This window comes from Nelumbo lutea, chromosome 4 (assembly GCF_056320005.1).
Source record: "Nelumbo lutea isolate HS-2025 chromosome 4, American lotus-T2T, whole genome shotgun sequence".
NCBI lineage: Eukaryota > Viridiplantae > Streptophyta > Magnoliopsida > Proteales > Nelumbonaceae > Nelumbo > Nelumbo lutea.
In genome coordinates this window covers 37,217,877-37,289,965 of record NC_142687.1, presented here as the reverse complement: position 1 = coordinate 37,289,965, position 72,089 = coordinate 37,217,877, and the positions used below count along the sequence as shown (strand labels likewise).

The window sequence follows — 72,089 nt, the reverse complement described above, 5'->3', positions numbered from 1 at the left end:
TGGGTTGTATTTTAATTGGGTTAGTAGAGAGGAGAGTAAAATAAAGTTAGTAGGGAATCCCAGTTGTCAAATAAGCTCAAAATTTTGGCTTTTCCCAAGAAAAAAGTGTTTTTTGCATTTCAAGCCCATCTTGGCCCACCACATAAATTTCAAAATTCCTATGCTACCCACGTTTAAAAGAAATGCTTTTTCACCCAACACTCATAAGCACTTATTAGGATAAGCACCTATTTATCCAATAAGCACTTCCAAATAGGAGCATAGTCAATGTTCCTTAGGGGTGTAATGTTATCCCAAATTTGATTTTGAATTTGAGATTTGACATAATTAAATTCGAATCAAATAATTTGAAGTCATATATGACCTGATTCAGTTCAATAAATATCCAATTAGATTAATCATATAATTCATATATGTATATAATATAATATTTAAATTATATATTAGGTAATACATATATATAATATTTAAATTATATAAATAGTGTATACTTTATATTAGACCTGTTCATGGACTAGGTAGCCTGACGAGCTAGCTTTGAGGCCTTATAATATAAATAAATTAGTTTTGTTATTGAGTAAAAATAGAAAAAATATATATCTTTTGCCAATTTCCTAGGAGGGGCTTAGGCCCAGGCTTCTTACTTTTATGAGGGTTGGGCTTAGACTCAAGATTTAGGTCTAATGCTTGAGTTAGGCTTCAGTTTGGGCCTGAATGCATTCTGTTAATATAAAAACAAAGCCCGGCCAGTTCGTGAACAGGTCTACCTTATATAACTAAAATATAATATAGTATAAAGTAAAATAATTAATATTGGACCAAATTGAATATTTAGATATTAAATATAGATTCCAAATATTAATTTTCAATATAAGTGGGATATGGAATCATATTGTATTTTCTAATTGAATTTGATATTGTTTGGTTCCATTCCAATTCAATTTGTTTACAACCATAGTGTTCCCCCAATCACATGAAACAAAAAACCTTCATCCATATGAGGTTGGAGCATTTTGCAAATTGGTTGTGTAGCGGTTGCAATGCAAATTACAAACAGCGGGAAGAGGAAATAGGAGGGGTCCAAGGGGAAGAATAAACTGCTTTGGGGTTTTGTTGGGACTTGAGGAATATATATATATATATATATGCTCATTTAAAACCATTATAAAAAATAATTAAGTAATCAAATCATTGTGTGCTTGTAGATTTAAATTATGTATTTTCATTTTTATTGTTAATTTTTTTGTTTATATTACATAATTATGACATCATTTGTTGACCATTTGACTTGAAAGAAAAAACAATATCATTTTTAGGCAGTCTTAAATTTTCTCTTCCATTTTCATAATTTATTTATAAAAATAATTATTGTTTATCACACTTGTATTTTTTTAAAATGATAAATTTATAATATTTGAGATATGTTAATTTTTTCTATAAGTTTCTTATTTTTTACTTTTTATTTCTATATATTTTAATAGTTATTATTTAATTATGACATCATTGGTTTATCTATTTTTATGTGAAGGTGAAGATACGTTTCTTTTTGATTGACTGAATTTTATTGGAAGGATGAGGTGGATGCATGACTTTTGGACAATGACTATTATAATATCAAATGTCTTAAACTTTTAATTATGGTGCTTTGTTAAAGTACACATTTGTTCCAAGAAATTTAGTGGTTAAAGGGATAATTTATGTCTAATGAAAATTTCAAAAAAAAAAAAACAATGTCTTAAACTCTTAATTATGGTTCTTTGTCAATGTATACATTTATTCCAATAAATATAGTGATTAAAGGGGTAATTTATGTCCTGAAAATTCTAGAAGACTAGTGTCTTAAACTCTTAAGTATGGTGATTTTCCAAAGTACACATTTGTTCTAAGAAATTCAGTGGCTAAAGTGATTATTTATGTCTAATGAAAATTTCAGAAAACCAATGTCTTAAGCTCTTAATTATGGTGCTTTGTCAAAGTACACATTTGTCCCAAAAAATTCAGTGATTAAAGAGGTAATTTATGTCTTGAAAATTCTATAAAACCACTATCTTAAACTCTTAATTATGGTGATTTGTCAAAGTACACATTTGTCCCAAAAAAATCGGTGATAAGGGTAATTTATGTCCAATGAAAAGTTTAGAAAATATATGTCTAATGAAAATTTCAGAAAACCAATGTCTTAAACTCTTAATTATGGTGCTTTGTCAAAGTACACATTTATCCCAAGAAATTCAGTGATTAAAGAGGGAATTTATGTCTTGAAAATTCCAGAAAACCACTATCTTAAACTCTTAATTATGGTGATTTGTCAAAGTACACATTTATCCCAAAAAAATCAGAGATAAGGGCAATTTATGTCCAATGAAAAGTCTAGAAAATAGACCCTATTCATACATCATATGTGCATAGTATAAATGAGGTATTGATTCTCGAATTTTTTAACTAAAATACCTTTGCTCTTTGAACTTGGTCTCCCTATATCTATGAGGGCAAAAAACATAATTTGAACTATTACTCTTATTAAATTCATTATATCCCTCGTCATTAAGTCCTATATTTAAGGTATTAAGTCCCATTTCCTTTCATTAAATCATATATTTAAGGCACATTAAAAAAATGAACTCTGTGAGCTTTTCTTCACTAAAACACCCTTATTTTTTAATTTAATCCCTCTTTAACTAAGTAGGCAAAAAATGTATTTAAAGTATTACTTTCCACTTCATTAAATTTTCTCTTGTTAAAGCATTAACTCTCACTCTCCCACCTTAGATACTTTGTTGTAAGTATTTTTGTTCCTCACCAATAAATTCTACAAAGTAAATCTATGTCTAATATTTCAACTAATGTAAAGCATTTATTCAAAACCAACACAAAAAATAATTAAATAAACCACCATTTTGTATAAGTGGCAACTAAATAGTTCAACCATGGCTAAGCATTAAATGGGTCAACCAATGTTATTATAGATAAATAATAAAAAATTAAAAATAAATATAAATATAAATATTACAAAAATTATGAAAAATTTAGACACATCTCTAATATTATCTATTTATCATTTCAAACAATATTAAGCATGATAAACAAAAATAAAATTGTTTCTGCATCTAATTAGTGGTTAGTGGTCCATAGGGAGGCAAATTAGGTGGGCATAGTTCGAGCTTGAATCAACCTAGCTTGTAATTTTAGATATGCTAGCTTCGATTTTCGATCCTTGACTTGGGCATAGGCCTAGGTTCAAAAGTTTGGACTTTTTTATTTTTTGGGTTGGGCTGAAACCTATCCCCTAACTATATATTATTAAAAATAAAACGGTTTTTGTCATGGGGCTAATTGATAGGCCCAAGTCAAAAACTAACCCAAGTGCATCAAATTCCAATGCAAGTTGGAGGTTGGGCCCAAGTTGAGCAGATTAAGCTTAACTTTGGTCCGATGCCTTAGGTCCAATGCACAAGGTTGGGCTTGGGTTAAGCTTAAATTCAGCCCAACATACTTGACTTGCACCATAATGGTCCAATCATTTGGGCAAGTGAATTAACCAATGTTGTCATAAGTAAATAATAAAAATTCAAAAATTAGATACGTAGAATTAATTATGTAAATGAAATAAAATTTTAAACTTACCCAAAAATGAGATTGTTTTTTTTTCAAGTCAAATATGCCAACACATGGTGTCATAGTTATATAATAAAAATTCAAAAAAATAGATAGAAATGAAAAATATAGAAAAAAAAATTTGTCTATAAAAAATTTGCACATCTCTAATATCATAGATTTATCATATTAAATAAAAATAATATAATAAATAAGAAGTATTTTTATTAACAATAAAAATGAAATATAAAATCTAAATACTCTAGCACACCATGCTTTTATTACTTATCATTTTTAAATGGTTCTAATAAGGATATTAAAATTATTAATGTTATCTGAAATTACCACATGCATATTTACATATACACTAGTCAAAGCCTCTGCAATGAATGAGCTTTGCTACATAAAACTAAAGCATGGAAAGCCTTATATTATGATATTTTTAATTGAGTCAAGCTGATCGAAGTCCAATTAAATACTATTAATAAAAATTAATACTTTCTATTGTTTTCATTAATTTTTATTAATTTAAATTAATATTAGTAATGTTATTTTTTTATAAACTTTTATTAATTATTATTTTAAATTGATATTCAAATAAATAAAATTTAATTTTAATTTCACTAATTATTTTTTATTTTTGTTAATAATTTTATTAATTCGATTATTTTTAGATGGTTTGAAATTAATAAAAAAATTATTTTAAAATTATAAATAAAATATAAAATTTTGTTAATGTAATTAAACTAGTTTAACCTATTTGCAAGAACTAATTTGGTTTGTACAAAAGCCAAAAAATTATAGGTTATCAATTTGGTATTATACTAAATACGATACTATACTAAACAACACTATTTTACATGGATCGTAAAATGGGTAAAAGATTACCCACTTCTTCTTCTTTGTCCAAATGTACAAACAATTCTGTGCAACCTGAAAATTTCCCATCATTAAAGCACTAGCCCATTATCATAAAATGGGTGGCCTCTTGGTGGACAAATAATATTGTGATGTATTTCTGTTTTGATCCCAAGTTATGCAGCCCCCTCTTAAAACCAAATTGACTCTCCAATGGAAACTTCATGTTCTTAGTTAAATAGCCTACCTCTAACATCAAGTTGCCAACCAGAAGGAAAATAAAAAAAAAAAACACGGAAAAGTCTTAAATTTTCAATGATGATATCTAGAATATTGATTTCAATTATTTATGCAAACCTAATTAATTATATCAATTAACATTGTATTGGGCTTTTAAGTTGAATGAATTTGTGTTTATTGAACTCAAAAAAAATTATTAAAATTTATTAAGTAAGCCCTAATTTATTATTAACTATTTTCTAATATTCAATTAGTTAATTAATGAATTCATGTAATAACAAACTAATGGAGTTATTCAGATTAACTAATTATTTTTTATTTAACATAATTAATAATGCTTAAATCTGATATAGGGTTCCGCACTTCATATGAACATATGGGTCCCGTAATGCAACATGGGTCATACGAAATCGGGTTAACTAATACACAATTAGATCATCATCTTCACCCACTTATATAAAAGTGGGTTTTATAAAACCCATAATGCAACGTGGGCCTTCAACTTTTCTTATTTTTTCATTGTAAAAGACATCAATTATCTTCATCCATTTTAATTACAATTACAGTGCAGCATCACTAAGCTAGAAGCCATTGAAACACCACTGTTGGCTCTTCAAAAATAAATAAAAAATAAATAAACACTGCCATTGGCCATCCGAATTTTTCTCTAGGTGTTTAAGACTTCCCAAAGGCTAACATTGGGTGGTAAGACTTCCCAAAGGCTACATTCATGTAAGAGCCCTACCAGCTACTAGCAGCTAGAAGCTCTCGTTGATACTACAAAACAATGGCCTTTTTATCTATTGCTCTTTCATCTGGTTGCTATCAAAAATCCAATTTTTGGCCAAAAAATAGGCATAAAATTGGAAAAAAAAATTCAAAGACCTATCGCAATGCTAGAATGATACCTTTGATAGAAAGAAGTGGTTCCTCCATTTGATAATAGTATTTTTTTACATTCAAAAACCAAAAAAGTTAAATAAATAAAGCTACAACCATTGGTTAAGTTTTAAGTTCAAAAAAGACAATCAAGAAAACAAGGTGGAATAAGTGTATCAATCATTTTGTAAGTGGAGGAGTTTCCTAAGTAGATTGGGAGTTGCTTTGGCTAAAGTTCTATTGTTCATTTATCAAAAAAGCATAAGATTTAAATAGAGTGAATTGAATGTGGTGAAAATTAGTAGTTCAATTTGCAATTTAAACCTCGCGATTAAATAGGGACTAAATTAAGAAAAATGAGTATTTTAAGCAAAAGAAAATTCCACAATATTGTTCATATTTTTAATAGTAGTGTAAATATAGAATCATAGATGTGTTTAATTTTTACAATATTTTTTTTTTGTATTTTTGTATGTAAAACTAATCTTGATATTTTACACTTACTTTTTGCTTAATATGATAAATATATGATATTATACATATGTCTAGATGCTTTTTTTTCAAATATATATATTTTTTATTTTTTATTTTTATATTTTATTATTTATTTACGACCTTTAAGTTTAATACATTTAACTCAAAAGTTGAACTATTTATTATTAATTTTTATATATCATTTTTGGCCAGCTCTAAATTATGTGTTTCATTTTCATTATCAAAAAAACCAATTGTTGTTTATTACACTTTTTTTTTTTTAATTTGATTACATAAATGTGCCTAATTTTTTTACATTTTTTTGTAATTTTACATATTTATTTCTATTTAAAATTTTTATTACCCAACTATGACTTCATAAATTGAACAATTTGATTCAGATGGTTGAATTGCTTAACTACCACTTGGATAAAGAATGGTTTTGTTTTAGTCAATTTTAAAAAATACGGATTTATACTATTAATATTAAAATATTGACATAGATCTAATTAGTAGCATTTATTAGTGAAAAATAACTTAAAAATATAGGATTTAATAAGATAAAACGGGATTTAATACCTTAAGTATAAGACTTAATTCTAGGATATTAAATGAGGTGGAAAGTAATAATTGAAGTTACATTTTCAACCCTTATAATTAAAGATGGAATAAATACACAAAATGGACATTTTAGTAGCCCTTAAAATGACTTTTGTACCCTTTCTTAAACAAAGAAATAGAGGGTAATTTTAGTCCAAAAATACTTCCACACTACATTCACACTTTTATATATAGTATAGATTATATAAATATGTATTTAGGCATGTAAGAATTTATGGTTATCTATTTGTATTCACTATACATGCATATATATTGTGTATTTTCACTACAAATACTTATGTATTTATTTATATATCTATACATGCATACATGTATTGAACTGATATGAATCCTTATGGTTTATAAAAATAAATAAATAAATACATTTGGCAAAAGGAAATAGGGAAGTTAGGCCAACCTGAGCCTGACCTGAACTAAGGGCATAAGTGAGCCAAGCCTACTCATGAGCCATTTAGGCTTGGCTCACTAAATACTCAAACTTGGCTTAACGTAAACAAGTTTGAGTTGAACTCAACTTGAGCCTAATTGGGATCATAATTCAATACTATTTTTTAATATATTTGTATATATAATATAAATAAACATTAATATTTTGTCATTAACTTATTTATAATATAAATAAATAATTTATAATTGATTTTCATTATATATTTTAATTATAACATTAATTTATTTTTATTTTTATACTATTTTATATATAATTAACTCGAGTTGAGTAAAGCTCGAGTAGCTCACAAGTATCAACTCAAGTCAATTTCAAGCAAAAATAAAACTTGAAACTCGATTAAGCTCAAGTTGAGTTTCAAGCTCTATGTTTTTTAGTTGAGCTCGAGCTTGAACAGCCTAATACTTGGCTTGACTTGACTCGACTATACCCCTAACTTGAACCCAACATTGGATTAGGGTTAGGGGTTCAACAACTCAGGTTAGGTTAGGGTTGACCTCAACCCAACCTAACACGGCCCGACTTGCACCCCTAACTGTATAGCTAACAAACAAATTTGTATAAAAAAATGTTAAATGAAAAAGATGAAGAAGATAAAATCAAGTACATGGCGGCCTTTCCCTATGGGGTAAGATCTATTGTTTTTTTAACTATGTCCCTCTTAATGTCCTCCCATAGAAGGAGTGACAATTGTCATTTACATGAGCCTAATCCTGAGTGTGTGAAAGTGAAAGTCGAGAATTGATATATCTATCATTCTATCCTTAAAATATTTGAGTGGAGAGAGCCTAAAAAATTCCTATGTCACTCAAACTTGTCATTGTCTCTTTTCTTCTCCCTTTGTTCAATTTTTGTCAAAAGTCTCACCCCACACTAACAATTATTTTATCCTTTGCCCTTTGATATTAGTTTTGCTCTCTCATATCTTTCTTTGGTTGTTCTCTTCTCTTACCATTTCTCAACTTTTCCCTCACAAAACAATAGAGTTGAAGGTGAAAGGAGAATAATTTGATAATCAGACAAAATATTTTTATTTTCTTCAAACTACAAAATCATCTTTATTTATTGATAATTTAGATTTTTATAAAAATGTATTATTTATTTATTGATGCTTGAAGCATCAAATACATACCCCTCTTCTAAAAATGATAAAAGATTTATCCCCTTTTTAGTTGCATATATTGCTTGTGTAATGATGCCATGTTTGGGCAATGGAATAATCATGTTGAATGTGTTGACGTCCAAGATTAGTAGAACAAGAGGCAAAGAAGTTATGTTAGAGATGGAAGGTAATAGATTGTACATCCATATGCTTGAAAATTGTGGGTGATGATTCCAATGGTACCATTGATCAATTACACTAGTGAACAGACTACATGGATAATGGTTCCAAACTCAAAACAAAACACTTCATTTAGATGCAATGGATTGAGAGTGGTAACTTGTGAATATAGATCAAAAGGGAAGATCATGGCCCTAATTGATTCTTGAGAAACTGAACAGAGATAAAGGGAGTTGGTTTTGAAAGATAAAAGTAGGAGAGAGAGATAGATGGGTGGAGTGGGGATAGAGACATAGGTGGTAAGAGAGAATACAAAATTGATGTTGTGAACAACAACGAAAGAAAAAGAGATGGAAGGAAATGGATTTTAGGTTTTAGCAGATTTTGGGATTAGGGAGAAAAGAGTGGATATGAAAATTTTAAGACTTCTACTAGAAAAAGTAAAATTTAAAGACTTGTTTTTATTTATGAAACAAAAGAAAATACATTATTTGTACAACACACATTATAAACATGAAAATGTGTAAGAAGATACATGGCCCTTCGATGACACTAAGAATGGCATAATTAGGAGAAATGATTAAAATATTAGTATTGAGCATCATATCAAACAACTTGGATACGGATACAGATATGAATATACTTTGAAAATGCATGGATATAGACGAAAAATATAAATAACATAAAGTTTAATGTCAAAATAGTTAATAATATTGTATAAATACATAGGAATTGTATATATTAGTGGTATATATGAAGAAATATATTCCAATTAATATAGCGGGATGCATATATATCATACCGCCTTATTGATAATGCATCAATCAAGAATTAAAGACACCTATTATATAGATTTTTACAAATTAATATATGCACAAAGCCATTATTATTTTATTTTCTATTAAAGTCAAAGACACAAAACATATGCAACTATTATGTTTGAATTATTATATCATTTTTTCTATTTTTCTATTTATAATTTTTAACATTAACAAAAAACGTCAAGTAAAAATTAATTATCAAAACTTTAGTAAACAATATTTTTATTTTTGTAAATAATAAATATGTTATTATAAAATGTAAATTAAAATATCAATTACTAATTTATAAAAATATATAATCTTGAAGATAAATATCATATGAAAGCTCATAAATTTTAATTAGTAAAATATTGTTTCCATTATTAATTTTTATTTTTATAAATTTTATAAAATAAAAAAAATAATTTTTTATATAAATGTAGATTAGTGGATTTGATAGATTCAATTTATATTATGTTCTTAGATATTTTATAAATAATATTTTTATTTTTGTAAATAATAAATATATTGTTATTTAATGCAAATTAAAATATTAATTAATAATTTACAAAAAATTAAGATACACATTATGTGCAAAATTATAAATTTTAAGCATTAAAATAATTATTCCATTATTAATCTTTTTTTATATAAATTTTATAAAATTAAAAATAAATTTTGACAAAATGTGGATTTGATAAATTATTTATTCCATTGGTTTATAAAATACCAACTTTGAATATTATTTTTTTTAATTTGTAATTTGACATAAATGTTGTTTGTTTAGATTGCATATAGACATCAACATTAATAAAAGTCAATTTATTTCATTTATTGTCATGAAATAAATGGTGGCTTGGTGGTTAAGGATGCATATACAGATTGCATGTAGACATTAACGTTAACAAAAGCTAAATGATTTCATTTATCGTCATGAAATAAGAAGTGGCTTGGTGGTAAAGAATACATGCACTTTTAGGAGTTGGGTGGCTTGTATTTCTTGGGTTTGAATCATGCTAGATGTCAGTGAGTCAATGAATCCATGCTTGTTGTCAAAACTGGGTTTGATACACTTTTACATATCAAACCATATCGGTCGATACCATATGATATGATACAGTGGCATATACACATGACTAGTAGAACACACTTCTAGTCATAGCAATGTTAATACGATATGCCCGATTTAATCCTTGGTTGGGAGGATAAACAAGAATTTACTTTTGCTACAAAAGTGTAGTAGGGCTAAAACTGAGATTCAAGGCCTTTGATATATTGTAGTGGCCATCATTTCATCTAATTCAAGGTGGGGTCATAGCTAAACATCAAAGACCATGATTTCAATGCAAAGCTACAACCTTTTTTCATTCACTGTAAAGCATCATATTATCTTTAAACGATTGAACAACTTTCCCACTTAAAAGGCCTAAACTAAAAACAATTGACAAGTCAAAGAAATTGAAAGCAAAGCAAAAGCAAAGTTCCCACTAGAGGCCATTTGATAAGAGCTTAAAATGCTGAATTGAATAACTTTTTGTTTTGTCTTTTAGTAAATATAATTTTTAAGGAGATTGTGGGATTTTGAAATTGGGTAGATCACTATATCCTCGAAAGTTTTATTATTTAATTATTTTATGATAAATTACATATTACTACTTTGTACCTTGGGGGTAGTGGAAACTATCCCTTAAACTTTTATTTGCAACAAAGAACCCCCTTGAATTTTTAGATTCTAAGAAAGCCCCTCCATTAGCTTTATGTGAGTTAACTTTTTAGAAGATTTTCATGTGATTATTTAAACTTTTCTAAATCCCCAAACTAGCTTTTCTCTAACAACTTTTAACATTTTTTTCAATTTCCATTTGTTTTTTTATATTAATTGCATGTTGTGTTTGTTGTAACTCCAAGTTTCCATAGATGTTTTCTTGGTTTTTCATTGCAATTTCTATTTTATAGAAGTTTCTCAAGTGGGTATTTATTAACTTATTCCATCACTCAATTTAAGAGAGAGGGAGGTCCTTGTTAGAATTTGAGAGCTTATAGGGGTTTTTTATCATAAATGAAAGTTCAAGAGGATAATTGCTACTACCCATAAAGTACAAGGTAATAATCTACAATTTATCCATTATTTTAACAATTAAAAAACATTAATAGATCTTTTAGTTAAACAATATCAACCATTATCAAATTAATTTGGATTAGCTAAGACATTAGCTATGTAGGAGGTTGTGGAACCAATGATAATATGTCCCACACCAGTGATAAAATATATGAATCTCATAATGAGAGGTTGAATAATGGTTATGAGTGCCATGTATTTTATGAATGGTGTGGAGTCTTATTATTAGTATCATAGCCTGTTGAACAGCTATAGTCTTCAACTAATTAACTCGGATTAGTTGAATGCGACATCTGTATAGTGGGCCATGAAACCAATGATAATGCCCCCATGATAATCATAACAATGACATGAGCTCACAAGTGAGAGATTGAATGATCTGAGTTTCATGTATTTTATGGCTGGTGTGGAACATTATCATTGGTTTTACATTTTGCTAAATAGCCATTGCATTCAACTAACTTGATCTTTAACAAAATCTATACTACTATAAAAAGTGTGAATCGTTTCTCATGGCTTTTGGACTTTTTTCTTGACGAAAACATCTCTCTTTTTTGAATTTGGTCCATTTCTATTGTGAAGAAATTGTAATTTGGATATCACTTTTCAATGCATTTTCATGCCCTTATTAAAAATCCCATATTTAAAGTGTTGATTCCCATTATGTCTCATTGAATCCTATATTCAAGGTATTTTTATCTCTCATCATTAAATCTCTCTAATTAAATCCATGCAAATTGATGACATTCAAAGAGTCACCAATGAATGGAAGATTATCTAGTGCACACCTCAGACATGGTTGTTTCTTGTAAACGCAATTAGGTTGTCAAAGGCTCTAAGGTGATATCTTGGGGTGAGGCCTCTAATGGTCAAGTTAGACAAGTTTGAAAGAGGAGGGAGTAAGTACGGGGCATGTGAGATGAAAATGTAGTAAATGTCTTTGGGTAAAAGAGTAAGGTGGCATTTGATAGCACTTTTCAAACATCTGAGGTTTGAAAACGTTACTTTTCAGATGCCTATTTCGTTTGGGTTGGATTTGATTTTCAGATCTAAAACCCAATTTCATATCTAAATAGAAAGGAACCTCCTTAGGTGCTTAATGCGCTAAGAAGTATTTCAGATGTGGATGAAAGACAAAAGAGCCCCCATAAAAAATTTAAAATGACTTGTAGTGCCCTTCATATAAGCCAAAATTAGGTCATTCGACTCCTCCCCTCATTCGAGAAAGGAGATTCTTCACTAGGAAGTTCTTCTTCTCCTTTGTCTTCTTGTTCTTCTTCTACTTCTTCTCCACTTGATGGTGCAACGCGAGCTTCTTCTTCTTCTCCTGCAGATCTGTCCAAAGAGAATGTCTTCAAATCTTCTTCTTCTTCTTTCCTGCCACCATTGCTGCTACGAGTGGGGTCTCTATAGGTTTTAATGAGAGGTGAATATGTTGAGAGCGAATCGGGACTGTTGAGGGCAAGTGGATTTAATGTGCATTGTCTGCTTTGATCCGACCTTCTTCTCACCACCAGAGGAGAAGAGCGGCGTTCCAGCCACTACCAAGCTGGCTTTCGGTTATGTCAAAGGCTAAGGATTTATAATCCTTTAAGCAGGTTTGTTTATTATATTGCCCCTCACCCGATCCTCCTATAAATGTTTTGTATTCTCAATTTTTTGGTTCGGTGAAGTCAGATTCTAGCGAGATTAGTTTTGCAAACTGATGGGAAAAGGAAGGCAGATCGACTTACAGGTGAATAGGTAGATCGAAACAGGGAATCCTCGAATTTTTGTACTTCGGAGGCCCAAAAATTCCACTCATTAAAACACAGGACCATCCCCCTCCCTATACTCCCCTTGTATATAAAGATTTGCAGCCATTGAAGGTTATTGAAGGAGTTGTCAGAGACTAAAAATTCATCTCATTAAAACACTGATTAAAATTAAACAAACCTGACTTTGACAGATTCACCTCCATTAGAGACTTTGACATAACCAATCCTCCATTTCAACATTAAGATATTAATTTAATAATTATTAATTTTTTTATTGCTTCATGGTCTTCATTACTATTTTCATTATTATTATAACTCTTAATAATTTATTTTTAATTTACAAATTGATATGTATTTTTCAATTTTATTCTCATTTTAATAAATTATTTTTTATTTTTTTATAATTTACTCATATTTTTCAATATTATTTTGAATTTAATAAATTATTTTTATGAAATAATGCAAATTGAACTCAAAATTACCAAAATTTACTATTTTAGGGGTAAAATAATAAAATCAATGAATTTCATATGCTGAAGGTTTGATCAAACACAAACAACCTTCTTATTTAGAGCCTCTAAAAAGCCGAAAAGCAACTATGGTTCTTTTAAGATTTTTGACACTTTTAATATATTTTTAACTTTTTTAGATTTCAGATTTATCAAATGCCACCTAAATGCATACCTTTTTATAGATGGGTTATTCACATCTTGAGAACAATGTGCTTGTAACACATGTTTTAAGATCCTAGTAAATGTCCTAATTGGTAAGATGTTGGGCCCCATCATCAATTTTATGTGTTGATCAGTAGGCTACATGGGATCATAGTGTTGTTGGGTGGTGTCTTAGTTGATACCACTTGTTCTCTTCAGTTTAGTGCCTTTGTCATGAGCTGTTGTACCCTAAATTGTTGAGGTGACCTTATCAGCATGGTGCTTGAGGAGATCATTAGGCCAGGGTGGACAAAGTGGTTCTCAAGTTGAGGTACTTGTCATGTGCAGAGATAAGGAATTAGTGCCATGTGTTTGGTCCCATTTCAATTATGGTTGTATCAAAAACTAATATGAATGGTATAAAAAGCTTATATTTTTAAAATCAATCTAAAAATGAAATTGATTTTTCTAGGTGGTAGGTAAGTGATTATAGTGTTTGGAGTCAAACAAGTGAATTCATGATGCCATAATTAAATACTAAAAATTTAAAAATGGATAAAAATACAAAAACAAAGAAAATTTTAGGCACATCTTTAATATTACATGTTTTTATATAATAAATAATTACTTTTATTAATAATAAGAAAGGAATATAAAATATGAAATTCATATAGAAATGAAACCATATTCCTCCTTGAGTGGTGGGTCAATTGTTCAACCATCAAATTAATGAATCAACCCATCATATCATAGTTTAATAATATTTAAAAAAAATAAAAATACAAAAATTATAGAAAATACAAAAGATAGAAAAATTTAGACACATCTCTAATATTATTGGGCCATCATATTAAAGAAAGTAAGTGTGATAAATGAGAGTTATTTTTATTGATGATAGGGATGGAATACAAAATTTAAAATATAGTCTTGGAAAGGAAAATGTTTTCCATTAGGGGATGGCTCAAGAATTCAATGGTCTAGGTTAACCCATGATGTCATAATTAGACAATGAAAATTAAAAATGACAGAAATACAAAAAAAAAACTATAGAAAACATAAAAAGTTTATAAAGAAATAGGAGAATCACTAATATCATGCATTCGTCATATTATACAAAAATAAGTATCATAAATAATAATAATTGTTTTTACTAATGAAATAAATGGAGTAAAAATTTTAAAATTTACACAAAATAAAACCATTTTCCGTTTTATGTCAAATAAGACAGCTCATGATGTCATAATTAAATAATAAAATCTAAAATTAGATAGAATAGATAGGAGATTATAGGAGAAATTTTATATACAATATAGGGTAAATTACAATGACCCATGGGTCAATGCAATTACCCCCTGAACTTTCATTTGTGACAAAGGCCCCCTCAAGCTTTCACTTTGCAACAAACACCCCTTGATTGTTAAGTTAGATAACAAAATGCATTAAGTTACTAAAATACCCACCTGAACTTTCCTGATATTCTTTTCCTCACCCTTTTCTCTTATACCCTAATGGACCCAAAAATACCTCTATTTCTCCAAATAAAACTAGCTAAAATAACAAGAATCATGTTGCTAACATAGAAAATTATCCACTCCTTTCTCCAATAAACCAAGAAAAACCAAACAAAACCTTAAATTTATATTTATTAGAAAGGAATTTCTACCATTTCATCTGAATATTGAATCTAGTAAAAAAGTCTATTAGGATCTATTAGAGCAATTGAGAGGATTTCAATATTATATTTAAAAAACTAATCAATTTTAAATCATTTAAACAAATAAGAAAATGATAGTTTAGGGATTTAAAAATTTTAAACAACTGAATTAGAATTTTTTCAAGGTAATTGACAAATGTGTAACTAGGTATTTGTCCTAAAATAAAAGCTTAGGGGGTATTTATGGCAAATAAAAACTTAGGGATATTATTATACTCCCATTATACTTTTCCCCTTTCATATTTGTTATTAAATATCTAATTAATAACTGTCATGCCATATAAAAACAGTGAAATTCATCTCTTTCTTCTCTCCCCTTATTTCTTTCCTCTCTTTTTCTCTCTTGCCTAATATTTAGGATTGTCAATGGATTGGGTCTTGTTTAGGATAGTGTATGAGTCCTGTCCCAATAAACTTTGTTTTTCATTTATTTATTTTATTAAATTATATAAATTATTATCTATAAAACTTTATTTATTTATTTAGAAATAATTACTATTTGTGGTTATGCATGTCACCATATAAAACAAAAACAATGAAAGTCACATCTTTCTTCTCTTTCCCCTTATTCTTTTCCTCTCAATTCTATTTCCCTCTCTCTCTCTCTCTCTCTCTCTCCGCCCCCCCCCCCCCCCCCCCCGCCCCTTCGATCCCAATATTTTGTAGGATAGCATGTACCAGTCTTGTCCTAATAAACTTTTATTTATTTTATTCAATTAAATAAATTATAATCTATGCAAATTTTTATTTAATTTACTAAATTATTTATTTGTTTAGAAATAATTTACTAACAAATTATTATTACTAGCAAAAAATAGACCAAAAACCATCCCAATTAATACATTCTCTCCCTATCTCTCACTCTCACTAGAGCCCAATATCTAGAGCTCTCAACAGGTCGAGTTTGGTTTGGGATAGCCTATACTAATACCATACTACTAAAATAAATAAATAATTTATATATTTATTTATTTATCTCAAAGGGTCAAGTCTAAATTGAGATAGCTTATACCAGTCCCATAATAAAATTTTATTTATTTATTCATTTATTTTATTAAATTAAATGAATTGTTATCTATAAGCACTTATTTATTTGTTTATTTTGAAATAACTTACTAACAAAAATTAGACCCACAACTTCTCATTTCCTCAAATTTTTTTTATTGTTGCTATTGATTTTCATTATAAAAATGAAAATCAAGGGAACATTGTCTCAGGATTTATACGTGGCAAGTTTGGCATTAATTAATGTTGACAACTTTTGATCTAAATGACTATAAGAATAAAAACACTGTTTTGATAATTTCCTGAAGAAAGAGGGTAATGGTGGATAATTGTTAGGAATGGCAATGGAGTGGGGTGGGAATGGGACGAGGAGCCACTCCCTGTTCCCGTCCCTACAAAAATCCCTATCCCTGTCCCCATGGGGATCCCCACTCATGTTTTTTTTTTTTTTTTATGATGTTAATCTTTTTTTTTTGTTTCATTTAAAAAATTAAAATAAAATAGTTAAAATTGACAATCTCTTATTAAAAAAGGTCAAAATATATTCAAAATTATTTTAAAAATATTAATATACATATATAATACATGCATGCATATATAGATATATAAGTAGGGATCCCCAAAGGGTGGGGCTTAAGAGCCCCAAGGAAAGTTGCCATCCCTAATAATTGTTGCTATATTGTTAATTTCCTAGAGAAACAATGCTTTTATTTTCTCATTGTATATATTGTTATTATTATTATTTATTCTCAACTCACCCCATTTGTACCTTTGTAGCTGTCAAGTGAAACTTCTACAAGAAAGTAAAATGTAAAAGACAAATAATGGTTACCCAACTAACAAAAGAGATTATCTACTCTTTGGTATTTTTTTTTTGTATTTTATTGATAGTTATTAATTAGAATAATTATCATGTAATCAATTATTATTCAATGTTGTAATAATCTTTGTACATTAGGTTATGAAAAAATATAATTTTTCAAAATATGATTTTTTGTTTTTATTTTAAGAAATTATTTTTCATATTAAATAATTTTTACTATATATATAGTTATCTAAAAAAGTTCGGTCATGATAGCGAAAATACATGATACCAAGAAAACCTATGGTCGATCAACTAGGGTTGGGACAATTAGGTCTGATTCGATGGACCTGATTATATATATATATATATATATATATATACCGATTCCAATCTAATAAGAATTGGGATAATATATCAAAAACCAGAACCGATTCATCCGTTCAAGATATTAAGAACCAGAACCGATCCGATCCATCAGTTTAAGATGATAAGAACCAGAGCCGATCCATTGACAGCCCTGAATCAACCGGCTCTCCATATCATATCTTTTACACATCATGGATCCTCCCAAATAAAAAATTGGGCAAAATCAAGTCTCTTCGTCAAAATTCACAGGTGCTTTGATGGCACGTGCGAATTTATTAGTCAGTTTACAAGCAAGTCGGCGAAAACAAAACCATCTCTCCTCATCTTCCTGGCACACATGTCATCTACCTTTCAACGCAGTAAACCAGGGCGGGGTGAGAATTCCCGAAACTCTAATAATGATATTGTTTTTGTCTTCTGTTCCGGCTTATCTTCGATTTCTTGTCTGCAACTGTCTGTACTAATAATGGAGGAGACATCAACAACCATCACCAGCAGCGACTCTTCTGCACCTCTGCTACGGCGTAGGCTGGGGGCGGCGGACTCGAATGGTGCTGGGACTACGACGCTCGCGGTCCTGCTAGGCCGGGCGGCGGGCCGCCGGGGGCCGTCGATGTTGGTTCGGGAGACGGCGGCGCTCCAGCTGGAGGAGCGACGGGCGGATTGGGGGTACTCGAAACCCGTGGTGGTTCTGGATATCGCTTGGAATTTGGCGTTCATTATTGTGGCGATTGTGATGCTTGTTTCCACTGTGGAAGAGCGGCCGGATACTCCGATTAGGATTTGGGTGTGTGGGTATGCGCTGCAGTGTTTGGTTCATGTAGTTTTGGTTTGGACGGAATACAGAAGGAGGAATATGCGGCGGAATCAGAGTCTGGAGGATGGAATGAGGGACTCTGATTCAGATGCGAATGACAGTGAGGACGAGGATGGAGATGGTGAGACTAATCGGAGCAGGAGTCGATCAAGGTCAGTAAAATTGAATTTTGATGCATACTTGCAACTTGAATCTGGCTCTAGCTCTTGTTTATTATCTTGGATGAATCATTTTATTGTTTTAAGATTTTTAATTTGAAACTTTGCAAATTATGTAAGATATAATATTTAATTACTCTTTCAATTGGTTGATTTGTTCTGTTTTTTTTTGTACTCTGCATTTCTATGGGTTCAATTTGCATTTAAATTTTTTTAGGGAGGAAATTCTCTGAATTAGTTTCTTCCGAAATATATGTATATATATATATATACATATTAAAAATATACATATATTTTACCATACTTTTTTTTTTTTTTAGAAAAGTTAACTGAATTCATTAAGAAAAGAGGGGAGGTACACAAGAGGGTGTACAAAGAAAACAAACAAACAGGGATCATATATATATATATATATATTAAAAATATACATATATTTTACCATACTTTTTTTTTTTTAGAAAAGTTAACTGAATTCATTAAGACAAGAGGGAGGTACACAAGAGGGTGTACAAAGAAAACAAACAAACAGGGATCAGACCCCTGAAATTTACACAGGAAGGATCTTAACACAGTATGGAACTTCTAAAAGCGCACCTAATTTTGCTAACCCATCTGCAATAGCATTAAGTTCCCTTGGAATCCAACACAGGTGTGCATTTGAAGCTGCCAGTAGATCCCTTGCCTCTGCCAGAAAATGACTGAGTCTTCACAGCCCAGCCTCCTGTCTTCCTAACCACTTTATAATGTTTGTTGAGTCTCCCTCTATGGATAGATGCTGAATGGATAGTCTGTTAATTAATCAGATTCCTGTAAGTGCAGCCATGACTTCTACCTTTGTAGAGTCAGCTATACCTATTGGCCATCTGTACACCCAGCAAATGTTCCCATTTTCATCCCTTAATATTCCTCCAATACCAGCAGCTGCAGGGTTACCTGAAGTGCTTCCATCAAAACTTAGAGTCCAATTTCCTTCCCTCTTGAGTGAAGGGCTCCTGTGGATGAGGGAGAGGGGGAGGAGAAAAGAAAAAAACCAGCATCCCTGTTTAGGTCATTTATAGAGGCTCCTTTAAATTTGTCTGAGCTGGAAGCCCACTGATTACATAGATAGGTAATGTGAGAGATCAGATCAGTCTTTGATTTAGCCTTATTCTCAAACAGGCGGTTGTTCCTTTCTTCCCAAACTCCCCAAAGTACAGCATGCAGAATTATTTGCCAATACACCTTACCTCTTTTACTCAGTCCTTTGCCTTTCCACTGATGGAGCAAGTCCTGGAGGTGATTTGGAGCCACCCAGCTGTACCCAGCTAGCTGTAAAAAGTGGCTCCAGATGTCCCTGGTTTCCTGGCAGTGGATGAAAAGGTGGTCAGTTGATTCCCCTTCTCTCAGGCAAAGGATGCAGACATGGTGGGAGATGAAAAGTCTACCAAAATTCTTCTTGTGCAACAGATCACAAGTGTTTATCCTATGTAGGCAGGCCTCCCATACAAAGAAACACACTCTAGAGGGGATGTAGTTGCACCAGACCTTCTTGAAAGGGAAGTGACAGTCTTGCTCCTCTGTGACCAAAACCTTGAAAAAAGAATTGGAAGAGAACTCGCCTATAGGGTGTGGTTTTCAGACACAGGAGTCTAGGAAAATTGGGGGAGATGTAGACTTATCTGAGGGAGAGGAGTTCAGTTAACTCATTGATCTCCAAATCCCTTAAGGGTCTTTTAAGTTTCAAGTTTATGTTACTCTCAGTTTGGGAAGAGGGGAGGCATTGGGAGATGGTTGCTTCTTTGTTTAGGGTGAGGTTGAGTCTAGGGTAGGAAATTGCTAAAGTAGCGTTACCCCACCACAGATCAGTCCAAAATTTTATTCTAGTACCATTGCCCACTTTAAACCTTATGAGGCGAAAGAAGTTATTAAAAGTTGAGATGATACCTTTCCAAGGACTTGATGAAGTTACATGGTTTAAATGAAGGTTGCAGTCCCAAACATTGTTGTCCAACTTGTACTTACTGGTGATGACAGCTGCCCAAAGTGAAGTGTTCTTCTCTTTCAGGTGTCCAATTTCCAGCCCTCCAGCCTCTTTAGATTTACAAGTCTGAGCCCAACTCAGTGAACTCACTAGATGACTTCTTTTCTCCCCTCCACCTTCCCAAAGGAAGTCTCTTTGAAGTTTGCCAATCTGTGTTCTGATTTTGGCAGGAATCTGGAACAGTTTAGAATCCTTTTCATATTGATTATGTTCTCCAGATTAGTTTCCAGGAATAGAATAATATCGTCTGCGAATTGGAGGTGGGTAATGTTGAGGGCACCTCTTCCTAAATTTAGAATTTTTGCCTTATCTACAAGCTGGCTGAAAACATCCATCACCAGAGTAAAAAGAAAAGGGGAGAGAGGACTTCCCTGTCGAAGACCTCTGCTTTCCTTGAAGTAGCCTTTGGACTCTCCATTCAAGAGGATTGAAAACCAGGTTGAGCTAATGCATCCTTTCATCCACTGCAACCATTTAAAACTAAAATCCCTCAGTTTCTGAACTTGAAAGAGGCAATCCCAATTAACTTTGTCATATGCCTTTTCAAGATCTAGATTAACAAGAAGACCCGACCTTTCACTCTTCCTTCTCTCTTCAACACTTAGGTTGCTATTAAAATGCTGCCCACAATTTGTCGACCTTTCACAAAAGCAAACTGTTTAGGTGAGACCAGATCTCCTAGAACTTCTTTGATCCTTTTTGCCAAGATTTTGTGCACACTCCCTACTAAACTTATAGGCCTGAAATCCTTTACTTCCAAGACCCCTCCTTTTTCCGGGATGAGACAAATAAAGGTCGAGTTATTACCTTTATTTACAACAGCTGAAGAGTGAAGCTCCTTAAATATCTCCAAGAGATCATCTTTTATTATGTCCCAACAGATTTGAAAGAAGAAGATAGGAAAACCATCTGGTCTGGGGGCTCTGTCTCCATCCATGTCAAAAACTGCTTCTGCCATTTCTTGTTCCTGAAATTCTTTTTCAAGTCAATTCCTCTTTTCTTCTGTTAGGGTCAGCCCATCCCAGCTTCTTAGTGTCAATTTTCTGAAACTTTCCTTAGAATAAATCTCTTTGAAATGGTTAAGAAAAGCCTCTGTTATCTCCTCCGCATCTTCCACCTCCCTTTGGTCAACTTTAATTTTTGAGATATGGTTTTTCCTGTGCCTTCTTGAAGCATAATTGTGGAAGAATTTTGAATTATTGTCGCCTTCCTTTAACCATTTGATCCTAGACCTTTGTCTCCAAAAGATTTCTTCCCTTCTAACAACATTCTCCCAGGAATTTCTCAAGGCTTCTCTTCTCTTCTTTCCTTCTCCATCCAAGATACCTACCTGTTCCTTTTGGTCTAGATCCTTGAGCTCCGAGAGGATAATACTTTTTTCCTCTTCGAAGGATTTGAACTCTTCTTTCCCCCAGGATTTCAGTTTTCTTCTTAGGTGTTTCAGCCTCTGTAGAAATCTATGACCAGCCCAACCCTCTACTGTACATTCCTTCCACTAGGAGGTCACTTTCTTTTAATCCATATCTATCATATATGTACCTAAAATAATAGACTTTACCACTTCTATGCTAGAAGCCTAAGATGATATAATCAAGCGTGGCTTGAAAGTCAAATAATTCATATAAAGTGTCTCTTTAACTTACATATGATGGAAAATAAACTTAATATCATTTCTAAGAGGTCTTAAATAACCTGAATAAAGCATTTTGTAGCGAGGACTTTAAAACAAGTCTCTCTTGACAAAACTAAATAGAAAGAAAGAAATGACAAAATATAGATTAGAAAACCAATTCTTAATTTAATTGATTTGAAGTTCGTGAATTGTACAAATTGTAAAATTCAAAAATAAAATGTAGGACAAACAAAAATCTTTGAAATCAAAACCCTTTGAAGTTTGAATTCATGATTCAAATTGTGATTCATACCATAAACAGCAAGATTTTGAGAGATTGTATGGAGACATAGTTATTTGATGCTTCTAGTCTGCATTAAGGGTCTATGGATCATATGTTGCAAACCATATTTCAAAATTCAAATTTTCAATTTCCTGAAAGAGTTGTAACTTGTAACTGTAATCAGATGTGATGATTCTGGGTTGTTTAGAGCGTCTTTTTTAACACATTTTACTTTTATTTTTTGATGTTTTCTTCTTTTTTATATGAAACACATGCCACATGTGGAATGGGGTAGCAGGCCTCAATATTTCTCCCATTTCTACTGTGTTTTTCCTGTTGAAAGATATCTTCTTTATAAAGCTTGTTCTTGGGCAGCGAATCGTTATGGTGGTCCCTGTTTTTTAGTTTATTTTGTTGATTGGTTGAAAGTTTTTGCAAGGGCTTTGGTATTATGTGTTGGTTTTGTTCTTATGTTAATTGTCTTGTTCTCTTGTAAGTCCTGATGGTATATTTTACCCATCCTTGTTCTCTTTTCCAATAAATTTCTTTTGTTGAAAATAATTAATAATGAATTTCACACTAGTTTTGATTTATTATTGGCTCAGGATTGCTAAGCGGTGTGAATCTATTAATACGATCTTTTCCTTTCTCTGGTGGATAATTGGCTTCTATTGGGTAGTTTCTGGTGGTGAAACACTTCTGCAGAATGCTCCACGACTCTACTGGTATGTCATCTTTGTGAGGAACATAGATTGATTTATATGTTCATGAACACTTTATTCTTTGAGATTGTTGAGCTTCTCACTAGAAGAGTGCCAGGGCTTTGAGCTGTAGCTAATTGTATATGCACAAGGCTGACTTTGATATGAATAGGGAGAATATGGTGACAGTAAAGCATCGTTTATGAGAATCAGCTCTTTTCTGAAAAGTAGCTTACAGTTGCTGTTTGAATCTTGTGATTCAATTTGTGAACCTGGCAATTTATAAAATTCATGTGATTCAAATCAATTCAATAGGGATGTAATTAGAAACCTTACTAGAATAAGATTTGTTTTGGTTGTTTTAGACCTAATTAGAAAACCTTATTGAGTTCATTTTTGGTCATATGTAGGTTAAAAAACCATAATATGTGGGTTAATTGGTTTTCAAGTTGAACTTGACTATATTATTTTAAGTTTTTTTGATCAATTATATTATTTTAAGTTGCTGGTGTTAAAGTGGTAAACTTTGTTGTATTTAGTACAAATGTGGTAGGTATGGATTAAAATAGTAACTATCTATATTTGTACAATTCCTCAAAGCAGAAACAATCTTATTATTTACAATATAATTGATGATTGAGTGCATGTTTAAGAACCCTTGGCTATAAGTCATATTTTGTATTTTTGTATAGCTTAGTTACATGGAGATGAGGCCTCTTATGCTCCCTGTTAATCTCCCAAATTTTAATTAATGAAATTTCTGTTATTAGTCAAAAGATAAAGGAGGAAAGGAATTCCCAATTTTGTCAATGGTGAAGTATTCTACATAGAGTTGGCCAAGTATCTTAAGAATTTCATATTTGAACCAAAAGTATTTTATCATGTATTGACTAATTCTTTTGTTTGATGATAGGGTATGGTTTGATTTATTTCCTATGATCATATTTCCTCAGTCTCATAAAAGCTACATACAAATGTTTTTTTATTCAATATGTAAAAATACATTGTAATTTTGGAATGATATATTGTTCTTAATGATAACTATGTTTTTGATTGCCCAAAAGGCAAATCAACATAAATAAGATATGCAAGTGGAAAAATCAGTTGATTCTTGCTTTTGCCATTAGAAATGGTTGATCCTCAAGGCTTTTGATAAGCCCAGTAAGAAGGAGATCCTAGACGAAGCACGTCAGGCCCATCAAGCCCACTCGAGAGTCCAGAACCTCACGTGGGTTACTCCACCAATTACATTTGTGTACACACCTCGCCCACATATTAAGTAGTCATGTGCGCTTAGAGGTTGTTATGGGTTGTACGGCATGCGCTATAAAGGCCAATACGTATTGCGTGAAAGGCAATGAATCATATTTGCAATTGTCTTCTCTCGCTCTCTCTTCTCTTTCTCTCTCGTCCCCTCCCTTATACCTCTTGTCTTCTACCTTCGTCCGTTTTAGGAGGGCGAGCTCCCTCGAACCAGCTCATCGAAAATCAAGGAGAAGCAGGGTCTTAATAGTTGGTATCAGAGCCTATCTATGATGTCGACGACCATGTCCTCGTCTGTAGAGGAACGTATTGACCGCATAGAAGGTGAAGTCCGCCAAACCACTAGTGAGTTGAGGGAAATCAAGGAGACCCTCTTAGCTCTGGTAGGCCAGTTCGAGCGAATCTCGTCAAGACCCAGAGCCTCGGAATCGGAAGGATCGAGCAGCAGCGGCGTACGACGAGGAGTCTACCCATTCAAGGCTGCTAAAATCGACTTTCCTTTGTACTCAGGTGATGATCCCATCCCCTGGATTTACCAGGCTGAACATTATTTCGAATTTCATGAGACCCCAACAGATCAGAGGGTCTCCATTGCTGCCATACACATGGATGGAGAAGCCATTATGTGGTAGTAATGGTACCAGAAAACCCACCCTCAGACCACCTGGCTAGACCTTATGAGGTTCAGGCCTTCCAGGTATGAGAACTTTAATGAATCACTCTCCCGAGTGAGGCAAACTGGTACAGTAAGGGAATACCAGAAGGACTTTGAAAGATTAGCAACCCGGGTTCATGGCTGGCCGGAGACAGCCCTAGTGGGTTGTTTTATAGGCGGCTTAAGGGATGAGATAAGGATAGAAGTAAACACCATGCAGCCGACCACCTTGATGGCTGCGGTGGGACTGGCCAAGCTCCAGGAAGAAAGACTGGACCAATTGCAGAAGTTGGGGAGGCTAAATGGTCCTCAGGCGGGCCTGGATCAGAAAGGACCCTACCCCAAGACTGATCCAAAACCGGGACCTCTACTACCAACGCCCACCACCACCCATAAGCCCGTTCCCTTACCAGCCCCACCGAGTAGGAAGCCGGGAGCTATGTCCCTCCCGTACCGGAAATTATCGTGGATAGAGATGCTGGCTCATAGAGAGAAGGGTCTCTGCTATAACTGCGATGAAAAGTTTGTTCCTGGCCACAAATGTAAGACCCAATAGGTGTTCCTACTACAAGTAAAAGGGGAAGATGACTCCGAAACCCAAATGGGAGACCCGGGTATACAGCAAATGGAGGTGGTACCGGAGGAAGAATACTATGCCATATCCCTACAGGCCTTGGTGGGTTACCAGGCCCCTAGAACTATGCGAGTGAAAGGGTGAAAGGGTTGATAGCAGGGAAGAGTGTTGCTGTCTTGATTGATAGTGGGAGCTCTTTGAACTTTATTACTCCTCGACAAGCTGAACAATTGGGGTTAGTAGTAGAGCCGGTTTCCCAATTTGCTGTCAACGTGGCAAATGGCCACCAAATCACATGTGATGGGAGGTGCAAAGCTGTGGAGTTGTGGATTCAGGGGTACCAATTCAAAGTGGACCTACATCCATTAGAGTTCACAGGGGCAGATATTTGGGCCCAGTGGTGTGTGACTGGACCAAATTGACCATGCAGTTCACCTATGATGGTAAACCTTACACACTGACGGGGATTAAGGCCCAGACAATAGCTGCAGGAAGTTTGGAAGCTGTTCTCAAGGCCTACCAACATGACTCAACACCCTTGCTGATGAGCATGGGCTCAATGCATACTGGGCCCACTCCGCTCATAGGAGGTAGTGAACCAACTCCAACCCAAATCCAGCAACTCCAGTTATTGCTTCAAGCCTATTCAGATGTTTTCCAAGAACCCATGACATTGCCTCCCCCTTGAGTCCATGACCACCGGATCCCCATTCAACCTGAAGCCCCACCCACCAACATCAGACCCTACCGCTGCCCCTATTACCAAAGAGTGGAAGGAGAGCGAATGGTGACAGAGCTATTAGACAAGGGTTTAATTCGGCCCAGCAGCAGCCCATTCTCATCACCCGTGATTTTGGTGAGAAAGAAGGACAGTAGTTGGAGATTTTGTGTGGATTGCAGAGCCTTGAACCGCATCACAGTCAAGGACAGGTATCCCATACCCCTGATTGAAGAATTGTTTGACAAGTTGGGCCAGGCTAAGTACTTTTCTATGATGGACATACGGTCAGGCTACCATCAGATCCGGGTCCACTCCGATGACATCCACAAAACTGCCTTCAGAACCTCAGATGGACACTATGAGTTCCTTGTGATGCCTTTTGGGCTGACCAATGCCCCTTCTTCATTCCAGAAGATCATGAACAGAATTTTTAAACCTTACCTGTGTCTCTTTGTTCTGGTGTTCTTTGATGATATACTAGTTTATAGATCCAGCTGGGCTTCTCATTTGGAACACTTGCAATGTGTATTAAATTTACTATGGCAGCATCAACTGTTCGCCAAGCCCTCAAAATGTTCGTTTGGGCGTACCCAAATCAGTTACTTGGGCCACATCATTTCTGGAGTACAGGTACGCATAGACCCTGAAAAGATTGAATGCATGATCTCCTGGGCCCGGCCCAACTCCCCAAAAGCTCTGAGGGGGTTCCTTGGGTTGACAGGTTACTACTGGAGGTTTATTAGGGGATATGGAGTTCTTGCAGCACCTCTCACACGACTGCTGAAAATACATTCATTTGAATGGGATCAGAAGGTAGAAGAAGCCTTTCAGGCACTGAAGGAAGCGGTCACCTCACCACCTACATTAGCCCTTCCTAACTTTGAGCTGGAGTTTATAGTTGAGGCCGACGCTTTGGGTATCAGAATTGGTGCAGTTCTGATGCAGCAGGGCCAGCCCTTGGCCTACTTCAGCAAGCCTCTCTCTCTACAGGCCCAAGCCATATCCACCTACGAGAAGGAGCTCATGGCTATCACCCTAGCAGTCCAAAAATGGAGAGCTTATCTTCTGGGCTGACGGTTCATTGTCAGGACTGATCACTGCAGTATCAAGCACTTGTTGGAGCAGTGAGTTTTGGGCCCTGACCAGCATAAATGGGCCTACAAGGTGATGGGGTATGACTTTGCTATCGAGTACAAGCCCGGACCCTCTAATGCAGTAGCGGACACCCTCTCCAGAGCTGAAAGTTTGTGCTTATTGGGCCTGTCTCGACTGAGCTACCCAGTGTCATCACAACTGAAACAGGAAGCCCAGGATGATCCCCAATTAACCCAAATACGGGCCCGAGTCCTGGAGGATGCGGCCCAGGCTCCTGGATTTACACTTCAGAATGGTCTTCTCTACTACAAGGGAAGAATGGTGGTGTCAGGTGAGTCCAAATACCATCAGGAACTACTTCGGCTATTCCATAACTCAGCCCAGGGATGACACTCTGGAGTTCTGTGGACCTATAAACGTTTAGCAGCCTATTATTACTGGAAGGGAATGAAGCGGATGGTTCAGAAGTTTGTGGCCCGATGCACTGTGTGTCAACAGCAGAAATACAGCACCCAGAACCCAGCCGGATTGCTGCAACCACTGCCAATACCCGAGCAAGTTTGGGAAGAAGTAACCATGGACTTCATAACTGGGTTACCCACATCCCAGGGGAAATCCGTAGTGCTGGTGGTGGTATACCGGCTGAGTAAGTATGCACACTTTCTAAGCCTCTCACGACCCTATACAGAAGCCACGGTGGCCCAGGCTTACATCTGGGAGGTGGCCAAGCTTCATGGGACACCACAGTCCATCTGGACGGACCAGGATCCACTTTTCACGAGTGCTTTCTGGAAGGCATACTTCATAGCTCAAGGGGTTCAGATGTTGCATTCCACTAGCTACCACCCTCAGACGGACAGGCAATCAGAGGTCATCAACTGATGTTTGGAGACTTATCTGAGATGTTTTGTGGGCGATAGGCCCAAGTAGTGGGCATAGTGGCTGCCCTGGGCTGAATACTGGTATAACACCACCTTTCAGGTGTCAGCTGGGACCATCCTCTATAAGGTGCTATACGGTTATTATCCTCCCTCCATACTGCCTTATGAACAGGGCACGTCACCGGTAGCTGAGGTGGACACACAGCTGCAGGAGAGACACACAGCTGAAGCTCCTCAAGTTCCATCTTCAGCAAGCCCAGCAGCGAATGAAGTTGGCCTATGACAAGAAGCACCGAAAACTGGAGTTCTCTGTGGGGGATTGGGTCTATCTTTGGCTCCAGCTGTATCGGCAGAACTCAGTGGCAAGGAGGGTGTCTCAGAAACTATCCCCTCGATTCTTCTGTCCATTTCAAGTGGAAGAGCGAGTCGGGCCTGTAGCATACCGTCTCTGCCTACCAGCTGAACGCCAACTGCATCCCATATTCCATGTCAGCCTCGTTAAGCCTGTGTGTCCCCTACCGGTACTATCAGTTCCACTCTCCCACCTTTCACCAAGTCAGGGGAGGTAATATTTGAGCCCATGATGATCAAGGACTTACGCTGGGTTTGCAGGGGAAGGAAGGTGGTCAAACAGGCCTTGATAGTATGGTGTGGCTTGCCTCATGAGGATGCCACATGGGAGGACTACACTCAGCTTCAGAAGCAGTTCCCTACACTCGACCTTGAGGACAAGGTCGTTCTTGAAGATGGCGGGATTGATAAGCACAGTAAGGAGATCCCAGACGAAGCACGTCAGGCCCATCAGGCCCACTCGGGAATCCAGAACCTCATGCAGGTTACTCCACCAATTACATTTGTGTACACACATCACCCACATATTGAGTCATGTGCGCTCAGAGGTTGTTATGGGTTGTACGACCATGCACTATAGAGGCCAATACGTATTGCCTGAAAGGCAGTGAATCATATTTTCCATTATCTTCTGTCGCTCTCTCTTCTCTCTCTCTCTCGTCCCCTCCCTTCTACCTCTCGTTTTCTACCTTCGTCCGTTTAAGGAGGGCGAGCTCCCTCGAACCAGCTCATCGAAAATCAAGAAGCAGGGTCTTAACAGCTTCTGTGTGTCTGGTAGAATATTATGTTTTGTTAATCTTTCAACTTGAGAGTTGAGACATGCATCAGTCCAAAAATAGTGTCTGGATATATCTCATATTGAATTTTTGCAGGTTGGCTGTGGTATTTCTGGCATTTGATGTGTTCTTTGCCATCTTTTGTGTTGCTTTGGCATGTTTGATTGGGATTGCTCTCTGCTGCTGCATGCCTTGTATTATTGCAATTCTTTATGCTGTGGCAGGCCAGGTATGACCAAAACAACGATAATCCATATTACAGGCATAATTTTTAACATATTAGGTGCCTTCCACTGACTTCACTTTTCCTTGACATTCTGGCAATGAATATGCAGGAAGGTGCATCAGAAGCAGATCTCAGCATCCTTCCAAGGTATAGATATCAAATTTGTAGCAATGAAGAAAAGCTTAGTGCAGGAGCAGGATCGATGGTTCCTATAGCAACAAGTGTTGGATACTTGGCAGATGAACTCGTTATATTACCTGAAGATGCGGTAATTATTCATTTATTTATTTTGACAAAGAAGGAGAATTTTATTAGGACAAGAAAGAGAGAACAAGATGGATGAACATCTCCAAGAGTTATACAAGTATTCAATAAACAAAAGAGCCCTGTATAGACAAACTTCCCTCAAAAAGATAAAATAACAAACTAAAAGAAGAGCTTACAAGGTGACCCAATCACCCTATTCCATGAAAGGACGGTGCTATGCTAAGGGTCCACCTATGATCCTGTATTGGCATGACAAATTATTTAAAAAAGTCAAAATGATCAAATAGAAATCTTAGAGGACACTAATAAAAACAATGTTTTTGATTAGATGACTTGTTTGTTTTATAATGTTTCATTGTTGAAAAAAACTTCATGGAAAAATTCCCAGTGGGCAGGGACATAGGGTTGTGGTCTTAATCCTTCCATCTGGTTTGTAGTGGCCAAGAAAATCTCCCACTGAAGAGTTTATCAGAGATAAAGCAACAGGAACTTCAAAATCCCTAAAACCTCCTTTGAAACGTAGATTCCAACACAACCTTGGGGGGTGGGGACTGGATACAAAATGAGAGACATCTTTTTTTTGAATGATGTGATTGTATAGAGTGAAGGGAATTAATCCTTCAATGGATTTTGCTTCCACCATAAGTCTTCCAAAAATTTTACCTCATTTCCTGAGCAAACATCTTATCTTTATAAATCTCAATTACAAGGGAAGCAAACCAATGGCCTTCCATGGAGCAGCCAGTGTTGCTCTTGAAGTTTTGTAATTGGATGTTTTTGAGAAATAATAGAGGGGTCAAGGTTCAAAATATCACAACGTATCAGTTTGTATTGTACTATACATATTGGTTTTCAGGTATCAGTATGCGAATTTTGCATATTGAGAGTATCGGTATTTTGAACCATGAGAGGAGTAATACTAGCCTTATTTTCTAGTCCAATTGGAAAGTGAACTAAACCAGAATGGAACTAATAGCTTCGTTTCAAGGATTAAGGTTGGCAAAGTCTCAAAATCTTGAGAATCTGATAGTGGAAGGAGATACAAAACTGATCTGGTATGGCTACAAAATGGGAGTGTGAATTAAAATTAAAATTTTAATTAAACTTTATATTCATAATTACAGAAAAATGTATTTAAAAAATTGTTGTGTATATTTTAATATATAATACTATATATACATGCCACATATATTTGGTAAAATATTATAAATACCATATATGCATATATAGGTTGGGGGATGGGCTACCTCCTGTCGTGTAGCCCTTCAATATATATATATATATATCATGGGCTGGGCTAGACAGGGTTAAGCACCAATGATTAGGGGTTCAGCCTAGGCCCAGGCCCGAGGCGGGCTTGTGTGCTTTCTGGGCCTAATGACGTTTGGCCCATGGCATTTAATGATAAAAATTTAATTATTTAGAATTTTTTAAATTAAATAACATTGCATGTAATACATGGAAAAAATATTGCACAAGGCCAAGCTAGGCTGGGTTTGGCTAGGCATTGGGCCTATGGCACAAAATATAAGGCATGGGCCTCATTTAATTCCTATGCTTAGTTTGACTTGGCCTATCTATCCTTTTATAGGTGAAGGCAAGGCCTTCATTTCCATTCTTGAGCAATGTGGGACTTGGAACAACATTCAATAGTGAGTGTTACCAATACATTGAGTGTTTTCCCAAGTCCCACATTGCTTACGAATGAGAATGAAGGCAAGGCCTTCATCTATATAAAGCCATGCCTAGGAGGACAGTTCTCATACTTGAGTTGATTCATGTTGGCACATGTGTTGAACATAAATATTTATTTATGTGTTAAAAGTTTTATATTTTATTTAAAGCATTTAATATAAAATAAAACATACTTTTGCATATATATGTCACATATGTCACATATAATATAGATAGAATGTATAAGATATTAAGTTGAATTTACTAAAACAATACATTATATACTATATTATAATGAAAAAATATTGTGTGTGTTATATATTATATATTTAAAAATATATAAAATATTGTATTATAGGTCGGGCCTGCACACAAAAACCTACACATGGGCCCATAAATTTGTGGGCTGGGTTTTTGGGCCAGGCCAAGAATGATCACCCATACAGGTAATGCTATTGCTAATGGATGCTAAAGAAAATGTTAAAAAGGAAACAACTATTTTGGGGTTTAATAGGGGATTAAAATGTTATACAAGGTAGCTTTGTAAGAAAAAGCAAGAAAAAGAGGGAAGAGAAGGTGTTTGCCTAACTATGGGATGCTTAGCATCAAGGATTAAAGTATTAGTATTGGGTATCGTATTGGATAACTTGGACATTGATACGGATACAGATACATTTGGAAAACACATGGATACACACGAAAAATATGGAAACACTTGGATACGATGGAAAAATGTATACAGATTCCATAAATATATTGTTAACAATAAGTTTAATATCAAAATAACTATAAATAATGTATAAATACATAGAAATTGTATATTTTAATGGTATGTATGAAGAAATATATTACAATTAATATAGCAAGATGCATGAATATTATACAATTTTATTGATAATGCATCAATCAAGAGTCCAAGACACAAACTATATGGATTTTTACAAATCAATACATGTACAAAGCCATTATTATTTCATTTCTATTAAAGTCCAAGGCACAAAATATATGCAATTATTACATTTGAATTATTATATCATTTTTTTTATTTTACTATTTTCAATTTTTAACATTAACATTTTTTATTTTACTATTTTCAATTTTTAACATTAACAAAAAAATCAACTAAAAAAATTTAATTCTCAAATGTTTGGTAAACAATATTTTCGTTTTTGTAAACAGTAAATATGTTATTATAAATGTAAATTGAAATATCAATTAATAATTTATAAAAACAAATAATCTTAACTTAAAATATATCAAACTTATTAAAATTTTGAAGATGCATATCGTATGAAAATTCATAAAATTTAATTACTAAATTAAAAAAATTATTTTTCTATATAAATGTAGATTAGTGGATTTGATATATTCAATTTATATTGTATTCTGAAATATTTTATAAACAAAATTTTTATTTTTGTAAATAATAAATACAATGTTATTTAATGCAAATTAAAATATTAATTAATAATTTATAAAAATTTTAAGATACAAATCATGTGCAAATTTATAAATTTTAAGTATTAAATAATTTTTTTTATTATTAATATTTTTTATTTGTATAAATTTTTTGAAATTAAAAATTATTATTATTATTTTTTAATTTGTAGTTGGAGTTGTTGAATATAAGTGTATGTTGCTTGTTTAGATTGCATGTAGACTTTAATGTTAATAACTGTTAATTTATTTACATGAAATAAAAGATGGCTTAGTGGTTAAAGTTGCATGCTCTCTTGGGCACTGCCGCACTGGATGACCTCGGTTCAAATACACTAGTTTGAATTTTTAATAGTGAATAACCTTTGTTGTTGAATTCAGGTTTAATATGCTTCTATATCGGTGCATATAGGACTGTATCGGCCGATACTATACTATATGTGCTGATACGGTGGCGTATCAGACCGATACACATGACTGACAGGATACATTTCCAGTAGTAACATAGTCTGTATTGGTTCGGTCCGATATCGATACGATACGCCCTGTATCGGGTGTATCATGCCAATATTTTAATCCTTGCTTGGCATATAATATGTAATCAATTCTTTATTCTTTATATGAAGAAATAAAATTTAAGTTACTGATAAAAGAAAGATTTCTATTTTTTCTAATGATAAGAAACAGTAATCATAGATTTATTAAAAAAGGTGAGCCCCAACTATATAACATGTTATCTTACAAACAGGAACAACATTAATCTGACTGCTCTCCTCTTCTTACATTAATCTATCCCAACTTAATGAGCAATACGGAAAGTATTCTCAGTATTTTGCATGTCTAACTAGAAACCATAAGGCTGAAGGAAACTAAGCTCCACATTTCAGCAAGTTTATGACAACTGGGCAGTCTCCATCTACTAGAATTCCAGTTCATCTCACATTGCAAATTTTAAACTTTGTAATTCTGACAAAAACTATTCTCCATTTCCAAAACACCAAGAAGATTTCTTTTAATAATTATTAGAACTGTGAAAACGTTTTATCTCTTAAAGTCTGAGTGACAGTTGGTATGTTTCAACTTTCAATCGGGCAGTTCAGAGGATTGTCAACATCTCTTCCCTTGTTCTGTTTTGAAATCTCTGAATGTGTAGCCTTTTTTTTTTTTTATCAATAACAGTAACTTTTATTAAAAATGTTAAAGAAAGATACAGTATCAAGGGAGAGGTAAAAACACTTAACCCTCCCTAGCAATAAGGATCATATTACAACACAGCCAAAAAAAGATTTGCTCTTCCCACCCCTTGTTTGGCCAAAAAATCTGCCACAGAATTGACACACCTCTTGGTCCATTGAACCTGAATTTGCATGTTTCGAGTAATCTGGTTAATTTTCTTTGTTTCATTTGAGAACTTCCACAAACTAGACTCTTCTCCTGCAACCAGTTAACTGCCAGCCTTGAATCTCCTTCCACCAAGTTTCTGATGTTCAACTGCTTCGCTCTTTTGATCCCTTCCAATGCTGCCAAAATTTCAGCTCTCAAAGAATCCCTCCAGCCTATAGGTGCTGAGAACATGGCAATAATTCGACCCTCTTCATCCCGGAACACTCCACCTATACCTAAAGGACCTGGGTTTCCTTCACTGCTACCATCAAAGTTTAATTCAGTGTATTCCGGAGCTGGTGGGGTCCAAATTGGATTGGGAGAGGAAGTCAAGGGAGCAGACCTAGCCACTTCTTTCAACTTTCGAATGATGTGTCTTGCTGAACAGCCTTCAAATATCTTCATAGACTTGACCCAATGAACCACCCTGACATATATTAACTCAATGATGGCTTCCCTGCTTTTTTTTTTTTTTTTTTCCTCATGAAAAGTTCTTTGATTTCTTTCCTCCCATACACTCCAGCAAACAGTTGCTCTAGCACATCTCCACAAGAGTTTACCTCTCTTTTTAAACCCCTCACTGCTGTAGTACTAAATAAGCCCTGCACACTTGAAGGGGGAGTCCATCTGCAACCAAAAAGAGAGAAAAGGCAAACCCAGATTTCTGAATGCGTAGCCTATTGGTCACCTGAATTATAAAAAACAATAAATGTCACTTAAATAGTCCATTCTTATTCCTGTTTTGGCCTTTTGAGGAGCTTGGCATACTCCTTAGGTTGTGAGAAAGGTGAGTGGCCTATGAAATGCTTAGGCTTACCTCTAGGAGATAACCCTAGATCAGCTAGCTTTTGGGCCCCAGTGGTGGAAATGGTTGAGAAGAGGTTAGCTGGGTGGAAGAGGAGGGAGGTTAACCCTTATTAAGTCTACCTTAGCAAACCTTTCAGTGTATTACATGTTAGTGTTTAGGATGCCACAGGAGGTAGTGAGGAAAATTGAAAAACTCGAGGGATTTTCTCTGGGAGCTGGGGGAAAGAAAGACCACTTGGTCAAATGGGAAAAAAGTGGTGAAATTGAAAACAGAAGGTGGGTTGGGAACTGGTAATGTTAAGATGAAGAATCAGGCTTTACTCATCAAATGGTTATGGAGGTTTCCTAATGAATATGAGAAGCTATGGCACAAGGTTGTGGTGAGTATTCATAGCATATCAAGAAATGGATGGGATGCTGGATGTCTTCGTAGAGCTACCTTGGCTGCCCCATGGAAGGCAATCCATGATTTTCATCCTACCTTCTTACATCATATCAGGTATGATTTGGCCTCTGGTCAAAAAATCAGATTTTGGGAGGATGTGTGGATTGGGGATACCCCTTTGGGTATTAAATTCCCTTCTCTTTTTGATATTTCCAGGTTTAAGGGTAGGCCCATTTCTGACTTCCTTACTCAGCATCACTTCTCTGCAGGATTGAATTGGAATTTTGGCTCCATTAGGAACCTTAGATAATCTAAACTTTCTATGATGACTGATGTTTTGAGCATGCTGAATTCAGTGTTCTTGTGTCAAGGTGGCTCAGATTCTAGAGTATGGGGTCCTAATTCTGATGGGGAGTTTTCTTGCAAGTCCTTTCATTCTCTGGTTGCCACCTCTTCTTCCTCTTCTTTCACGGTCAAGGAAATTTGGTGTTCTCCCATTCCCCCTAAAATTAGTGCCTTCTGTTGCGAAGTGTTTCATGGGAGCATTAATACCTTCAAAGGAAGAGACCAAATTGGTGTTTGTCTCTCAACTGGTGTGTTCGTTGCAAGTTGAATGGTGAGACTGCAATTCATCTTCTTATCTCTTGCCCGTTTATTAGCTTTCTTTGGGATTGGTTTACTTCTCTCTTTGGATGCAGTTGGTCTTCCTATTGCACCACCTTTACAGCTCTTTGCTGGTCCAATTCATCACCCCACCCCACAGTCCTCACACACAAAGAAAAAAAGGAAGAAGAAAAAGACCCAACTAACCTTGGTAAGAGGCTTGTATGCTCAATAAAAGAAGATAAAAATATCAAACTACCAATCAGTACCAGAAATAAAACATTAACAAGCTTATTGTCTACACACGTTATCCCTTTTCTGTGTAAAATTTAGAAATAGATAACTATATGATTATATAGTTTATTGTTCCGATACAGTTAAAAACCAAAAAAGTGTAAATAACTCATTGGTGGTTTTATGCTTTACACTCTACTTACAGGACCTTTTTCCCATTTGGTCCTCTCCTAGGTAAATGTTTTAATGATGTGTTTTAAACTGAGATCATCCTAATTCTCTTAATATACATAAACCTGGAATATCCATAAATGCAGTACTCAAATGAAGTACATTAAAGAGCATTAGAAACTAGGTCTATTTCTCCACCTGCCACTTTCATCCTTACAAAGATTGGACATGGTCCTGATACCAGATTGAAGACATTGGATTTTTGTACTAGATCTTGAGATAGCTGGGACCAACATTGGGTAATTGCCTTTTTTTCCTATCTTGAGCTTTAAGACATCACAGTCAGGTGTATGTTTCAATAATTAGAAACTTTTCCAAGTGAAGTGGATGGAATAAAAATGACATGGCAGCCAGCATTATCCCCATTAGAAGTCCTTTCAAGCTCTCACTGGGTGAAATCAATGATAAGACTGTCGGGTTGTAAAAGGCTATGGACCCGGTTCAATCCAACTCAAACCTGAACTGATCTGGCCTAGTCTAACCCAATTTACAGAATAGTTCCTAAGGAATTATAGAAAGTTCATTAGTTTGAAAAGGAAAAGGAAAATGTAAATAGGAGACCGATATTCAAATGGGGCTCCAGATACGCCTCTCACCTAAAGACATGAATTCTCCTCTCTTCCCCTTTGCTAGATTCTCTCTCTGGCGGTGTGAACTCACCACTGATTCACCTTCCTACTTTTTGTTTTCTCCTCCTAGAATTGCCACCTTTTTCGGAACTTTGGAGGTCAACTGGAACCACCATGTTCACCGGTCTATATAGAGATGGCAATTTCACCCGTCCCCGTGGGCCCCGCCCTGATCGGGGCAGGTTTTTTGACCACTGATTGGGGTTCGGGGTGGGGGCGGTATTTGACCACCCCACCCCACCCCACCCCAACTATATTATAAAACATAATATATATGTGTATATTTAATTATTAATATATGCTAATATATATTATGTTATATCATGTTATAATATTATATATTATATTATATTATATTACATAATATAAAATTGTTATAGGTAGGTTTTAAAAAAAAAAATTAATTGGTATACAAGTAAGAATGACGGGGGTGGGGTGGGGCAAAGTCAGGGATCCCCGTTCCCTGCAGGAATGGGGATGGGGTTAAGATTTTTAGCCCCATCGTGGTTCGGAGCAGGGAATTTGAATTTGGGGTCGGGTATGGGGCAGGCAAAGCCTGACCCCGCCCCACCCCATTGCCATTGCCATTACCTCATTGGCAATTCATAGTGGCTCTATCCCTTCAAACCCTAATTAACAGTGAAATACAGCATTGGTCTATCTCAACATTGATGAAGTTGAGGTACCCATCATATTCTAATTAGGGTTAAAGTTGATGGTTTGACAAATGATCTTTCTTTCGTTCTTTTTCACCTTGAGAGTACGTAATTCTCTCATCCACCTTGGATTTTCTTTTGTAGGAATGCTGTATCTGCCTAGGATCATATGAAGATGGGGTGGAGCTCCATTCCCTTCCCTGCAACCATCATTTCCATGCTGCATGCATTGTGAAGTGGCTCAAAATTAATGCAACATGCCCTCTCTGCAAGTACAATATTCTCAAAGGAAACAACGAGCAGGTGTAAAGAAAACAAAGAAGAGAAATTACAACCAGCGGGTGACTCTACTGATCCAGTGTATGTGTATATACAAAAGACATAAAAGAAGATATGCAGCTACGCGAACATATTTATCAGATTTGACAGCAGCTAGTCAATCGGGCAACAGTTAGAGGTCCTTTCGCTGCACAAGTTGCAGTTGGATTTGGATTGATCTGATGTATGGAAGAGCAATCATTTTGCAGTTTCCTCTCCTTTCTGAATGTACATGTAGTGGAAAATGGATTTAAGTTTTATGTACACGTTTTCTCATTTAAAATTAATGACTTAAAAATAGAGCAGACTGTATTGGTCTTATTTCAGGGCTAACTAATGTTGCTGTGGAGCTGGTTATCTTGCATTGTAATTGAATTTTCCATTCTGCAGAAAATAAGTTATTCTTGACCTGTGTTTGAAGCATCGGTATTTTTCCACGTCATGCATGGTTATGTATAATAATTGGGTTTGCGAGACCTTTATGGAGTATTGAATATCTTCTGTTGTCTATTATCTGCCTATTTATGCATCCATTACAGAACACATTCAGTGGGAAAATGTACTAACGCCCGTCTGCTTTTCGCAAGTTACTTTTATCTGGGTAAGTTTTTCTTGGAAAACACTGACCGGATAGGTGTATTTACCCATGTTCTTTTATTTTTCAAGTAAATAAGGTAATGATTATTTTAGTCATAAAAATCTATTATTAAAAGGGGTATTTTTGTCTCATTCAAGTATTGACAACATTTTCATGTGAGAAAAATATTATTTACCCACCTAGAAGATGGAATACCCAGGAAAATAAACTTTTCCTAATTTCCACGTAATTCTGAAAAAGGAACAATGAGATTCTTGGTCAATGGGAATCAAAATCCCATTGACCAACTTTCCCTCCTCTCAAAATCTAAAACAAGAATTTCCCCTAAATGTATATCAAGAGGATCCGGGGAATATACGAAGTGAACCATGTGCTAGGCATCTATCAACATGGACGATATCACAACTTGGCAACTCGATGGCCTATAACAAACCCATTATCTCACAAGTTTCAGCATCAACAGCCTCCACTGACACAGATTTTGCACACTGGAATCTGCCATGCATCCACCCCCACAACCCCACACATGCTGCAGCACCTTTACCATGTTTAAAAGCCCCATCAAATATATAGAATTTATTGTAGTCTCCAGCTACAGGATACTCTACGAGCCCCCGCTCCACTCTGTTGGACAAATGTTTCAATGTGTCCAATGCATCGCCACATAGCCCACAGCTTCTGTCAATACTATCGCCCCACCATCTGTCTTTTGTAAAAACGAAACCATGAAAAATCTTCCAAAGAAAAAGCTGGGTGCGAGAGTATAGCGGCATCTTCCGAAACCTGAGCCACCTAATCCCAGTTTTAATAGGGGTCGAATCTTATACACTCCCTTCCAGAACCACGAAGCACTTAGCTTCCCAGAAATTACAGGGCTTGAAATATTTCTGTTTAAGTAATCGAACCCAGTCCGCATTCTCAGTCAAAATCCGCCATCCAACCTTACACAATTCATATACTTCATTCTCCTGATCCCTAAACCCCTTCCATACTTGGGATAGGAGAACACGTACAATTACGCACCAACCCATGTTTCCCATTATTAAAAAAGTTTTTCATCAACTTTTCCACTTCTGCACACGCTCACCAGTAAGGAATTAACCGACATCACATAGGATTTGGCAAGGAAGGGAGAACACTGCTAAGCAAAACTGTGCGACCCATTTGTGAATTGTGACAACCGGTTAGCTTTCTAATCACTCAGTTTGGATCGTACTCTTTCGACCACATCCCCATAAACCAACTTTTTATTTTTTGTGATAAATAGAGGCATTCCTAGATATTTTTCTTGGTTCATTCCAGGAAGGACGAATCCGTCCTCCCACGATTTTTCACGATTTTTTATTGGTCCAAGTCAATTAATAAGCCAATTAGGATTAAGAAGGGAGGACCACTTATAGGTAACGGTAGCCTTACCCGTTGACTTCATTTGTGATTTCCCATCTCCAAGAAAAACCCTACAACGAAGCAACTCTTTTGGTGATTTCCCATCTCCAAGAAAATCCCTACACCGAAGCAACTCTTTTGGTGATTTCCCAACTCTCAAAAGTTTAAACAGAATGATTCTTCATCTACACGTCCATTGGTTTAATCTACTTTATTAGTAACACGTAACAATGGGTTTGATTTTTTTTTTCTCTTGTTTTGTTTTTTTTCTCGATTTAATAGTTTTTGAAAATTTGGATACTAAATGACATGTTTTAAAGTTCAGGTACTAACTTTAGGGTACTAAACTGAAAATTTTCCTTAAAATTATGTCAAACCTTCCCTTCTGGGTAAAATATAAAAAACCTCTCCTGTATTTTCTCATAATCATATAAATCTTTCTTAGGTTTTGATCTTAATAAAAACCTCCCTTAGGTGGCATTTGGAAGTAATGTAAATCAAGAACCGATGTAAAATCACATCGGTTCGGTTTTATAAGCGTTTGGAAGGAATGCGTAATCATGATCGACATAAAACTTCACTCTGGTTTAGATTTAGACATTTGGATGGAGTGGAGTTTTACATTGTGAATCGATGTAAAACCTCATTAAGCATAAAGTTTTACATCGATAATCGATGTAAAAACTATATCGATTTTATTGATGTAAAACTTTACACTTTTTTATCACAGTTTCAAAATGTAACAGTTACCTATATACACTGTTCAACGTAAAATGCCATCATTGTATTTTGTCTTTTTGAGGAATCTGGTTATGACACATTTCCAATATTTCCTTTATTCAGGTAAAGCAAAGAAATAATAAAATTTGGGAGATATCGGTTTTGTTTTAATATAGTTGGTTGAACTTCTCTGTGATTTGAAGGGGACTGGTGTGGTTGTTGGCCTTTGGATAGGCCAAGGGGGTTGTCTGAGTTGAGCAAATATTGTTCTAATTTAGGAGGGAGATGTAGAAAAAAAATTAGCTAGAAACAAGGAAAGACTAGGTTTTTTTTTTTGCTTCAAGAGTTAATACTTTAATGGCATTCAAAGTGGAAGCCATGGCTTGTCCTCTGCAGATAGCTATCTTTCTCATGTTTGACGAAGATGGGATATTATCATTACAAATTATTATTCAAATATAATGCTGAGGAAGACTTAAAAGAATTAGAAGATTAATCTTCAACTGCAGCATCGTTTTTATGGGCATGAGGGATTTCACCATTGCGGAAGTGATAAATGATGGCGGAAAGTAGGGGTGAGTATTATTTGGTTAAAGCTAAATTATTGAATCAAAAATTTCGGTTTCAGTTTCGGTTTTCAGATTTAGAAATTCAATTAACTGAAAAATCGAATTAACTAAAATTTATTATATAATATATAATATGGTATATATTTATATATTAATATATTACATATAATGTATTATAATGAAATCAAATTTCATAATATATATTATAGGTTATAATATAATATTATATATATTAATTAAATTCAGTTTTTAACCTAAATAACCAAAAACCGAACAAAAATTTTGGTTGGATTATTTTGATTTTATTGTAATTCGGTTTATTTGGCTCAATTTTTAACCGAATAAACCAAATGCTCACCCCTAGGCAAAAGAGCCATTGTCATATAAGAATAATTTAGATTTATGGTCATTCAATAGTTTAAAATTATAAAAATGCCCTTACCACCATTACAGTATTACATATAATTTAAAATTGCAGCATCCATATAAGTGAGTATTAGGTTTATGGTCATTCAATAGTTTATAAGAGGAAAATAATTTAGTTAATTCGATCTATGAAAAAAAATCAAACAAATTCGTTAGGAAAAGAAATGAAAAACATAACAAACTTGGGATGTTTGATTTAGAATAATAAGAAAAATGGCTTGATATATCCAAGAAACTAAGAACTTGATTAGTCCTTTTTGCATTGAACTAAGAGAAACTAAAATACCTTGATTTCACCATTGATTTTTCATTTTTACTCTTTTTATTTATTTGGCTCGTAATAATTGAAATGATTCTTTTATATATTATGCCTCACGTCTTGAGGGTTGAGGGGCCTCATTATGACAAAGGCTTAAATCTCACATCAAAATCTTTGTGACTTGCTTTAAGTCATAAGCCTCACGCCTCAAGGCTTAAGTCTTTTAAAACAATGAGGCCAAAAACTTGATTCATCGCCAAATTACTTCTAAATTGTATCATCACCAAGTCTATTAATTCTCCCAATTTATTTATTGAAGACTCTAATCCATGTCTTTATTCAGTTTCCAAAAAAAAAATCATACATTTATTAGTATATTAGTTTCTCGGATATTCTTACTGACACAAAAATGGTTGCCGAGACACATTTAGCATGGTTGGTCGGGATTTCGGGTTAGCATGTAAGCATGTAAACGCAAGCTTCAGAATTGAATCCAGTTGGTCTGAAACCTGCTGAGTTGTAGGGGTAGAGAGTCGGGGATCCAATATGTCCTGTGGCAGTATAATTTGATCAGTAGTTGATGACAACATGGTGGCAATCTCAATTGGATGCCTACCCATAATCACTTCTAGCGCCAAAATGCCAAAGCTATAAACATCACATTTCTCGGTCACAATTATTGTGTAAGCGAGCTCTGCATTCAAAATATAGATGTATAAATAATGATTCAGAATGAGATCGGAGTTTGGGTTTCTGATCTGTTAATGATTTTGCATATAAAACCCCAAATGAACAGAGATGGTTTAATCAGTTACCTGGAGCCATATATCCACAAGTTCCAACAAGCATTGTCCAATTAGATGAATCAGTGGGTTTCAAAAATCTTGCAGTGCCAAAATCAGCGACGTGAGCCTCAAGTTCTGAATCCAACAAAACGTTTTTGCTTGATATATCTCGATGAATTATGGGTGGAACACAATCGTGATGAAGGTAAGCCAAAGCTTTGGCTACACCTTCAATGACGTTAATCCTCTTGACCCAATCTAACTCCCTTGCACCCTCTCTGCTGCTTAACATATTTTGCAAGCTCCCCCTTTCCATATATTCGTACACCAGAAATTTGTGCAGTCGATGAGAGCAGAAACCATGGAATCTCACAATGTTTCGGTGTTGTATTTCTGTCAACACTTGTATCTCATTCCTGAAACATTTCATGTCCTCTAATCCTTCCTCCTCACGGGGATAAAATTTCTTTATTGCCAATACATGACCAGTTGGTAGCTCTGCCTTGTAAACACATTCAGTTCCTCCTACCCCAATGAAGTAGCCGCAGTGGAAGCCATTTGTGGCATCAATGATTTCTTCATAGGCAACCTTCCCGTCAAAATTCAGCAATGAAAATATGTCTTCCTTGTTTGAATCGCTTTCTTCTTTCTCTGGTCTCCTCCATCTTTTCCTATTGTATAGGAACAAGATAGCAGCAAATACAAACACAAGGAACAGTGTTTCCATGAAAGAAACAACAATAATCGGGACAAGTAGTTTTTTGTCTTCTTTCTTATGGGGGGAATGATTGCAGTCACCGAACGAAAAGCTCAAACGACGACATAGCCCTGTGTTGTTGATGAATGCCATCTCTGGTACCACACGAAAGATACCACATTGAGGAATAGGGCCATCCAAATTATTGTACGAAAAATCAATACTGAACAAAGCTTCCGTATCACAGAGTGAAGACGGAATGGACCCTCTGAACATATTGTGAGATAGGTTTAGGTCTTCTAACTTAGCCAGATTTCCCAGCAGTCTTGTTATCTCCCCTGTGAGTGAGTTTTTACTAAGATCTAGTGACTGAAGGGACACCAGATTTCCAATCTGATCTGGAATAGTCTCGTTCAAATAATTGTTGCTCAAACTCAAATAACCTAGGTTTCTGCAATCCCCTAGTTGCTCTGGGATCTGCCCAATCAACTTGTTTGCTGAGAGGTCTAGGGATCTCAGGTTAGATAGCCCTCCGATTTCAAGCGGTATTTGGCCTGAAAGTTGGTTATCACTTAAGCTCAGAAAGAATAAAGCAGGGAGTCTTCCGAGTTGCTTCGGTATCTCTCCAACAAGTTGGTTTGAAGAGAGATCAAGCTTTCCTAGTTGAGTTATCCGGCCAAGCTCAGGTGGTATTCTCCCACTGATCATATTTCTAGAGAAGTTTAGCAGCATTAGATTTTTGAAACTTCCTCAGTTGGGTGGGATTGCTCCATGCAACCTGTTTTGGCTGAGGTCAAAATACTGGAGGTTTGGATATACTCCAAGATCTTGGTCTATATTTCCAATAAGCTGGTTCTGAGCAAGTTGTAAACGGATTAAGCGTGTGCAGTTTTTGAGGCATATTGGGATGGGACCAGTGAAGTGGTTTCTAGATGCAGTGAATGTTTTCAAAAATCCATGTTGACAAACTTGTTGCGGTTAGTCACCAGAAAGGTTGTTATCGTCAAGATGGAGATGAACCAAAGATGAGAAGTTTCCTATTCCTTGAGGTGCTGATCCAGATAGTTGGTTTTGAACTAGGTGTAGTTCAACTAAGTTTCTCCATGTATCAACGTTGGTAGGGATTGGTCCAGAGAGTTGATTGACATCCAGGTATAAAGATCTTAAATTGCTTAAATTGCCCAAAGATGGGGGTATATGACCAATAAGATGGTTACTTCTTAAACGCAACGCAACCAAATTCTTCAAGTTTCCAATTTCAGACGGTATAAAACCGCTAAGTTGGTTCTCAAAGAGGCCTAGCTCTTGGAGACTCGAAAGGCTACCGATCTGGGGAGGGATTCTTCCCGTAAGATCATTCGTCCGAAGCTCAAGGAAAGTCAGCTTTGTCCAGTTTGTGAACAATCTTGGGTCTAGTTCACCAGATAACAGGTTGTAAGGGATGTAGAGCCAATAAATCATGGTGAGATTGGCCAAGGAAAGAGGTAGAGCACCAGAAAGATGATTCCAAGCAAGATCAAGGTGGGTGAGCTTCGAGAGTGTGCCAATTTGGTCTGGGATGGTGCCGTGGAGATCGTTATAACTAAGATCAAGACGAACAAGGTTGGGTAGCAAAGAGAAATCAAAGTTGGTGATCGTACCACTTAAATTCGCATTTGTCAGGTTTAGCTGGGTTACGCTCCCGGCGGCATTGCAAGTTATTCCGAACCAGTCGCATGGGCTTGAATCGGCGGTGGTGTTGGGATGGGGGGCAGTCATATTCCACGTCCCGAGTGAATCTTGACTTCGGAGACTGGTTTTCCATTGAAGGAGAGCCTGACTTTCTGAGTACTGTATTCCAGCTTCGGATTTCCAAACAACCAAAAGAGCCCAAACAATGGAGACAACCAGGGAAAAGTATTTTTGTGATGAGGTCATGGCTAGGTTTTGGCTTTGTTTTCGGTAACGGGGTTGTGCATCGTGTTTATAGTTATTTCGCCCCTAATGCCCATATAACCTATTACCTAGATTTTTTTTAATCACTTTCATTTCCATGGTCCATGTTCCAACGTTGTCTTTGACAAATTAGGTTCAATAGGGTCAATTGGCTAACCTTCCTGGATGCATCGTTCTTGATTTCTTCACCCAGAAAGGTTAATTCAAAGGTCGATCATAACCAACTGCCTCGATGTTTCTAACCATTTTCATTTCTAATTTTCAACGTTGTTAACAAATCAAATCAATTAGGTTCTTCAGTCGGGTCAATTGATTGATATGGTTGGGAACACCGTAGTTCAACCGGGTCCTCTCGAAACTAATTAGGTTCAATTGTTCAATCAGGTCAATTGATTGACATGGCCGGCAACGCTGCCATTCTGAGCAAGGAGCATGGCGATAGAAACTTTCTATTTGCGAAATAAAACTAGTAAAGAATAAGTAGAAATTTGTAAGGTGGGATAGGATATGCCATAATTTTCTTCAAGAAAATCTATTGTACATGAAATGCATGGTACCAAAAGACCTTTGACCAAATAAAATACTTCCATGAAATTTGATTTATACCACCTGATTGATTGCATTGTTCATCTCTTTTATGATATCAATTGATTGCTGTGAGTTTTTCTAATCCAATTTTCTCCTTGGGCTTGGGTTTTGATGTAATATGGGCCAGTCACTCGTGCTCAGGTACGAGAAAATGTAATATAGCATAAGCACAAACCATAGAGCCATTGTGATATTGGATTATAATTCCTACCACTGACACTGAGTGAGAAGCGTATATAGCTCCATCAAAGTTAATTTTGACAAGACTCACTGGGGGCTTAATCCACTTACAATCATGACCATGGAGTGAGAATATAAGTTCCCATAAAAGTCTGAATCTGTACATCCGTAGTACAGTAAATACCCAAGGAGCGAGCTTTAAGGGCAAAACTTCATCTCTCCACAAATCCTCCTCCAGCTGAATTGCATTACATAATATATAGAAACACATAAGGATATACATCCAATTCCCTAATTAGCAGGATTTAAGTGCGAGAATAGTATAAATGTTAGCACAATAAAATTATAAGTTTTAAATTTCATTTGTAATAATTATTAATTAATATTAATTTATCAATAATTATCACTAAAAATATTAAATTCAATTTAGTTATATTTCAAAAATCAATAAAAATTCCAACTAATTATAATTTATGATTAAAAGTTATAATTTAATAATAAAAATAAATTCCATATAAAGCGGATTATTATTTTTAGAAAATTAAGAATAATTAATTATATTTTGTAGTTATAATAAAAAAGTTAACTTAAACATTAAATATTTTAAATTTTAAATGAAATTCCATTAAAAAATGGTATTTATGATTTTAAATACTTTTGAAAACTTAAAAATTAAAATAATCAATATTATTATGAGTTAATAAAATATATTTATTAAAATAAAGTAGAATTATTATATGAAATTAAATTACTAGGAATAATTTGATATAATCCCGATTAATTCGAAATCTTTTTAAATTCCATTCAAAATATTAAAATTAAGAAAAATTAATCATTAACTATATAATCTTTTAAATACTATTTGATTTTTAATTAAATCTCATATTAACTATTAAATTTTGTTATAAATAAAAATTATAACTTAAAATCCATTCATGCACCATTTAAAATGTTTTGAATGAAAATATACAATTAATTTAAATTAATAATTTTTTATTAATTATAAAAGTAATTTGTTTAATTTAAATTTCATTTATTATTTTTTATGAGAATGTCATAGGCCCCCTCAGGCTTGGATGAAAAAAGCGAGTTCGATTTGAGCAGCCTGGACAGATCATTTTAAGTATCCCTAAACATGGTTTTTAAAACCGACTCAGTGACCGAACTTGTCACGGGTCTGGTTACCGGTTTGAATGGTCTCACCATTCTGACAAAAAAATAAAAAAAAAATTTTGAAAAATGGTCAAAACTGTTTGAACGATTAACCAGCTCGTTCAGCGGTTGGCTGATAAAAATCAACGGTTTTGGGGAAAAAAGCGAATTTGGGAAAAAACAGAATGACCGGTTCCTGGGTTTTCTGGTCCGACCATCCGGTCCGGTCCGGTTCGGTTTTGAAAACCATGTCCCTAAACATATCCAGTACACTTACGGCAATCAACTTCAGTTTGTGGGGTAAAGACTTTTTTTTGGTAGTAAAGACCATTGAATTGTATAATCGCCAAGTCCATTAATTTTCCAATTTTTTTTTTTTTTAATGGAGACCGTAAGAAACACTTCAATGAGACCTTTTTTTATTGAGAATGGCAAAGCTGATCCCATTTCATGACAACATATCAGTGGACTTAAATGGAAAGCATAAATATAGTACGAAAATATACCTATAAAATCCTAATCATAAACCATTGGCTTTCCATTTTCCAAAAACAAAACATATCTTTATTAGTTTATTACTAACTACATCCTTGAATATCATGGACGGAAACATGGTTCCTGAGACATATTCAGCATGGTTGGTCTGGATTGCGGATTAGCATGTAAGCATGCAAATGCTAGCTTCACAATCGAATCCAATTGGTCTGAAACCTGCTGAGTTGTGGGAGTAGAGAGCCGTGGATCTAATATGTGCTTTGGCAATATAGTTTGATCAGCAGTTGATGACAACAAGGTGGAGATAATCTCCACTGGATGTCTGCCCATTATCACTTCTAGTGCCAATACGCCAAAGCTATAAACATCACTTTTCTCGGTCACAATCATGGTGTAAGCGAGTTCTGCATTCAAAACACAGAAACAAATTAATAATGATTCAGAATGAGATTGAAGTTTCGGTTTCTAATTAATCTATTAATGATAGATTTTGAGTATCAAATCCCAAATGAATAGAGATAGTTTAGTTACCTGGAGCCATATATCCATAAGTTCCAGCAAGCATCGTCAAGTTAGATGAATCAGTGGGCTTTAAAAATCTAGCAGTGCCAAAATCAGCGACGTGAGCCTCAAGTTCTGAATCCAGTAAAATGTTTTTACTTGATATATCTCGATGGATTATGGGCGGAATGCAATCATGGTGCAGGTAAGCCATAGCATGGGCTACACCTTTAATCACATTAATCCTCTTCACCCAGTCTAACTCCCTTGCTCCTTCTTCACTGCTCAACATATTTGCCAAGCTCCCCCTTTCCATATATTTATACACCAGAAATTTGTGCTGTTGGTGAGAGCAGAAACCATGAAATCTCACGATGTTTCGGTGTCGAATTTCTGTTAACACTTGTATCTCATTCCTGAAACATTTCAACCTCTCTACTTCTTCTTCTTCATGGGGACAAAGCTTCTTTATTGCTAATACGTGACCAGTTGCTAGCTCTGCTTTGTAAACACATCCAGTTGCTCCTACCCCGATACAGTAGCTGCTGTTGAAATCTTCTGTGGCGTCAATGATGTCTCCATAGACAATCTTCCCATCAAAATTCAGTAATGAAAAAATATCTTCCCTGTTTGAAGCGCTTTCGCCTTTTTCTTGTCCCCTCCTATTGCATAGGAAGAAGATAGCAACAGGTATAAACACAAGTAGCAGTGCTGCCAAGAGAGAAACAACAATAACCAAAACAAATTTCTTGTCTTCTTTCTTATGACGAGGAGATGGATTGCACAGAGGTAAAAATTTTACTTCACCACATAAGCCTTTGTTGTTGATGAATGCCGCCTCTGATGCCCGTTGAAAGACATCACTATCAGGAATAGGACCTTCCAAATTATTGTACGAAAAATCAATACTGGACAAAGAAATCATATTACGGAGTGACGACGGAATGGAACCTCTGAGCTCATTGTGGGACAGGTTTAATTTTTCTAACACAACTAGCTTTCCCAACTGTGTTGGTATCTCTTCGGTGAGTGAGTTTTTACTAATATCCAGTGACTGAAGAAACACCAGATTTCCAATCTGATATGGAATAGTCCCGTTCAAATAATTGTTGCTCAAGCGCAAATACTCTAGTTTGCTGCAATCCTCTAGTAGCTCTGGGATCTGCCCAACCAACTTGTAAGTACTTCAGGTAAGATAGTTCTCCAATTGCAAGCGGTATTTGGCCTGCAAGTTGGTTGTCTCTTAAGCTCAGAAAGAATAAAGCAGGAAGTCTTCCGAGTTGCTTTGGTATCTCTCCAACAAGTTGGTTTGAAGAGAGATCAAATTCCCTTAGTTGAGCTAACTGGCCAAGCTCAGGTGGTATTCTCCCACTGATCATATTTCTAGAGAGGTTTAGCAGCATTAGATTTTGGAAACCCCCCCCAGTTGGGTGGGATTTCTCCTTGTAATTTGTTGTCGCTAAGATCAAAATGAGTGAGGTTTGGGTATACTCCAACGTGTTCGTCTATATTTCCTATAAGCTTGTTCTGTTCAAGTCGTAGACGGATTAAGCCTGTGCAGTTTCTCAGGCTTATTGGGATGGGACCAGTGAAGTGGTTTTTAGATGCAGTGAACGTTTGTAGAAGTCCACGTTGACAAACTTGTTGCGGTAAGCGACCAGAAAGATTGTTGTCCCTAAGGTGGAGATGAACCAAAGATGAGAGGTTTCCTATTCCTTGAGGTACTGATCCAGACAGATGGTTTTGAAGTAGGAGTAATCCAACTAATTTTCTCCATGTACCAATGTTGGTAGGAATTGTTCCAGAGAGTTGATTACTATCGAGGTATAAAGATCTTAAATTGCTCAAATTACCCAAAGATGGAGGTATATGACCAATAAGATAGTTGCTGCTTAAAGCCAATCCAACCAAATTCTTTAGGTTTCCAATTTCAGACGGTATAAAACCGACAAATTGGTTCTCAAGGAGGGCTAGCTCTTCGAGATTCGAAAGGAGTCCGATCTGGGGTGGGATTCTTCCCGTAAGATTATTGCTTTGAAGCCCAAGGTTAATTAGTTTTGTCCAATTTGTGAACAATCTTGGGTCTAATTCACCAGATATCAGATTGTAAGGGATGTAGAGCAAATTAATCATGGTGAGATTAGCCAAGGAAAGAGGAAGAACACCAGAAAGATAATTCGAAGAGAGATCAAGGTGGGTGAGCTTCGTAAGTGTGCCAATTTGGTTGGGGATGAGTCCATCGAGATCATTATTACTAAGATCGAGATGAACAAGATTGGGTAGCAAAGAGAAATCAAAGTTGTTGAGAGTACCGCTTATATTCGCACTGGTCAGGCTTAGCTGGATTACGCTCCCGGCCGCATTACACGTTATTCCAAGCCAGTTGCATGGGCTTGAATCGGTACTTGTGTTGGGATTTTTCGTCATAGTCCACGTCCCCAGTGTATCTCGACTTCGGAGACTGGCTTTCCATCGAACAAGAGCCTGACTTTCTGACCATGTTCCTGCTTCTGATATCGAAACAACTAAGAGAACCCAGACAGCCGATACAATCAGGAAAGAGTAGTGTTGTTCTAATATGGGTATGGTCATGGCTGCTAATCAAGAAATAAGATTTTTTATTTTTTGTATTTGAGTTTTGTTTGATAATTGAGGTGAATAGAACGTGCGGTTGGGACTTGGGATGGGATGTGTGCTAACATGCAGAAAGAAGAAAAGGACTGTATGTATGAGGGTGAAAATTTGGCAAATTAATTAAATAGCTAGGTAGACTGATAGAAAATAGAAAGGTTGGAAGCGTATGGAGTGAAAAAGCTGAAGGTTCAAGACGATATTGGGAAATAGGCACTTTGATTAACTCTGATCGGCCATGCTCTCTCGCCTATTTCTAGTAGAGCCACTTCACTATTTTGAGTTTCTTGTTTTTCTTCCAGGTTTACTTTTGAGATGAAGTCCATAACCAATTGCCTCAAAGCTTGTAACCACATTTTCATTTCTAAGTTCCAACGTCATTGACATATTAATTAGGTTCAGTCGGGTCAACTGCGTGTTGACTTGGCTATATGTACCAGATCAATTACACCGCGTGGGTTCCGGTGTTGAACTGAGAATAGGACCAACGAAGTAATAATTAGGAAGGTGACATAGGCGAACAACTTCGTCTGAGCTACTATACTTGAGCCTCGCCTGTCCTCTCTCTGCCACTCTTTTGCTAATTTTACGTCGGAGTCTCCGCACTGGGATAACATCCGAGGTTTCTGACGTACTTCTTCCTCCAAAAGTCGAACTTATAGGCCCTCATTTCCATCAGCCCTTGAACAAATCAATAAGCCCTCGACTAATATATGTGAATTTATATTATTGCTCTTTATCCATTTTAGGCAGCAATAATTGCCGTCATCTCTGGAAATGACTGGTAAGATTTCGAACACTTCAACTTAAGTACTAAGCTTTCAACATAATGGCTTATGCTAGTCACCATGGACTAGTTGAAGATGGTACTCGATTGGCTCAACAACATTACACAATGACCGGACGAAGTGGGGTGCTTGACAGGAGGCCACCCATAGGGTAGCCGCCTCGCTGGGAACCTAGGGCGTCTCAGCGAACACTCTTCCCAAGCTTCGTTGGTTCAATGCCCAGTCGAACCCAACAGGGTCGATTCCTCAGGGTCCAACAACAGCCAACTTGCTAGTTAGTCGTCGAAGACCTCTAGCCTCCCCAGCCGATAGGGAGGAGATCTAACACGACTGACACTACCAAATGGAAAGCCCCCAAGACGAAGGCGGGCACTCTGGCGACTACCAAGTGCTAGAAGGAATCAAGACGCACCCACATCAAAGTACTTGGGGAATAGGGCCGACCCGTTTCACGTTTGAGAGGACTAGGATGAGGCCCAGGCCCCCATCGACCTAAAGATCGTTGACCTTCAAGCACAAATTAGCACCACACAAGATGAACTTCGGCAGGTCAAGGAGAGCCGAGGTGAGAGTTCCGTAAGCCAAAACCCTTCGTCCAATAAAATGGATGCTTTTACCGACGCCATCACCTTGAAACCCCTCACACCCAACTTCAAAACCCCCACACTGGATATGTATGACGCAACCACTAATCCAGATGACCACCTAGAAAGCTTTCGAGCGCTTATGCTCCTCTATGGATACTCTAACACTTTGACGTACCGAACTTTCCAAGAAACCTTCAAGGGGGTAGCCTACCGATGGTTCTCTGAGATCCCACCCTGCTCCATTAGCTCGTGGGAGCAGTTTGCCAGTCTTTTCCTCTCCCACTTCATCAGCAATTGGCGATGCCAGAAGAGCGTCATCTCACTCATGTCCGTGCGACAGAGGTGTGGCGAGAGCCTGTGGTCCTACATCGACTACTTCAAGAAAGAAGAGCTTGAGGTCTGAGACCTCGATCCCATGGTCTCCATGCACACAACCATCAACGGCCTATTGGTTGGGCCCCTTAAGTGTTCTGTTGCCAAGACACCACCCAAAACCAAGGCAGAATTTTTGAAGAAGGCCTAGAAGTACATCGTCGCCGACGAGTACCATGAAGGCGAGGCCAACCATAACCGTGGGGACTCAGGAAAGAAGAGAAATAATGGAGACGACCGCAACAACAACAACAAAAACAACAATAAAGATGGCAACAAGAAGCCGTCGGCCCTCACCTACAACAAGTATACGCCACTCAACTCCATCCGAATGAAAATACTCATACAAGTAGGAAAGAAGGAATATGAAGTGGCCATAGAAGATGAAGAGGAACCCCAAGAGGTGCAATCCTAAGAAATACTACAAGTACCACCGTGAAACCAACCATGACACCAAAGATTGCTACATATTAAAGAATGAGATCGAGTTCCTCATGCGCCACAGCCACTCCTCCTTACAGCAGCAGCAACACAATCTATCTAGTGTCATTGACGTCATAGGGGGCATGGCCTCGGGTGGAGCCTTGGCCTCAACCCATAAGGCCTATGCTAGGTAGCTCACCATCCAGGGGTCAGCTTCCAAAAAGCCGAAGAAAGAAGAAGTCATCTCCTTTTCGGGCAATGACCTGAAGGGGGTCTCAGTACCCCATGATGACGCATTGGTGGTGATGATGACCATCACCAACTTCATGGCAAAGAGGACCCTCATCAACATCGGATCATTGGTAGACATCCTCTTCCATGATACTTTCGAGAAAATGAAGTTGTTCGCAGATCGCCTACAAACGACCGACGTGCCACTCATTGGCTTCTTTGTAACGTCATCAAACCAGAGGGAAGAATCACCATACCAATCACGGTAGGAACGGAGCCTCGGAAGGTGATGAGGATGACTGAGCTCCTAGTCGTGAAGATTGACTTTCCCTACAACACCATCATCGGCTGACCAACTTTTTACGCACTTAAGACAGCCATCTCCTCTTACCACCTCACCGTCAAATTCCCCACCGAGCACGGCGTCGGAGTCATTCGTAGGGATCAACAAACAGCCCGACAATAATATGTGGCGACACTAAAGGGCAACAACAAGGAAGCTTTATCATTGGAGGGGCTCGTCCTCAATGATGAGCCAGTGAGTTGAGGTCAACCAACCGAGGACCTCATCTTGGTTCCCATGGATGAGGACAAGCCCAAGAAGACAGTGCGCGTAAGGTCCAACCTTCCTCTTGACACCCTTTCCGAATTGGTAAGTTTCCTCAAAACTAATGCTGACGTCTTTTCTTGGTCTGTTGTTGATATGCTCGAAATTGAATATTTGGTCATTACTCATAGGCTGAGCGTGGATCCAAGTTGTAGGCTAGTTCGGAAAAAGAAGAACAACTTTGCACCAGAATGTTGGAAATCCATTAGAGAAGAAATTGACAAGCTACTTGACGCCAACTTCATTCGAGAGGTATATTACCCTAACTGGTTGTCCAATGTGGACATGGTAAAGAAAGTTAATGGAAAATAGCAAATATGCATTGACTTCACAGATCTCGACACGAGCCTGCCCCAAGGACAACCATCCTTTTTCGAGGATCGACCACCTCGTCGACACCACTACAGGGTATGAGCTACTAAGCTTCATGGGTGCCTTCTTTGAATACAACCAAATCAAGATGCATGTCGAGGATGAGGAGAAGACCTCATTCATTATAGAAAATGGCTCCTACTGCTATAAGGTCATGCCCTTCGGCCTCAAGAATGCTAGAGCTACCTACCAATGGCTTGTAAACAAGGTTTTCAAGCACTAGATAGGGAGAAATGTTGAAGCTTACATACATGACATGGTTGTGAAGAGCCTAAAGGCTGACCAACACACCTCGGACCAAGCTGAGACCTTCGCCACTCTGTGGAAATACAACATGAAGCTCAATCCTAGCAAGTATGCCTTCGATGTCACCTCAGGCAATTTCTAGGATTCTTCATCATGTAGCGGGGTATTGAGGTCAATCAAAAGAAGATTCGGGCTATCCTTGACATGGCACCACCTCGGTCAATCAAAGAAACTCAGATACTTACCGGCTAAGTGGCTGCCCTCAACTATTTCATGATAAAGTCGGCCGACATGTACCTACCTCTCTTCCGAGCCATCAAGATACTGAAGAACTTCTAGTGGACTGAAGAGTATCGGTGTGCCTTTGACGAGCTAAAGTCTTACCTTGCCTCACCCCCTCTGCTCACTCGACCTGCTTCCAAGAGATGTGTTGTACCTAGACCTCTCGGACGAGGATGAGGCGGTCAGGTCCGTTTTGGTGAGAAAAGAAGGTGGAGTATAGAGGCCTATCTACTACGTCAACGAGGTCCTCTGTGATGTCGAGACCCGTTACCCTGAGGTAGAGAAGTTAGCCTTCACCCTGGTGGTCTCGATCAGGAAACTCATGCTGTATTTCCAAGGTCGCAACATCTCTATCTTGACCAGCCAACCCCTCAAGTCTATCCTCGCCAAATCTGAGACCTCGGGTCGGCTGACCAAATGGACTATCAAGCTTTTTGATTTTGGTTTGCAGTATCAGCTAATGCCCGTAATCAAAGCACAAGCCCTGGCTAATTTCTTGGTGGAGTATACCTTCAGCAAGCCCGTTAGCCAAGCTCTTGAAGAAGGACCTTGGCCGACCTGGAATTGTTCATGGATGGATCCTCTAATGCAAAGGGAAGTGGAGAAGGCCTCACACTCCTCACTCCATATGACAATAAAGTGAAGTATGCATTGAGATTTGACTTATTGGCCTCCAACTACGAAGCTGAGTATGAGGCCCTACTTGCTGGATTATAGCTTGCCAAAGACCTTAGTGCCCAACACATTAAAGTCGTGAGTGACTCCCAACTGGTGGTGAACCAAGTGAATGGCAAGTACGAGGCAAAAGAACCCAACATGGCCAAGTATTTGACCAAGGTCTAGGAGCTTGCTCGCCACTTTCAACAATTTGCCATATTGCAAGTCCCACGGGCTAAGAATATGAGGGTCAACGCCCTATCCAAATTGGCAAACACATCAACCAGCCCTCGGCCGCACTGTCCGTGTTGAGAAGCTAGCGTGACCCAACACCGAAGAAGTCCATGTGCTACCCATACAAGCTGACCCATGCTAGATGGACCTCATCATTGCCTACCTGCTACATGAGCAACTGCTCACCGATAGGAATGAAGCTAGGTGAGTTCGACGGCAACCAGCCCATTCTACTTTGCTTGAAGGGAAGTTGTATAGAAGGTCTTTCATTTTGCCCTACCTTTGATGCCTTTGTTAGGATGAGGACTAGTATATGCTTTGAGATATCCATGAAGGCATCTGCGGCAACCACCTCTGAGGTAGAGCCTTGGCACAAAGAGCACTAAGGCAAGGGTATTTTTATCCAATAGTTCAAAAGGATTCAACCGAGCTAGCGCAAAAGTGTGACTGATGCCAAAGACACTCCAACATCTCCCATTGGCCAACTATAACTCTTTCGGCCCTAAGCAGTCCATGGCCCTTCGCCAAATGGTGAATGGATCTCCTCGTTCCCTTCCTTTAAGCCATTGGAAACAAAAAATACATTGTCGTCGCCATTAACTACTTCACCAAGTGGGTCGAAGCTGAACCCTTGGCCACCATCACAACCAAGATGATTCAGAGCTTCTTTTGGAAGAACATTATATGCTGCTTTAGCATCCCCCACATGCTCATCACTGACAATGGCAAACAATTTGATAACGCCAGGTTCACAAAGTAGTGTGCCAGCCTCGACATCAAGAGTAGTACACTTCGGTAGGCTATCCTCAAACTAACGGCCTAGCTGAGGTCACAAACAAGACAATTTGGACGGGTTGAAGACTAGACTTGACAGAGCCAAAGGCCTTTGGGATGATTAGCTATATAGCATCCTATGGGTCTACCGGACAACACCTCAAACCTCCATGAGTGAAACCTCATTCAACCTAACTTATGACTCTGAGATTGTCATTCCAATAGAAATCGTCCAATTGATGTTTTGAACTGAGGCATTCAATGAAGCCGAGAATGATGAAGAATTAAGGGTTAACTTGGATCTGTTGGAAGGCGTTCGAGAGCAGGCTTAACTCAGGGTTGCAGCCTATCAACAGAAGGTAGACCGCTACTACAACTCTTGGGTGAAGGAAAGGCATTACAAAGAAGGAGACCTCATCCTTAGAAAAGTCATGGTGCCCGAGCCCAATGTTGGGAAGCTCGGCCCCAACTAGGAAGGTCCCTACAAAATCAAGCAGGTCGTCGGCCCTAACACCTTTTGGCTTGAATATTTGAATGGAACATTGGTTCCTCGGACTTGGAACTCAAAAAATCTCTGTTTGTATTATCAATGAAATGTAATTCTTCAAGGCTTATAAAGGAAAAAATGTGCCTCCCCCCTCGGCTTCAAGTATAGTGTACATGTTCTAATTGTGGACAATTGCCAAGATCCCTTGGCCGTGCGACTAGCTGAAGCACACAACCTTCTCCAAGGTTATACGCTCGGACTGGAAAACGATCGAGGCACACAGCTCCTAGTGAGCCATACGCCTATGTGACCTTCTTGTTAAGGTAAGGAATTACGGGGACCTCAGCAATGGCATCAGTCAAAGACTTTGGCCCACCATGAACAAACACACTAAATTCAACTAAGTACCTCACTAAAACAAGAAGTGCTCCATGACCTTGTCCAAGCACGTTCCCACGGCCTCGGTCACTCGTAGACTCACTCCCCAAAACCCTTAAGGAAAGCTAAGCCAGTCCAGCTAAGGCATACTTCTTGCCCCGACCCCTTGGTGGCACAATTCAGCCTCATCCTAGCAAACTTTCGATGGGGGTGGAGAATAAGTCAGGAGAGCTAAGGCATTCACACCCCTTTCCTTCCTAAGTAAATATTTAAGTAACAAGCCACAACTAACTTCTTTGCTAATTGTGGCCTCTTGGAAGGGGGGATCGGCCCTAAGCAACAAAAAAAAAAAAAAAAAAGACAATGAAGGAACACATTATGCAAAAAAGTATATTTCATTCAAGTATCATCTGAATGAGCTTTACAAAAATTGGCTTCAGATGAGCTTTACAAAATTGGCCTTGGATGGAGGAGGCCGAGCCCCTTACAAAATCATGAACAAAAGAAATACAAAAGGGAGAAGAAAGTGCAACTTAGGCATTCTCCTCGGCGGTCTCAGCTAGCTTAGGGACCTCGACTGATGCTAGGAGTTTGGGCTCTAGCACAGGAAAGAGCCCTAACTTGCTGACATCAAAATCAGGTATCACGGCATCCTAGACATCCTGTAGGCCCATCTTCATCATAGCTAGATGATCACCTTGAGGGATCATCCCAGTGACTAGGGCCTAATCAACCCCTTTCTTGTCGATGGAGTCCACATCCTTTACATTCCATTGGGCCTAGAATGTATGTCGTGCTACCAGTTGTGCATCGTCCCATGGCTCAAACGACATGTGAGGTCTCAAATGGAAAGACCCCCTAATGGCACCCTCGGTCGGGCACCCCCTCAGCATGCTTACGCCTTTGTCACCACCCTCGGGTTTAGGGGTGAGCGGTTGAAATCGAATAACCGAATCAAAATTTCGATTTTGGTTTGATTGGAATAGTTAATTCGAGTTAAATGGTTCGGTTCGGTTTTTAAGTATGGTTTTAGTATTATTGGGTTTCAGTTCTGGTTTTGATATTTAGATGTTCGGTTAACCGGAATAATCAAACTTTTAAGGGTAAATTAGTAATTATATAGGCCATTAGGAATTTAGGCCAATAAACAAAACCCCCGAGCTCAACATGTGATGTCTATTGTCTCTAAAGTCTAGACTCCCAGTCTCCCTTCATCCTTCGACTTTCGACCTTCCCTTTGCCTCTAGCCTCTGCGGCTCTACACCTCTCTCAGTCTCTTAGCCTACTGCTCTCAGTTTCTCACTTTCTTTCTTCTTTTCTCTTTGTCTTCTTTCTACTCTTCACTTCTTCAGATAATCAGAGTTTAGTCTTCTCTTCATTTCTCTTCGTTTCTGAGTTTCTCTTGGTCCTCTCTTAATCTCTTCGGTCTAGCACCAGCCGCACCACTCAATCACTCACCAGCGGCAACAAAAGTGATACTCCGACAAGGTGGCGATGGTGACCGGTTCAGAGTGTCAAGACAAGGTTAGTCGAACTTCTCACTTAATTGCTTGTTAACCAATTGGAAGCAGCCTTAGTAGGACCCAATTTCTTCCATTTTGTCTTGCTATAAATCCTTGCAATTGACCAAGGTTAATCCATCTTCTCTAGTTTTCAATTATCTTTGATTTGATTCGGACAAAGTTTCATTGGAAGGTTAATCCATCTTCTCTAGTTTTCAATTATCTTTGATTTGATTCGCACAAATTGGCCTTCTGGTGTTCCAAACTGAAATAACTTGATGGAAATTGGAAAGGGCCTTCTGGTGTTCCCTGGTGTTAGACATTGTGAGAGAAGTACAACCATTTTGCTCTGCCATCCGCTACTCTAGTATAATGATGTTGCAGACTAATCAATTAGTTCGACAACCTTAAATCCACATCTGGGGTTTAAAGACTCCTTCAAACTTCCCTTAGTCACCCAGCTAACAGTCCACTACTCATCTTTTATTTTTCATTAACCAATTCACCATCTTGTTGCTTAAGGGGTGGGTAACCTCTTAAACAGAGCACTAAAAACTGAAAATATCTAGCACCTCATAAGCTTTGGCCATGGGTAGACATATATTTGATATTGTTTCTATTTTTACGTAGATAAATCATATTTGATTAGAATTGGATATAGATAAATCAGATTTGATATATGTTAATTATGTCTTGCATATTGACATTCAAAAGTCCAGCTCTTTTTTTATTCTTATTAGATAGGATTTGAATGTATTTTTTTTTTTTGGAGAATATGAGTATATGATTGCCTGATTGGTATTGTTTTTTTTTTCTTTTTTCCAGTTTAGGTTTTGGACTAAATTTTTTTCACCTCCACTTATAGGTTTTGGACTTAACTTACTTGGTATTGTATTTTTACTTTTAACATTGTAAGCTAATTCATTCCCCTTTTTTTACTTTTAAGTGTGATATTACGTGATTACTTTTAATTGTTTTTCTTTTAATTCTAATTTATATTTTTTTTTATTTGTATATGTCACATCCAACGGAAGATACACCGATTAGTATAGAGGATGCAAGTTCATATCCCAAACCCTAAAGGAAAGAGAAAATCCATACGACCAAGGTCAGAAGTATGGGATCACTTTTCTAAATTTGTTTTAGATAATGGTGAACCGAAGACTAAATGCAACTATTGTGATAGGAAATTTTATCATAACCCTAAAAAAATGGGACTGTCTTATTAAGAAATCACATGAATATATGCAAGAAGAACCCTTATAACTTAGACACAAAATAAGTAGAATTGGATGAAAAATTGAAGTTGAAGAATTTCTTAAAAAATTCATGTCCAAGGGTTTATCTTACAACTGACACATGGTCTTCCTTGCAAAGGATTAATTACATGTGTTTAATAGCCTATTTTATTGACAATGATTGGAAATTGAATAAGAAAATTCTTAATTTTTGTCTAATTTATAGTCATAGTTGATAATGCCTAGTTCAAATGATGTTGCAGTTGCATTTTTAAGAAAGAAAATTGCTAATTAATTGGAAAACTAGTATTTTAGATGAGAAATTACTTCACATGAGATGTATTGCATATATTATAAATTTGGTTGTGAACGATGGTTTGAAAGAGATGGGTGAATCTATTGATTGTGTTTGGGGAGCAAGGAGGTTTGTGAGGCAGTCTTCGGCAAGGTTGCAAAAATTTAAGGAGTTTGTTGAGATTGAAAAAAATTCAGTAAGAATTTATTGTGTTTAGATGTCAGTACTAGATGAAACTCAACACATTTAATGTTGGAGGCGGCTCAAAAGTTTGAAAAAACCTTTGAAAGGTTTGAGGATCATGATCCTTATTTTTGAAATGAACTTGAGATGGGGTTCCTACTAATTTTGATTAAGTATGTGTTATTAGGCTAGTGCTATTTCTACGTTACTTTTATGATCTCACATTGTGCGTTTTAGGCTCCTTGTATGTCACATGTAACAACTTTTTTCAAGAAATTTATTCAATTGATTGCCTTTTACAAGAATTGAAAGAGATGGTAAGGAAGATGAAAGAGAAGTATGACAAGTATTGTAGAAACATTGACAAGATGAATAAATTGATATATATTGCAGTTATTCTAGACCTTGTAAAAATTAGAGTATGTGGAGTTTGCACTTATTGAAAGTGGGCCGTGTTGGACCGACCCCACACGGCCCGTGGGCGGCCCATGCAAAGTGCGGGCTGTATCGCCCTCCCCGGTGAAAATTTTGGGGGTTGGCACACCATGGCCCACGGCCAAGGCCCGTGCCATGCCATGGGCTGGATTGGCCTATGGGCCGAGCCTTGGGCTAGGTCGGGTTGTGCATCGAGCCAAAGCTATTTATTTAAAAATTGACAAAAAACTAAAAATTTTAATTTTATATGAAATTTATGTATACAATTGCTTATATATAATATTATTATATAATTATAATTTATATAATATTATATAAATAATATATATGAGTCATGGTGAACCATTATGACCTGTAGACCTAAAACCCCAAGCCGAACACAACTCGCATGATCATATCAGACCTAATACGACCCGCAAAGCAGCACGGCCCAATTTACCCTCCGAAGCTGAGGCCCACACCTTCACATTTAAACACAAGGCTATCTAAGCCAAAGTCAAAGCTAAAGTCAAAGTCTTCACCAAAACAAACCACTTAGTATCTCTGAATAATAATGATACACTTTCTTCGGCCGAAGTGAAGATTCTCATTCCAAGCAGCAAATGCATCGCGATATTAAATGGAACGGGTCACGTCAAGGTGTTTGTTCAAACAAGGAGCTCAAAAGTTCAAACTAACAATCCAGCTCCTATGAGACTGCATTTTCTACAAACAAAAACGTCAAGGTTCACATTATCACAACGTTGACACCTGTTCTTTAAATTCCTCCTAAGTCTCTCTCATGCACATCTATGTGACGTGTCATTAAAATGGTATTACTATTATCGTAGTCCACCATGTATCAAAGTGTATATTCTAGACCCTTCACTCCAAACCGCCCAATCCTTACCCTCTTTAAAACATAAATGGTAGATTGGATTTTCAGAAATCAAAACCGATTGGATGTATCGGGTTTAAAATCGATATCTAATTTCTTATTATCTTATATTATATATAAATAATAAATAAATTAAATAAATGAATATTAAAATTTTCAGTTATTTGATTGAAAACATATAGAAATCACAAACTATCAATATCTAATAATTAGTTGGTATATAAGGTCTTCTGCTGGTTGTAGCAGCGGCTTGGGCTTGAATCCCATCTATGGGTTTTGGGGATGGGCTACTCTATTGATGTATAACCCTAAGCCTATAAAGCTAAAAAGCATAATTAAATTTGACACAAACATTAATTTATATACTAATAATGTAAGTTGGAGAGGGTTGAGTTTAGCTTAATATTATACCCTATCAGGATATCGGTATCTAGATAGTTTATAAAATTCTAAAATTTGTTCCCACCTCAAATCTGTTTTTCAAACCAAAAAGTAGGGAGAATGACCGTTCAGCCCAGTTTGGAATTAATGTCAATTCACGGGCAGACAATGGTGTGTAGAATGGGGGTTTTTAACCTTTTAAATATTTATAATTCTGCAGTAAAAATCAGAAATTTGCATCGAACATGTCTGTACTTCTCTGAAAAATACAAAAAAAATAAATAAATAAAAATAAAAGCCATCATATCAGTGGTTTGAGGCGGGTACCCGTCAGATAGGATGGAATAGTACTACATACATGGGCATTTTGATTTTAGTTAAACCAAAATTTTGGTGAGCTGACCATATACAACTATTTTTATTTGTCTATACTCCTAGTGTCCAAGGGTATTGTGGCATTTATATATGTGTTATAGACAACACCCTGTTTTTCTTAGGTTGTGTTTGATTGTAGTGTAATTTTATTTGCATTAATATAAATGCATGGGAGTGCAAATGTAAAAAATGTAAATTTTTATTTAATTTTGATTTATTCTGCTTGATGTCTTAATTTACTTTATTTATATTGCAATCAAATAAAATAAGCTAAAATTTAAAACAAAAATAGATTACAATTTATACTCAAATCATTTGCACTATCATGGTTTTACATGAGTGCAAATTTATTTGCATTGCAATCAAATATAGCCTTAGACCCTTAACCCAACAAACGAACAAATACTTATTCAGAAAAAAAAAAAAAAAGATTAACTAACAAATACATTAAAAATCCTTCAATTAAATTTTCCAAAAAGTTAATATTTGACCCAAGATACCTAAAATCCCAACTCTTCACCCCAAAATACCTCTAAGATACCAATCTTCACCCCAAATTCCCAAGATTAAACTTGTTAGATTTTGATCCAACGATCCTGATCAATTCTCCTACATATGCCCACCACTTAATCGAATCCAACTATTCAATCATACAAAATGGAATCATAAACTCTAGAGTTTAACTACACTTTCATCAAAGATTTTCCATTTCAACCGATAAAACCCTTTGACTCTAAAAATTACCCATACGTATATCATAAACCCAATTAAACCTTTCCACTAAAGACCAGAATCCAATATCCATTGCCTTCTCTAACTAAAGAATGTGGATATAATGAACTTGGATTTCCAACTCATAAGAACTCTATTCATACCTACCCATAGAACATTACATTCTTGCATTGGGAACATCTTCCATGTATTATAACATATAAGAGGGTGAGATGCTCTCTCTGTGTGACTGCAATGTCAGGTAGGGTAAGTGAATAGAAAATCCAGACTCATGGGTAACACCCAATACGTCCCATCCGGGACATTAGAATGTATCCATAATTGGGACCTTGTTGGGTATCATAAAGATAATAATGTTATTAAAAAAAACTTGTTTTGGCTGTAGGTAGAGATGACAATTTCACCTGTCCCCATCTGGCCCCGTCTTGCCTGCCGGTCTTTTTTGACTTTGAGTATTGATTGGGGTAGGTTTCCAAAAAATAAAGAAATAAATTTATAAATATACACGTAAGAATGATCGATATGGAACGGAACAAAAGACAAAGATTCCCATTTCTCGCAGGGATGAAGATGGAGTTAGCCAGTTAGGATTTTTAGTCTCGTCGCGACTCGGGGCAGGAATAGGGGAGAGAATTTGAATTCAAGGTCGGGTACGAGGCAGACAAAACTCGGACCCGCCCCGCACCATTATCATTCCTACAGCCGTACCATGTATAATAAAGGAAGGAGCTTCCGAAGTTGAACTAAGGGCCTTTTTTGGCATCCTTTCTTTTTTGCTCAGCCAGAATTTAAATTCTATTAGTGTTAAATGAGACTTCCTTAGTTGCCGTTAATTATTTGAATGGGGTTAATTTTGGGGTGCTTGGTCATGTAATGGGATTATGGATAAAGCTGCAGAATCTGTAACCCAGAGAAAAATTTTTTAGTTTGGAGGTTAAATGGTTAGAAAGACGTCTAGATTTTTGGCTGATTGTATATTAAGCTTTGTTTATGGGATTATTTGTCATGACTTCCCCAGAGAACACCAGAACTTCATCATCATACAACTTGTTATTCAACTGGCTATATTGGATTTGCTTCACCAAGGTTAATTTGCATGTTTAATTTCAAGAGAGAGCAAAACCTGGACAATCCTTGATCATCCAGCTTTTCTGTGTTTGTTGTTTTAATTGTACAAGCCTACAAGGAACAACTTGTGAAATGAAAGTACCTTAAGTGAGAGTGAGAGAGAGAGAGAGAGAGAGAAAAAGTGAGATCCGTCGTATTCGTAGGATATGCTACATAATCTTTCAATTCAAACTTCAAACTAGTTACAGCCTAACCCTACGCGTTATTCAACCGAAAAATTAATGATAACTGGGCCCATAACCACGGTGCCAGAACACCAACGCAGCCGCCATGGACCACACGGTTTGACCCAGTCCGTATAACTACCAGTTTGTCGATGTGTTTGTGGATGACTCGGCTGTGTTATATATAACAATTTGCTTTGTGTTCCTCCTGTAGGATAAGAAGACAGCAAAGGGTAGTAATTCCATCTTCCCAAATATCATTCGTTCACAGGGTTGTATGTAAAGGGAAATGGCTTCTAAGAGCTGCCTTACTTTTGGCATTCTTTTAGTTGTTATTCTACTTTTCTCTTTTGAAGTTGTAGCAAGAGAAATGGCTGAATACAGACATGAGAGATGTAAGTCTAACCTGATTTTAATTTGATTCTTTGCTTTCTGTGCTTATTTGCCCCCGGATTTAGTAGGCACATCATTATGAGCACTTCATCAGTAAGCATTTAATAAATATTCTTACAGCCCTCTAGAATTTTGTTTAACTCAGTCCAAGGATAGTGTATTTTTTGGGTGGGGGGAAGTGTTACCAAAAAATTTCCTAAAACCTAAAAATAGGAAGATACTTAGGATTGCAGGTCCATCTTAAAGTGAGTGCTGCAATTCATGATTTAATGCTTCACTGCATCCAATCTCTCTATGTAAATTAACCACCCGTTTTCTACTATTTCAAAATATCATAATTGTCTCTCTCCAATTCTTAAAACAGCCAAAATGCTTCTAATGATGACGATATATAGAACCACCAAGTGGTTGCTTGGATATTTTCTGGAGAAGGAAGAGCGAAGGCCATAGGCCCGGTCGTACATTCCTTTTTTTTATTTGATATATCTTTTCTCTTGATTCTTAAAAAAAAAATTAAGTATCGTTTGTGTTGTAGTGTTTGGTGAATCACTCATCCTATAAGTATTTATAGTTAAAGAAATGATAATTGTAGTTTTTACTTAATATAACCATGTATTGCATAAATACGAAGACAAATAATAAATAAATAAATACTTATCCCATAATTAAACATATTTCCACGTTCATTGCACTAGTGGTGTGAAGAAGAGAGGAGGAAAAGAAAAAGGGAGGAAAAAAGGAAAAAAAAAAAAAAAAAAAAAAAAGATGAGAGGGCAGTGGTTCTGTGGAAGGGTGCTCGATCATTGCCGTTGGTTTGGGCCTCCATTCGAGGATGAACAGTAATATTCTTTTGAAGATAGGGGCAGTCCCTATAAGCATTTAAAAAAGCCACCTAATTATGGCTTATTTTTCAAGTGTTTATTTCCAAAATAAGCACTTATTCATGAATTAGTGCTTATTATCCACTTATTGGTACCATTGCATAGTGTTGGTTCCATTCAAACTTATTTCTTTTAAAGAAATGATAATGCAAGGACGTGTCATTCAAAAATAAATGACAATGCATAAATCATGATGATGATTGGTTCCATTTCCGTTTTTTGAGAATTTCTTAGATGCACCAATTTTTGAGAAAACATTGATGTGTTTTTTTGCCTATTCTTTAAGAAAACAATTAACCAAATAGCACATACCAATATATTTATTGTTGTTTTTTTAAATATCTGATGTGGCTCTTATGTGGCATCATTTTGTTAGAAAACAGCAATGGAGCCAAACACCACCTAAGTAATCATAAATGACTTAATCACACTTGGACAAGTATTTGTGTGCTCATTGAGTTTGCCTACTAGATATGGATTCCAACCTAGGGCAATAGTTTTAATTTATACCTAATCATAAGAAAAATAACATGAAAAAAACATCATCTTGTATTATGGGTTGGGACAGATTGAGTTTAGCCTAATACTACTCCCTACCTATACCCATATGGGTTGTAAAATCCCAAAATAAACCCTATAAAAAAATCCAGTTTTCAAATCAGAAAAGAAAAAAAAAGCACTATACCGAAGAAGTTTGATGAAGGTTTAACATATTAACCATCATGGTAAAACAAGTGAGATTACTACTTGGTGATTACCCTGAAACATTCTATTAAAATCTTTGGCTGCATTTGGAAAGAGTGCAAATCCTGGTTCAATGCATATATGCACATTGGTTCAATTTTGCTAGTGTTTGGAAATAATGCATTTGTGTATTGACAATGACAAAAAACATAATTTCCAAGGCATGTTTACACCCAAAGTGAAAGATAATTTTACATCGATAAAAAAGAAGTAAACATTTGCACTCAAAGTGATCAATGTTGAGAAGGTATATTTCAATATCGGGATTCATGTTTGCATCCATTATAACTAAAAATCGTTTAACAAGAGAGTAAATGTATCAATGCAAAACCAAACCAACTTTGCATTTGTATATACCAAAATGCCATATCTGCATCCTTTCCAAACACAACCTTTATTTTCATCATAATCATTGCTTTTGTTTACCCTTGTAGTATTATTGGCTCATTGTGCTTTCGAGTGGGAGTGTGGTATCAATAAACCACCAGGAGCACCTTTGAAGTGAAGACTAAACAAATCTCCAAATTGATGACTTGTATGAGCAATTACGGAAATAGATGGCCTTAAGTTTAATAGAGTGGTTTGTGTGAATAAAAGCAACAACTTGCATATCATATAATATATGCTATATATATAAAAGTGTGGACGTAGAGTGAAAGTTTTTCTTGTTTTTGGATTAAAATTACCCTCTATTTATTTCTTTGAGAACATGTATAAAAAGTCATTTTATTACAAGTTGAATGCTAGGTTTAATGGCTACTAAAATGCCTATATTTGTGTATTTAGTCCATCTCTAATCATAAGGGTTGAAAGTGTACCATCAATTATTACTTTCACCTCAGTTAATCTCTTCTCATTAAGTCTTGTACTTAAGGTATAAACTCTCATTTTCTCTTATTAAATCCTATATTTAAGTTATTTTTTAGTAATGAATTTTACTAATTAGATCTATGTCAATATTTATAAGAATATGAACCCATATATTTTAAAACTGATTCAAAACAAAACAATTCTTTATCCAAGTGGTGGCTAAGCAATTCAACCATTCGAATCAAATTGATTAACTTATGAAGTCATAGTTAGATAATAAAAATTTTAAAATAGAAATAAATACACAAAATTACAAAAATGTTGAAAAAATTAGACAGATTTATGATATTTTTACTAATCAAGTTAGAAAAACAAGTGTAATAAACAAGAATTATTTTTATTGATAATGAAAATAAAATACATAATCTACAAATGACCAAAATTAAAATTATTTTATTGTTTAACAAAGATCAATAGTTCAACTCTTGGGTTAAATGCATTAACCTTTAATGTCATAAATAAATAATAAAAATCACTAAAATATAAAAATACATAAATTTTGAAAAACAGCATTTAACTATATTTATCATATTAAATAAAAAGTAAGTGTGACATATCAATATTGTTTTTACACATGGTAATATAAAAAAAATAAATTTAGACTCTATTTAAATGTAAGGTTTAAATTGTAAATTTAAATACTAGTTTTCACCTCATTTAATTCCCTCTATTTAAATTTATATTTTTTTATAAATGAACAAAAAAAAAGATATACCAAAAAGATAAAACATTACAAAATGAAGAGTCTAGTCAAATAGGTAGGCCTATCAATGATGAAACTTCATAATTTGATCCGATTACCACATATTTGGATGAGGTGCTTATGTAATTAGATTTGGATTTTGCAAAATGTATCTAATTAATAATAAAAAATAAAAAGTATAAAAACAAAAGATAAAAAAAAATATAAAGTTTATAGAATTTTTTTTATCATTAATTATTACTATCATTATCATCATCTAAAATTGCCACGTGCAAAGCACATATGCACTGACTAGTTATTTCAAATACGTGGTTGAAATGGTTTGACTACTGCAATTCATGATATTTTACTAAAATATTGAAAAATTAGACACATTTATGATATTTTTACTAATGAAGTTAGAAAAACAAGTGTAATAAACAAATTGATTAACTTTGTCCATCTTAAAGTTATTGCAATTCATGATTTAATGTTTCACTGCATCCATTGTCTCTATGTAAATCTAGCCACCCTTTTTCTGCTACTCCAAAATATCATAATTGTCTTGGTCCAATTCTAAAAGCAACCAAAAATTCTTCTAATGACAATATATAAAATCACCAAGTGGTAGGATTTTGGAGAAGAAAGAGCGGAGGCCCATAGGCCCTATTGTACATTCCTTTTTTCTTTAATAAATCTTTTCTCTTGATGCTTAAAACAAATTAAGTACTATTTGTGTTGTAGTGTTTGGTGAATCACTTATCCCATAAGTATTTATAGTTAAAGAAATGACAATTGCAGTTCTTACTTAATATAACCATATACTAGCTAAATACAAGGACAAATAATATATCCACATTCATTGCACTAGTGGTGTGAGTAAGAGAGGAGGAATAGAGAGAAAGGGAGTAGGAAAGAAAAGATGGAGAGAAAGAGAAAGAGAAGGCGGTGGTAGTGGCAGTAGTTCTGTGGAAGGTTGCTCGATCATTGCCGTTGGTTTGGGTATCCATTGGAGGAGAAGGAAGTTAATAGTGATATTCTTTTGAAGATGGGGGCAGTCCCTATAAACACTTAAAAAAACCACCCAATTATGCCTTACTTTTTAAGTGATTATTTCCAAAACAAACACTTATTCATGAATTAGTGATATTCATCGATCTATGTATGTGTGTGTATTTTTTGGCCTATTTTTTAAGAAAACAATTCACCAAATAGCACATACCAATATATATTTTTGTTGTTTTTTGAAATATCTAATGTGGCTCTATGTAACATCATTTTCTTAGAAAACAACAAATGGAGCCAAACACCACCTAAGTAATCATAAATGACTTAATCACACTTGTTGGACAGGTGTGAGTATGCCTAATTAGATATGCATTCCAACCAAGGGTAATAGTTTTAATTTATACCTAATCATAAGCAAAATAACCTGAAAAAACACCATATTGTATTATTGGTTGGGATGGATTGAGTTTAATTAGCCTAATACTACTCCCTACCTATACCAATATAGGTTATAAAATCGCAAAATCAGGCCCTACTCCAAAATCCAATTTTCGAATGAGAAAAAAAAATTCTATCAAAGCTAATAGGGGCTTGCTGGATAGGGTAGAAATTTTCATCCCTAAATACAAGGTACGGTTTTTGGATATGAATAAAAAGAAATTTGATGAAGGATTACCATATTCACCATCATGGTAAAACAGTTGAGATTACTACTTGGTGATTTACCCTGAAGCATTCTATTAAAAACTTTTGGTTACATTTGGAAAGAGTGCAAATCCTAGTTCAATGCATATATACACTCTCGTTCAATTTTTCTAGTGATTGGAAACAATGAGTTTGAGTATTGACAATGACAAAAAAGATAATTTCCAAGGCATGTTTACACCCAAAGTGAGAGGTAATTTAATATCAATAAAAAGGAAGTAAACATTTGGACTCAAGGTTGCATTTGAAATCGGTTACATTGAATCGTGGTAAAGTATCCATTGTATTTTTGAAAAGCATGATGAATCAGTGTAAAGTTTTACATCGATTTTATCAACGTAGTATTTACTTTGATAATCAATGTAAAACTTTACATTTGATGAGTTTTTACACAAATTCACTATGTAAAACTCTACTCCATCCAAACGCATGCAAAATTGAACCTGAGTGGAGTTTTACGTTGGTCATGATTACACACTTTCCAAGCGCAAACAAAACCGAACCTATGTAAATATTTACATTGTTCTTGACTTATATTGATTCCAAATGCAACCAAATTGATTAATGTTAAAAATGTATATTTCAATATCTGATTCGTGTTTGCATCTATTACCACTAAAAATCGTTTAACAAGAGAGTAAATTTATCAATGCAAAACCAAACCAACTTTGCATTTGTATATACCAAAATGCACTTTGCATATTTGCATTTACACTATTTGCATTTTTTCCAAACGCAGCTTTTATTTTCATCATAATCATGGGTTTTGTTTACCCTTGCAGCATTAGCTTATACTTTTCACCTCATTTAATCTCCTCTAATTAAGTCTTATACTTAAGGTATTAATTCTCATTTGTGTTAACCTTTAATGTCATAAATAAATAATAAAAATTAATAAAATATAAAAATACATAAATTTTACAAAACAACATTCATTTTTGCACTATTATTAAATATATGAATAAGATTGGGAAATTTTGTTTTAACTAAAGTATTCATTCTTGAATTTGGACTCTATTTAATTGTGAAGTTTTAATTGTAAATTGAACTACTACTTTTCGCCTTATTCAATCCTCTCTATTTAAATCTTACATTTTTTTGATAAATGAACAAAAAAGAAAGATACACTAAAAAGATAACATTACAAAAAGAAGAGTCTAGCCAAGTAAATGGCCTATCAATGATACTTGAAACTTTATAGCTTGATCTGATTATCACATATTTGGGTGAGGTGTTTATGTAATTAGATTTGGATTTTGAAAATTGTATCAAATTAATAATAAAAAACCAAAAAGTATAAAGACAAAAAATAAAATAAAAATATAAAATTTATATAAAATTTTGGATCAATTAATTAGTACTATCATTATCATCATCTATAATTTCAACATGCAAAGCATGTGCACACTTAATAGTTATTTCAAATACGTGGTTGGAATGGTTTAAAATTGTGGATTCATGCATTACTAAATGCAATACATGTTAAAGAGGCATATTAGTGCATTCTTATTTAATGTACACGTTTCTTAGATAATCCTTGTGTGGAAACATTGTTCATTTCATATGACATAAAATAAACCATGAGCCACACAACCCCCTCCCTCCTTCCCCCTTTTATTGGCATGCATTCCACTTTATCACTTTAATTTCCATAAATTGACACTACAACAAAAATGACATATTCTAATGGACAACAATGATTGGTAAAACTCAAAAATCTATATCCCATTACAAGTTATATCAACACCACACTAACTATCGACATAG

The 72,089-nt window shown here is 35.8% G+C and overlaps 3 protein-coding genes and 1 long non-coding RNA gene across 5 annotated transcripts; 2 read left to right on the top strand and 2 right to left on the bottom strand.

Annotated features, from left to right (window-relative positions):
- Nucleotides 1-17,855: 17,855 nt before the first annotated feature.
- Nucleotides 17,856-38,792, top strand: LOC148855245 (E3 ubiquitin protein ligase RIE1-like). The gene is made up of 5 exons (XM_088983448.1): nucleotides 17,856-18,581; nucleotides 23,108-23,227; nucleotides 29,616-29,748; nucleotides 29,855-30,013; nucleotides 38,196-38,792. The coding sequence occupies exons 1-5, from the start codon at nucleotides 17,950-17,952 to the stop codon at nucleotides 38,358-38,360; spliced, it is 1,209 nt and encodes a 402-aa protein (XP_088839574.1). The 5' UTR covers nucleotides 17,856-17,949; the 3' UTR covers nucleotides 38,361-38,792.
- Nucleotides 38,793-42,620: 3,828 nt separating this feature from the next.
- LOC148855244 (MDIS1-interacting receptor like kinase 2-like) lies at nucleotides 42,621-45,841 on the bottom strand. 2 transcript variants are annotated; one of them, XM_088982993.1, is made up of 3 exons: nucleotides 45,450-45,755; nucleotides 43,143-43,964; nucleotides 42,621-43,021 (listed from the first exon to the last, which is right to left on the bottom strand). In XM_088982993.1, the coding sequence occupies exons 1-3, from the start codon at nucleotides 45,724-45,726 to the stop codon at nucleotides 42,723-42,725; spliced, it is 1,398 nt and encodes a 465-aa protein (XP_088839119.1). In that variant the 5' UTR covers nucleotides 45,727-45,755; the 3' UTR covers nucleotides 42,621-42,722. The 2 variants fall into 2 exon arrangements, with proteins under 2 accessions (XP_088839119.1, XP_088839118.1); XM_088982992.1 differs by having other exon boundaries at nucleotides 43,143-45,841.
- Nucleotides 45,842-48,112: 2,271 nt separating this feature from the next.
- On the bottom strand, nucleotides 48,113-51,401 carry LOC148855243 (uncharacterized). The gene is made up of 3 exons (XM_088984890.1): nucleotides 50,059-51,401; nucleotides 48,691-49,834; nucleotides 48,113-48,563 (listed from the first exon to the last, which is right to left on the bottom strand). Exons 1-3 carry the CDS (start codon nucleotides 51,250-51,252, stop codon nucleotides 48,262-48,264), a joined length of 2,640 nt encoding a protein of 879 aa, XP_088841016.1. The 5' UTR covers nucleotides 51,253-51,401; the 3' UTR covers nucleotides 48,113-48,261.
- Nucleotides 51,402-58,904: 7,503 nt separating this feature from the next.
- On the top strand, nucleotides 58,905-60,166 carry LOC148855242 (uncharacterized). Its single transcript, XR_016112632.1, has 2 exons — nucleotides 58,905-59,253; nucleotides 60,057-60,166. It is a non-coding gene; the product is annotated as an uncharacterized LOC148855242 (long non-coding RNA).
- Nucleotides 60,167-72,089: the final 11,923 nt, after the last annotated feature.

Bases quoted from the DNA above. Each gene is read 5' to 3' on its own strand.
- LOC148855243 (XM_088984890.1), bottom strand. From the start codon at position 51,252: ATGACCATACCCATATTAGAACAACACTACTCTTTCCTGATTGTATCG. The intron at 49,835-50,058 runs GCTAAACCTCTC...AGTACTTACAAG, and splicing joins GGTTTCCAAAATCTAATGCT to TTGGTTGGGCAGATCCCAGA. The intron at 48,564-48,690 runs GTAACTAAACTA...TTTTGAATGCAG, and splicing joins TTATGGATATATGGCTCCAG to AACTCGCTTACACCATGATT.
- LOC148855245 (XM_088983448.1), top strand. From the start codon at position 17,950: ATGTCATCTACCTTTCAACGCAGTAAACCAGGGCGGGGTGAGAATTCC. The intron at 18,582-23,107 runs GTCAGTAAAATT...TTATTGGCTCAG, and splicing joins CGGAGCAGGAGTCGATCAAG to GATTGCTAAGCGGTGTGAAT. The intron at 30,014-38,195 runs GTAATTATTCAT...TTTCTTTTGTAG, and splicing joins TTATATTACCTGAAGATGCG to GAATGCTGTATCTGCCTAGG.
- LOC148855244 (XM_088982992.1), bottom strand. From the start codon at position 44,541: ATGCTGCTAAACTTCTCTAGAAATATGATCAGTGGGAGAATACCACCT. The intron at 43,022-43,142 runs GTAACTGATTAA...TTTTGAATGCAG, and splicing joins TTGTGGATATATGGCTCCAG to AGCTCGCTTACACAATAATT.